This window comes from Notolabrus celidotus, chromosome 22 (assembly GCF_009762535.1).
Source record: "Notolabrus celidotus isolate fNotCel1 chromosome 22, fNotCel1.pri, whole genome shotgun sequence".
Classification (NCBI taxonomy): Eukaryota; Metazoa; Chordata; class Actinopteri; order Labriformes; family Labridae; genus Notolabrus; species Notolabrus celidotus.
Genome location: NC_048293.1, coordinates 28,032,496 through 28,103,941, shown reverse-complemented (window position 1 = coordinate 28,103,941; position 71,446 = coordinate 28,032,496). Strand labels below are relative to the sequence as shown.

Below are 71,446 nucleotides of genomic sequence, written 5' to 3'. Positions count from 1 at the left end.
TTGAGAGGACGTCCCTCAGACCCCATCCATTCAAATAATGTGTTAATTTCGGACCTTAATTGCATCGTTATAAATATTGTAACGCTGACAGCCCTGTGTAAAGTGAAATATTAATTTAAAGCACCTGTAAGTAACTTTTTTTGTGGATTTGGCGCCCCCTGTGGACAAAGTATGTAGTCCTATTTCTAAGATTCAACGATCAGGTCAATAATAAACTTGATCTCCTGATCTCACTTAGTAAAAATCTGAATCCCCAAATCAGGACATCCAGGCCCTGATGAGCTGGACGAGCCGGGTCACCGGGTTCAGGGTGTTTAGTTTCCTCTCTGCTCGTTCAGTAGTGATTAAATTCATGTAGCCTTCAGCCCGGTGTGCATCGTGTATATTTAGACTCTGGCTGCGTGTCAAACTTTAAAGGGGCAATGAAATATGGATGAGGTCTCCGTCGTGTGTACTTCACAGCCTTTAATCCTCCTGCTCGTCTTCTGCTTCAGATAACTACTCAGAGGAGGAATACGAGAGCTTCTCCTCGGAGCAGGAGGCCAGCGACGACGCCGTGCAGGGACAGGTGAGTTCCCCTGGGAGTTCAGAGACGCTCAGAGGTCATGAGGTGTTTCACGTGAACTCATCCTGGTCAGGTTGGTTCATGATGGAGCTTTCTGTCGAGGGAAGGAGGGGCTGCGAGCTGAGTGACTGCTCGGCCTGTTTAGAGGGAAGGTTCCTGAAATGTTAAATGTTTGTTGGGTATTTATTGAGAGCCAAAGGATCCACAGAGGTCTCACCTCAAAGACAAACAAACCCTGTCATATAAAACCCAATGAACCCTGAATGAAGCCGGTTTGTCTAGAAATAAGGGTTTCTTCAACACTCTCACGGCTAACGAGGGTAAGTAAGATTTATTTATAGAGCACCTCTCAGGAACACAGGTCACACGGTGCTTTACAACAACAACAATAGAAGAACATTAAAAGGCAAAACAGAGATTGCAAATACAAAAACATGACATACAAACAGACAGATTAAACAAAGTCTAAACAGAGAGGTCTTCAACTGCTTTCTGAACATGTCCACAGAGTCCACAGTTCTCAGCTCCACAGGGAGACTGTTCCAGAGTTTAGGACCAACAACCTGGAAAGCAGAGTCCCCTTTAAATTTTGAACCTGGTACGAGGCACAACCAGTAAACCCTGATTAGAGGACCTCAGAGTCCTGCTGGAGTTATAAGGCTTCAGCAGCTCCTTAAAGGCACTATGAGGAGTTTTTCCACAAGCTGAGAAACAGACTTAAACCAACACTGATGCCTCTTTATGACCTTCAAAAGCAAACAAAACCATAAACAACAACACTGATACCTTCTCTGTTGTCATTTTTTTAATGCCTTAAACCACTCAGAGGGGGTAGGTGTCAGACCACATGATTGACATTTGGCTTTAGAAACACCTTTTTCTGGCTGTTTTCATGGCAAATAATCACATTGAGTGATACATCTGGCTGTTAAAAGACAGCAGGGTGTGTTTTTTTGTTGAAAACACTACTTTTTCATGTAAAGAAGGAGAGATAAGAGGTATCACTTTGTCCAAAAAGGTTCCGCCAAAATTGATATAAATCAAAAGTTCCTCACAGCAGCTTTAATGTAGACTGGAGCCTGACCACTGAGCGCTCTGTGCACAACAACAAGAATTTAAACTGGATCCTGGATTTAACTGGAAGCCAGTGCAAAGAAATGAGGATCTGTGTAACCTGAGGTCTTTTAGATGATTTGGTCAGCAGTTTAGCAGCAGCATTTTGGACCACTTGTAGGCGGTTCAAGGAAGCATTGCTAAGACATGTAAAGAGAGAATTACAATAATCCAAGCGAGATGACACAAAAGCATGTAGAATCATTTCCAGCTCAGCTGTGGACACTGAAGGTCTGAGTTTGGAGATATATCTTAAGTGATAAAAAGAAGAACGTACCAAAGAGGCGGGGCTGCTAGCTGAGCTGCTACAAGCTTGTTTTTGGGTGGTGAGCTTTGTCTTTGGAGATCAAACACACTCAGTTATTAAAACACTATATAAAGCAGTTACAAATTAGTGACTGTGTTTCTTTAACACCTCAGAGTCACAGGAGGGGCTGCGAGCTGAGCTACCAGCTTCTTCTCTAAGTACTAGTCGTGTTTTTGGCCGAGGATGATCTAAAGTCAAATCCTTTTTTTCCAAAACACAGAAGAGGATTTACTTCTTCTATGGTGTTTCTTTAAACTATGCTGCTCCTTGTTTCCAGGATATGGAGGATGACGAGTACGATGTGAGGAAGCCAAAGAAGCAGAGGAGGTCGATCGTACGGACCCCCTCCATCACCAGAGTAAGAGACGAGAACTTTGAGCTAAGGGAGTCCTGATTGAAATCCAGAATCTGCTGCTATGAGCCACGACTTTGGATGTACAGATCTTGGATGAAAATGCAGCTCAGTTTGGGTCTCCTCCACGCATACTGTTGTTGCATAGTTACCCAAATACTGATGCACACCATTGCTTTGTAGAAACACAATCTGTTGTATTTACGCTCTCTAACCTCAGACGTTCAGCAGCCGAGCGGTGAGGAATCTGTCCGGTTATGATTTGCAGATTGAGAAGTATAATCAAACATGTTAGTGAGCTGTAATGGGACAGTTTTAGCACGCTCCTGCTTGGTGGTTTTTATGGTTTCATGCAGCTCAGTGAGCAGCACATGAAAGCCCAGAGAGCAGATGAGGCCTGATGTTGCTTGATTATTGATTTACACGAGCTACGAGCTGCAGAATCGATACCCAGCCGACCCTGCAAATGTATCTACTGCCGGTAAAATGAGTGATATGGAGGAGCTGCTTTCTCAGTATTGGATTGCTGAGAGCTCAGTAGGAAACCAGAAGTAGGTCACAGACTGACGGTGTTTGCTCTGGTGTGTTTTAGCAGCAGAACTTTAAGCAGCGCGTGGTGGCTCTTCTGAAGCGCTTCAGAGTTTCGGATGAGGTGGGTGTTTCTGTCTCAGGTTGCTTTGGGAATTCAGTTTCCTCCCGTGGAGCTGCTGAAGGTGTAACGTCTCTGCATGTGCTGAATGCTTAAAGGTGCTGGATTCAGAGCAGGATCCTGCAGAACCGCCTCCTGAGGTGGAGGAGGAGGACCTGGACTTGGACAGCGTGGAGTTTGAGAACCCGAGCGACAGCGGCCCGGAGCTCGATGATGATGACAGCGTCCTCAGCACGCCAAAACCCAAACTCAAGTGAGTGCTACTCTGCAGGACTGAACGAGGGGTCTCTGTTCCTCAAACTGTTTTATGACTTTATCAGGTCAAAACATGACGAGAATTAAGTTCTACACCACAAGGATTTCAATTACAAGACTTGCACACCAAAACAGGAACTTTCCCCAGGAACTAGGTACCTTTTCAGGAACTAGGAGCGTTTCAACAGCAGGAACCAGGATCTAAGATTAGTTCTGTGGTCTTTAATCTCCCCCCTGAAATGTCCCTAATGCTAAGGTGATTCTTGAGCCTGGTGGGACAGCTCAGGGTGTTGTAACCCTTCTCTGTCCACGTTTATCTGTGGTGGCGGGAGGAGGAGGGAGGCAGAGGACTCAAGAGGTTACAGGATACTGTAGACCAAGGCACCAAAATAAATACATAAAGAAATAAAGAAGTAGAGAAATAAAGAGTTAATAAATAAAGATAAAGTGAAGAAAACAAAAAGAAAGAATAAGGAAAATAAAATGAACTAAAGTAGTGGAATAAAATAAAAAGTCCCTGCTTGGGGGGGTTGTACTGCAGGCCCCGCCCCCAAAGGTCCAGGAACTTTTGGGGGCGGGGCCTGAATTACGATAGTTTCTGATTGGTCGAGTACCCTCAGTGTTTTTAATTCCCCCCCCCCCGTCCACACTAACCTTCTCTGAGCCTGATAGTGTGAATGCGTCTCTGTCAGCTCCCGGTGTTCCAGTCTGAAGTGTGACCCTGTAAACTGGAGACCTTCAGCTGAACGTGTCAGTGTTTGTTGTAACACAGAAGGAGTCCTCGGGAATGCATCCTCGTTTAGTTTTTATTCTCCAAATCTCCTCATCAGATATTTAATGATCGTCTAAAGACGTTTGTGAGGGATGCATCCGGCTGAGAGTCTCCAGTTAACAGGGTCGCTCTTTACACTGGAACACCGGCCTATCTCTGACATGGCTTTAAAATCTGTCTTCTTGCTTTAAGTCGAGCGTTTCAGACGTTTTGAATCCTCTTTGTCTCGAGAGTTGATTCAAAGCACGATCAGAAACAACACAAGAGGAATCTCCTTCATGCTAACAGGCTAACTGTTGTGTCACACATGACAATGCCGGCCTCTCTGTCTCCTTCTATGACGCCATCTTTGTTGTATGGCCTCATAACTGCCTCTCCATACGGCACTGGCCTGATTTGCAGCATCTTCCCAGGACTTCAGGCACCTTTTAGTTCCTCAAAGAAAAGTTCCTGGTACTTCTGGTTGAAAAGCATCTTTATAGCTATACCTTCCACATTCTCTGTTTCTTGTCTTTTTCAGGCCATATTTCGAGGGTCTCTCGCTCTCCAGCTCTCAAACTGAGATCGGCAGCATCCACAGCAGTCGGAGCCACAGGGAGCCCCCCAGCCCGGTGAGACCCACAGCACTGCACTGGAACTTTACAGAGACCAGCACAACATGTCAGACCGTCCAGAGTCCTTCAGATCATTTCAAATCAAACCTTCCTTTAGTGCATTTAGTAAAACAAACTGTGTTACCACTCACACCAGCCGAACCACTGAACTGTGCTGCAGGCAGATCAGTACATGCACTGAGGCAGAAAGGTGTAACTGCTCTGCCGAGGGGCGTCATTCACCAAACACAGGAGTGAAGTTTCAATCAGTCTGCAGGCTGAGACCAGTTCAAACATGACCAAACACTCTGTTTATGAACCCGCAGGGCTCCTCTTAAACTATCACAGGACGATAAAAGAAACAATCCTTTCCTTTCTTTCAAAATAAAAGCCCTGTGGCTTCAGCTAATCCATGTCGTGCTTATTATTCTTCTCACCATCTCATTCCAGATTGACCCAGATAAAACCAAGAGTGGTGGAGCCAAATATCCAGATGACAGCGTGTCTGATAACGTCTCCTACGTGAGTATCAACTCTGTGAGCTGCCCTCAGATCAGAGACTGGATCCTGATGCATAGACATATAAAGAGTAGACGCCGGATTGGCTGCTGGGGCGCAAGAAATACGGCCGCCATCTTGGTCCGGTCATCCTACCCGTGATACCCAGAGACTTCAAGATGCCAGAGCACTGCGCGGCAAAATACCTCTCATACATCACAGTTCAGTCAGACAACTCACGTTTAAATTGTTTATTGTAGCAGCAAATACAGATTCATGTTTGGCGCCCAGGCTCCGGCCTCATCACTCCCTGCAGATAAGTTTACATGCAGACTTTGAGGAGTGATGAGCAAAACATACTAAACACCCCTGGAGCCTGCAGGTGGAAGCTGGGGAGGCGGCGGGGAAGAAGAAAATATCAGCAATGGCATGCAGCAGCAGAGTCGTTGACAGGCAGAGGAAGAGATGGGAGATTTTTCCCCAGTTTAAATAGACCGCCAATTTGAGAGGCAGAGGGCGGGATTGGATGATGGATATGAGAGTGGGACATGTGACGTGTACGGCATTGCAGCTCGAGTTGTCTGCCTGAACTAGCTCGCAGGCGTCGCTCCATATATCACATATATCAGAATATTCTATGACTGTTAAGCCCACTTTGAATATTAAAATACGGCGAGCCATGTTTCCTGTGTCGTACCTACATGTATGATGTCTGCAGAAAAGAAAAAACACATGAAAATCAGTTTAGTATTCAGCGAGTTATGATGGATTAAATGCACCTGCCAAACAGATTACACTGAGTGGAGCGGGTGACCGGACCAAGATGGCGGCCAATAGGTAGTAGCGGTCAATGCGGCGTCTACTCTTGTATGTCTGTGTCCTAATGGACATGTCATGAAAATAAGGAAGAGCTAATGTAAAGTGGATGGATGGTTATGCAAACTAGAGTCAGTGAGCAGGACACAGACTTCTGCACCGACTCATTATACAAGCGTACGACATGAGTGGACACAAAATATTGATTTTCAGATGATTTTACTGGTTAAGTAGATTTTATTTTTCTATAGGCCAGGTATGCTTAGTCATATCGTACCTTTCAGATGTAAGGAAGTCCAGAGTTGCTTTACAGGGACATACACTACCAGTCTAAAGTCTGGAAACACCTTCTCATTCAAGGGTTTGTATTTATTATAATTATTGTAAACACTGTAGATTAACACTGAAGACATCAAAACTATGAAAGAACATATATGGAATTATGTTATTATTAAACAAAGCAGAATATGTTTTATATTTTAGATTCTGTAAAGTAGCCCCATTTTTCCTTCATGACAGCTTTGCACACTCTTGGCATTCTGTCAGTCCGCTTCATGAAGTGGTCTCCTGGAATGGTTTCTAATGAACCGTCCTGTTATGTTCCGGGTCAGATAAACCCATTCCCAAATAAAAAAAAAAAAAAATTGTTAAAAGTATTTTTTCGGTATGAAACTTCTTCTGCTTGACTTAATTAGTGTAATCAACATACAAAATAAAAATGGTTCATTTCAAATATTTGAAACCCCCCCGGCATGTTTATGTTACACAGATACTGTTTGTGGGTCAGTTTGACCCGGCAGTCACAGTGGAGGCTAAAAGGGGTCAGAAGTGTCCAATACTAATTGTTTCTTTGCAACTGTGTTACATATTTCACTCCCAACTTCTCTGTTCCCGTGGGCAAACTCCACTTACACTGAGGGGATACTCATCAGGGGAGGGGCAAAACATATCAAGATTCTCTGCGAGGGAGACCTAACAACATTTTACTACGTTTTAACCATAGACTGTAAAAAATATGGACGTAGTATCCGTGACGTCACCCATCTGTTTCTGAAGAGCTGTTTTGAGACCAATCGGCGGCGGCAGCCATATTGCTTCTGTGGAGCCAGTGTGACGTAAAGAGGCGGGCTTTGAGCCTCCTAGCCAACAGCTGCAGTGTTCCTGCAGGCAGCTGTGCCTCTCATTGGAAGACTAGTAATCTCAATATCTTCTAAATTACCAAATTAGAAAAAAATTCACCCCCCTCACAGTGAGAGGACATCTAGAAATTAGCTATTCAGACTACACTCATCTTTTGTACCAGGCTGTAAACATGTTTATTAATGCTGCAAAGATCGTCTTTTCCCATTCATGTGTTTGTGACTTCCGGTACTTCCGGAGCCAGCCTCAAGTGGATCCTCGATGAACTGCAGCTTTTAACACTTCCGCATTGACTCATATTTTTAGACCGGAGGTTGCCGCTTGATTTTAACATGAATATTCATGAAACATGAGTGAGTCATCCTCATTGAACCAATCAATCAATCAATCAATCTTTATTTGTATCGTGCCAAATCACAACAAACGTTATCTCAAGACGCTTTTACAAACATAGGAGGTCTAGACCACTTTATGTCAAATTATGAACAGAGACCCAACACCAAGACAGGGTAAGACTCAGTCTGACCCCACCTTAATCCATCATGAGCATTGCACATCACAGTATTTAGCTAGTTACAGTGGAGAGGAAAAACTTCCTTTTAACAGGCAGAAACCTCCAGCAGAACCAGACTCATGTTAGACAGCCATCATGCCTTGACTGAGTTGGGTCTGGAAAGACAGATAGAGGGGAGTAACCAAGATCTGTGAGAATTAAAGAACACCAATGCTGTAAATATTGATTTAAATGGTTAGTAATGGAGTTAATAATGAGATAAAAAAAACGTTTATTTGGATTATTTTGGGGTTTTTACACTTTTGGATAACTAAATATGCCCCGGGTCAAATTGACCCAGGAACATTATTGCTGTTCCAGAGAAACGAACATAACAGGAGGGTTAACATGAGCCTTGTCAAGAGTTCATTTGTAGAATGACTTGCCTTCTTAATGTGTTTGAGACCATCAGTTGTGTTGTTCAGAGGTAGGGTTAGCACACAATGGATAGCTCTATTTGACTACTGTTGTAATCCAGATTATGGCAAAACCATCATAGCCATCATCAGTATTAATCTACAATGTTGAGAATAATTAAAATAAATACAATCCACTGAATGAGAAGGTGTGTCCAAACTTTTGACTGGTAGTGTAGATGTTGGCTGAAAACAAGAAATGCACAATAAAAATACAATCACACAAACAGCAAATGTTGAGTTATAAACGACTCATGTCTCTGATTGATTGAGTTGTAAATCAGATTTGTGTTAACCCTAAAGTCTGAACAAGCACCGTGATTTATAACGTGTAATGTTCCTTTAACATCTCACCATAAAGCCTCTCTCTCTCTCTCTGTGTCAAGCAATCTACATTGATTTGTTGGTGCTTTACAAATATGAGTTGCTGGACTTATAAATCTATACGCTTTAACTGCTGAAGCTCAACAGACGTCCCACTAAGAAGAGGGAGGGACGTTTTATCAGTTAATGGACAGAAACATGCAGATACAGCTGATATGAACTGGTGTAATTTAACATCCAGGATCTTGATGGACAGTTAAGATATTTGTGTTGTTTTGGAGAGAAATGCATCAACACGTGTTTTCGCTCCAGACTCCTGTTGATGTTTGCACCTCTTTGAATCTCTCAGGAGCAGCCGGAGGCGGTGACTCCCACTACAGAGCTGGAGATGGACAACATGGACACGTTTTTAGAGAGGCTGCCTCCGAGCGGCAAAATGACCAAGACCGAGTCCCTCATCATTTCATCCAACAGGTACCATCAAGTCCGCCTCCTTTAAAGACTTCCACATGTCTTCATATTGTCTCTTTAACTGGGTCTGTCTGTGTTCTGATCCATGTCTGTGGGGACTGTTTCATAACACTTCATCATCGCTCACAGATCAGGGTTTCTGACTCCTGTAGCCGTCACTGCCTCTCAGTCCTCCAGCTCTTCTTCTTCTTCTTCTGTTTAATTTTAAGGCAGGAACCAAAGTTGGCGGGGAGGCGGGGCAGGAGCACGTCGTTGAAAGAGCGCCAGGCCAGCAGGCCGCAGAACGAGAGGGCCAACAGCCTGGACAACGAGAGGTCCATGGACACACGCTGCCACCTACAGGTAGGAGGAGAGAACTGCAGCACAAGCTTGAAATGCTGTACTGAAGCTTCTGTTGAGCTGATTTACAGATTCGTGGATTTGATTTTATTAAAGGAAAGAGCTTGTTTATATCAGAGACTCTTAAAGGATCATGTTTGAAGAATCATCCTAGTTCTGTCAAAACATCTCTCAGAAACTTGACTAACAAGAATATTTTGGCCCAGTGGCTAAAACGAGGTTACAGTCCTTGTCAGAGCAGTCACTGGTTTGTCTTCCCCTGCCCTCTACTCCCCACGTTACCTGTCTCTCTTCAGCCGTCCGGTCTGATAAAGCCAAAAATGCCCCCCTAAAGCTTTTAGAAATAAAGACAGGTCCTGATGTGATCTTGAGCCAAGGTTCATTTTTGTCTTCCCCTCTCCAGATCCCTAGAAAGACGGTGTATGACCAGCTAAACCACATCCTGGTGTCTGATAACCACCTCCCCGACAGCATCATCCTCATCAACACGTCAGACTGGCAGGGCCAGGTAAGATCACCCACATGACTAAACAGAAATCTGTGCTGTGTGTCTTCATGCTTGTCTTTTAAAATAACAGGCAGAACACAAAGTCAAGCTCGGCCTACAGAACATCAACTGCTCTTAACGACAGCCCCTATCAGCTGACAGCTCGGCTAATCACATCTACACATCCAATTAGCAAATATCAAAATATGTATCACTGATTGTCACTGATGCTCGCTCTGTCCTGTACCGCAACAGTCTTTGCTGCTGCTCTGCCTTCCCTGGATTTTCATGTATGACGTGAAAGAGAGGGGAGGTGTGCTCTCCCTGCTTCAGGCTTTTGCATTCCACGTAGGCACATGGAAGGGCAGGGAGCTCCCAGAACAGAGCCACACCACCAAATATAACTTGTGTTTTAAAGAAAGTATACAGTTTGTTGTTATTTTACAACTTTTAATTTGCTTTTTTCCAATATTAACAAACATAAATATAGTAAGGGGCTCCTTCTCAATAAGTCTTTTCTGCACAGCAGGTATCACCACCTGTCTTTTTATTCTGGTCATCAGTCTGTTTATTCCAGCGTTGATCATGGGTCCGTGCTTTAGTCCGAGTCAGTTTTTCCATGGAATATAATTCTTCCACTATGGCCAACTGCTGTGCTGGACTCTGAGGATCACTTTTTAACCAGTTCCTTGTGACGGCCTTTTTACAGGCAGGATTTTAAAAAGGTAGATCTCCTCTTTAGGGATCAAGACATTAGGGATCATGCCCAGATACGCAACCCGGGGGGTCTCTGGGGATCTTGTATCATTTGCACATTCAATTGCACCATGCGCAATATTTATATTTGTATTTATATTTTTACATTTATTACTAATGTCTTCCTTTAATTGGATGTTCTTTGTGGCTTTATACGGGACCTGAGAAACGAAAATTCATTCCATATCATGCGACAGCTTGTATTGGTATGACAATAGAAACCTTGAATCCTTGAATTGAATCCTTGTAACATAAAATATCTTCCAAAGACTGAATGAAACTATCCCAGAATGTTTTCAATTTTACACACAACCAGAAAATCTGTGAGTGATTGACATTCAGCTGCCCACATTGTCTCCAACATTGCTTACTGAGTACCAAGTTCCTTATTTTTAATTTGGGGTGTGACAAAAAAGTGTATAACATTCTTCCATCCAAATTCCCTCCACTGAAAGTAAACAGTTTGAAGACTAGCTTGAAATAAAGTGATTTATGACTTCTAAGTTTTACTTCTCAACATTCAGCTCTCTCTCCTCCTCCTCCCTTTTTAGTACCTTTCAGATATGCTACAAAACCACCACCTACCTGTGGTCTGCACCTGCACCACGGCCGACATCCAGGCTGCGTTCAACACCATCGTCTCCCGCATACAGAGATTGTACGTCTCCCCTCACTTCTTCTTATCCGTGTCAGAGCTTCTGTCTTGTTTGTGAAACCGTCTTCATGTGTTCTCTCCACAGTTGTAACTGTAACTCGCAGACGCCCATTCCCATCAAGATCGCAGTGGCCGGAGCGCAGCACTACCTCAGTGCTGTTCTGAGGCTTTTCGTGGACCACCTCTCCCATAAGACTCCGGACTGGCTCGGATACATGAGGTTCCTCATCATCCCTCTGGGTAAGTAACACTTGAAGCACCAAACAGCAGGATATAGAAGCACTGAGGGGAATACCTAATGTCTGACCTGCCTGTTTCTCTGGACTTGGTTTAGGTGCACATCCGGTCTCCAAATATCTCGGCACTATCGACTATCGGTACAACAGTCTGTTCCAGGACGCTGCTTGGAGGGACCTGTTTCTCAAACCAGAGGCTCCAGTTGTTGGTGGGTTTAAAGCACTCATAGAGCATACTAACCTTATGATGATGATGAACGCTGTGAACATGCCTCTGATGGTTAACGTCTGTTACCTGTGCAGCCCAGGAGAGTCCAGACGTGGTGTCGAGGGTAACTCAGTACATGGTGGGAGCTAACGGCGCTCACCAGCTCCCCATCGCGGAGGCCATGCTCACCTACAAACAGAAGAGGTACGCCTCCCTTCATCTTTAGTGTTTCAGTCTCATTTCAAAGGTAGACCTGAGAACATGTCCCTGTGAACTGAGCATGAGTGGGAGTTTAAATGTGTTTTTTATGAGCGACACTGGACGAGTGAAGAGTTTATTTCAGTCTCAGGGTTTCATTTAACTAATGCTTCTAATGCAGAGCTTACGGCTGTTTTTCAAAGGAGGTTGAACTGATCTGTGAAGGATTGAAGCTATGAAAAGAAGAAGTGATATATAATCTATGTTTTAATGTATTTAATACAAACTTTAGGAACATATGAGCTTTTGAAAATGATTAGGTATAGTTGCCTGTTTGGGAAATACCATTTTTTCTGCTTTGCTACTAAAAAATATATCCAAATCTCAATTCTGACAATCACAAGTAAGTATCTGCCCTTTAATTTAGTAGATAATGAATTTAAAGGGAATTTAAGATCCTTTGAAAACTTCTAGTTGACGTTAGAGTCCTAAATCTCAATCAAAAAGTTAAGCAGTTAGCATTAGTATAGCTTCATTGTCAGATAAAATGTAGTTAGTTGAGTAAAAATACCACATTCCCAATACCATTTAACAAAATAGAGCATAAGTAGTAAGAATAGGAATCACTAAGTCAATCATTGTACACTTATTGAGTAAAATTTCTAGATTTCACCTCTATAGTAAAGTTTGTGTCATCCCTGTGTTCCCACAGCTCTTTGTGGGATGAGAGATAAGAGATTGGCGCACCAGATTTAGCTTAAAGCTACATTCCATCTGTAGTCCATTGCTACTGGATGATAGGTTGGGTGTAATTGGCGACCAAATTGGGAGAAAGGGGGAATAAATCTGATACAAATTTATGAAAAAAATCTTAGAAATGTGGGAACACAAAGTTAATCACAGTAGCATTGAGAATATTTCGTTAGCAGCATGTTAGCTTGAAGCAGGCAGGAGTTAGCTAGCTTGTTTAGCACTTAAATGATTGCAGAAACACAGAGTTACAAATCAACACTTATTTCAATTTAAATTTACTTTATTATATCACAGAGTAAAACCTTTAACAAACAGTCAAACACAGGAATATAGTTTTCTGAATATGGTGCTAGCAATGTGTTAGCTTGAAACAGCTAGAGTCGTGCTAGCTAAACTGACCGCAAAAAAGTACTAAATCAGTTATCACCTCCTGTAAATCCATTTCAAGTTAGCCAATACAGATGTGTTGGAGATGCTGTCAAAATATAAATTAGCTTCAGATAGCTAGCTAGCTGTAATTGCTAGCTTGTTGAGCACTTAATTGATGTAGAAAAACGTACAACATCACAAATCAGTCCACATTTAATATATTATAGCAGTGAGAAAAAACTGTGATAGCTAGCTAAACACAGTTACATTGAGTGTTGTGGTAGCACATTAGCCTGAACCAGCTAGCTTGGTGTTATGGCTAGCTAGGTAAGCAGGAAAATGTACTTTATTAAAGGCAAAGGACACAATAAAGACATTTAATGAGTACCTAACTTCTACTTGTCAATGTTATTTTAGTAACAGATGTAACAATATGGCGACTGTAGCCTAAAGATGTCAGTTAAAATGTTATTAGCAGCACAATGTTCAACTGAAACAAAGTGTGAAATATTAAAATGTTCAACCTCCTTTAGAAAAGCAGGTTACAGTAAAGTTTTCACTAATATTGCAGAGTGTGAGTGCTGGTGTGTGTCGTGTTAACATCACTGTCTCTCCATCACTGTGTCTGTGAATAACATGTTTTTATCTTTTTGTTGTTTTTTTTCTTTTCTGTCTTTGAAGGAAAAAGAGCTTTCATTTTGATTTTGCAGTAAGGTATTGTGGTCGATTGAGTTCTCATGTAGCTTGGTGATTCATGCACTCTCTCTCTCTGTGTGTTGGAGCTTTTTTCCCCCTGAACTCACTGAGCGTTTTTCTGGAGCTTGCCACTTTAACAGCTCTTTTTTTTTTTTACTGTGAAGAGACAAAAAAACTTATCTGATGAGATGTTAATCTGATATTAAGGCCACAGCTCAGAGCTGGAACAGGAGCACACAGACACAGTGGAAGATTTCATGGACTAATTAAAGATGCACCAAGATCTTATTGAGCTGTAAACTTTATCTCAGCCTGGACGTCAGGTCTGAAAGAAAGGAAGTCTTATCCTCCAAGAACCATTTTAACATTTCAGACACATGAAACAGAAGTGCACATTTTTTATTAATCCACTGAATAGAATGGATTAGAATGGAATGGAATGGATTACAATGCAATAGAATGGAAAGGATTGAAATAGAATGGAATGGAATGGAATGGAATGGAATGGAATGGAATAGAATAGAATAGAGTGGAATGGAATGGAATGGATTGAATGGAATGGAATGGAATGGATTGAATGGAATGGATCGAATGGAATGGATTAGAATGGAATGGATTAGAATGGATTAGAATGGAATAGAATAGAATGGAATGGAATGAATTAGAATGGAATGGATTAGAATGGAATAGAGTGGATTGAAATAGAATGGAATGGATTAGAATAGAATGGATTTAAATAGAATGGAATGGAATGGATTGAATGGAATGGAATGGATTAGAATGGAATGGATTGAAATAGAATGGAATGGAATGGAATGGATTGAATGGAATGGAATGGATTGAATGGAATGGAATGGAATGGAATAGAATAGAGTGGAATGGAATGGAATGGAATGGATTGAATGGAATGGATTAGAATGGAATGGACTGAATGGAATGGATCGAATGGAATGGATTAGAATAGAATGGATTAGAATGGATTAGAATGGATTAGAATGGAATAGAATAGAATGGAATGGAATTGATTAGAATGGAATGGATAAGAATGGAATGGATTAGAATGGAATAGAATAGAATGGAATGGAATGGATTAGAATGGAATGGATTAGAATGGAATAGAATGGAATAGAATGGATTGAAATAGAATGAAATGGAATGGATTAGAATAGAATGGATTGAAATAGAATGGAATGGAATGGAATGCCTCATTCTCATTGCATGTTCATATAAAACATAACTTGCTAACCTTAAAGAGACAATTGGAAAGTTTGTTGGAAAGATAGTCTCTTAGCATTCGATCTCCTGCCCCTCAATGTTCTGATACCCTTCAGTTCAAACTGTTAGCAAAGCTAATGCAAATGTTAATATGCATGCTTTCTGAGCATACATGCTTTTAAAGCTCATGTGATGACCTAGAAAAGCAAACAAGACCACAAACAAGAACAGTGACCATCTCGACAAAGTTATATTTAATGTCAGGAACAATTAGCAGGGGTTAGTTGTCTGACTAAGTAACTAATTGCACGCTGTTTACACACTGTTTCATTACTTCTTCCAAGACAAGGAGTTAAAGAGTGAAATAGTGATGCATCTGACTGTATTAGGAGAGCAGGATGAAAAAACAAGTTACACATGTACAGGACAAAATCAGAACAGACCCCATTGTCCACAAGGTGGCGCCAACATGGACTTAAACTGAAAGAGCTTTAAATATTGTTTACTGTTATATTGAGACTTTTGGAAGCCAAACGTCACAGCGGGCATATTATTCCAAAATCATTTAAAAAAGTTTAAAATAAAGAATCCCTCTCAGAGCTTCAGCGGAGGTTTGGTACACAGTTGTGTAAATGTTGAGTTTCTCTTAATCCACGTCTGTGTGCTCGTGTTGTGAAAAAGATTACTCCTGGCATCAGCGAGAGAAACCAAGAACAAAGAATTCAGACTCACTAGTTTCTACTTCAAACAGTCTTCACTGATGAGACATCAGAGGACTGACTGGAGGCTGAAATGTGCTGATAAAGAGGCAAGAGACCGAACAAAATCTGCTCCTCTTCCCTCCTCTGAAGCTTTCCCTCCTTCTTCTTCCTCCCTGCTGTTTCTCTCTCTCTCTCTCTCTCTCTCTCTCTCCATCGCGTGCTTCTGGCCATCCGTGTCTGTCTGTTATTCGTCCTGTTAGAGTAAAAAACCTGCACATGAGTTTTAAACTTAGTGTGTCATGACCTTCAGTCTGATTTAAAAATAACATATTTACAAATGTATGGAGTCTCTCTTAAATGCTGTAGTCTGAAAACTTTAATAAAGTCACAGTAGAGATCGACAATAAATGGATCCTCCAATTGATGGCATTTTGAAAGAATAGGTATTGGCTGATATCTGTGCTCACAAGGTCGATTAAATAAAATAAACAGTTACTTTCTGCAGACACTGCAGGCAGCCTCGAGCAGTGTTAGCACTTCCCTTTTGCCCATTTCGCCATTCTGCATTCTGCTATAAATCTCCTCAGTCACCTTCATCTTTTCTAAATGATTGCACCTTTCCCCCGTCCTAAATGACAGCAGATCAAATCTATAACAGTGACTGGACAGTGTTCAAAATAAATTCTGCTATGATGGACAGAAAAATGCAGTTTAATATTGCTTTTATGTTCCATGAATTAATTTGACATCAATCGAACATATGTTTCTGGCTATATTAGAATATAATCTACATAGAATAATGAATATTAACAGCACATTTTTGTTGTCTATCAAATGCAAATAAAAACAAAACAACATGATATCAGCATTATATATTGGCTGACCAGTTCTATAATTATCAGCATCGGCCATTAAAAAAACAATATCGGTGGATCAGTAATTTATAGTCAACGTAGCAAAGTTAGAGTGGAAAAATTAAAGTCTCTACCTGAAATTTAAAAGTATGTTTCACGTTTAGGCTCAAGAATTAGACTTTGGATCCAAAACCTAAACACAACAGAAATTTATATTGAAATATTTTAGTATTTTTGAGTATTTTTGACATTAACAGAATTTATAAAAACATGTTCTAATGTTACAAAACATCCAGTTAAACATTTAAAGATTTTGTTTTGAATTTTTATTCAAATCCAACCAAAATAAGTAAAAAAAAATTTTTATTTTTTAATTATTTTGAAAAGGATAGACCTGTAGAAAAGTGTTCTCATGATTTGATTAGCTTTAATTCAAACAGAATAACTACAATGAAGATGTACGAATGGAAATATCTGGAGTGTATTTGGAGTATGAAAGATTTCTAAAACATGAAGGATAACCTTCATATTTATTTTGGACAAAAGTTTTGTTGATAGCTACAAAAAAATAGACATACCTACAAATGTATTATAAAGTCAAAGACTTTAATTGTTATTATAAAAAAAGGTAGAAAGATTTTTTAACATTAGTGCAAAAATGAACAACACATACATTTCAAACACACTAACCCGCTCCACCCTGCGCTGTAGATGCTAGCTCTGACGTAGCTTTGGGAGCTTACCTTCTGAACAGTGCATGTATTTAATCATAGCTCTACATCCATCTACATGGACGTATGTGCATGTGCATCTTTTCAATGAAAAACGGCACATTTAAAGGGTAATCCCAGTTTTTACACCTGGCTCCTGTTTGTTTTAGATCATTTGGTGTCTAATTAGAAAAAAGGTACTCAATATTTAATGGTTTGGATTTCCTCCAGTAGACCGCGTCAGCCTGCAGCTGTGAAACAGGCCGTAATGGCTGCAACATATGCATCTGATCAAATAACCTGCACTTGAAAGGCTCAGATTGTTCAAGACAGAACCAGTACCAAGATGGAGTTTTTTTCTTGAGTGCAAAATGCTTCTTTTGTGACAAGAAACAGATGTAATGATAGTTCCTGTCAAAGCCACGAGGTCTGTATCTTTTCTCCAACTATCATTACGCTAAAATGATCTACTACCCGTATGTAAACACGCCCAGATAACAGACAACATCTCGTACCATCTTGGTTTTAATCTACAGTGTTTCAAATAAGTCAAATAAATACAAGCCCTTGAATGAGAAGGTGTTTCCAAACTTTTGACTGGTTGATTCCATTCGTCCATTACAGCCTGTTTCACAGCAACCGGCCAAAGCGATCCACTGGAACGACTCCAAACTGCATCATTAGAACCCAAATATTTAAATGAAATGGGAACCAGGTTTCAAAACAGCAGAAGTCCCCTTTAAGGTGGATCAGAAGCATCAGACAGAAGCTTTGTTTTCCGTCTGTCTCCATCCCTGCAAGGCGAGATCAGCATCAAACACTCACGTAGCAGGCAGACATCCGTCTCTCTCTCTCTCTCTCTGCGGCTGCTTTGAGTCTGATTCAGCAGAGATGTTTCGTGTTGGGAAAACAGAAAGTGGCCTTGATGACGTTCAAACTGTGACCTACTGCAGACTGTCTTCTCTCTCTCTGTCTCCCCTCCTCCCTGTAGTCTCTCTGTTTCTTCCCTGGGGGGGCGATGGCAGGTTTCTTCAAGGCAAGAGCAACAACCTCTCTCATCATCAAACACATTTTAGAAAAATGTAGACGTAGAAAACCGTTCTGGCTATTTTTTCTGGTTGCAGCCGGGAAAATAGTTGATGGAAGGCTTGTAGCGATGCGCCGCCGCTCACAGGCGGTGCATCCAGCTGGAGAAATGTTGGATGTAGGTTGGTGCTCTTCCTGCTCATCCACTGCTGTAGCTCAGTGTTTCCTCCTGATGGACTTGCTGCCTCCTGAATGCCTCTCTGACTCTGGTTTGGTGGACCCAGGTGTTCCTTGTTGTGTCTCAGATCAGCTCTGTAGCTTGCATGTTTCGCTTTCTGCTTCAGAATCTGTGTTGACGAAGGTTTAAAGCCCGGCAGCCGGTGCAGCATGCTCTGTTTGACTTTTGATGACTGCAGGATTTCCAGATGTGAATCACTGGAAATCATAAATCCTTCTTAGTGACTAATCTCTAGATGTTAGAGCTGCTGACTGTAGATACTTTAAATCATAGATCTAGTTGTTAATTCCTTTAGATTTGATCATTTTCCTCTCATTCACTCTTTCCATGACTTCATGTTTATAACCTGGACTCTCTTTGTGTTCCTGCTGCCGCTCCACAGCCCTGATGAGGACTCGTGTCAGAAATTCATCCCTTTCATTGGGGTAAGTCGCCTCTTCATGTCCTGATTAACCTCAAAAACTCACTTTTTTTATGTTTTCTTTATCCAACCAATTGAGTAGTTTATTTGGCACTGTATAAAATTTGGGCCAGACCTGGTCATCAAGTCCTTTCCCCAGTGTTGCTGCTTTTGTAATAAGGTTGTTAAGGATACTAAGCTTTATTCCACTTAAATAATATCTGATCAAGTTCAAGTAACTCCTCTTTTGAAGGTAAGATAAAAGTGAAGATAAAACTTCCTGTAAATGCTGAAAGGACTTTAAAGTATCGCCCAGATTTACAATTTTAGGATGCCAACAGACGTCTAGTCTCAGCAGCATTCAAAGTCAGGATTATGACGGCCAAATTCCACCAGATCCATGTCCGGTCCGTCTCCGATCCGTCACTGCACCGGATCCGATAGGTTTCTACTCTAGTCAATGTGTTAACTTCCACTGGATCCACTCCTTTATGTTCCAGTAGCGTCTCTGATCCAGCAGGTCGGAGTCCTCCGGATCAGATACACAAGACTTCTATTGTTCCCGGATGCCGGAGCACGACGCATCAATCTCAACAGAGCAGATGGAGCGGGACAGGAAGTCAGGTTTCACCAAAACAAAATGAAAACATCCGGTTAATTTTCAGAATCAAACACTCTGTGTTATCACCAGATCGTATTTCACTTAACTACAACAACAAACCAAAGTCATGATGAGCGGAGCCAGGCCTGGAGTCAACAGGTCAGAGGTTTTCAGAGGACCAGAAAGACAACATGGATGAGGAGAGGAGGAGGAGGAGGATCCTTGATTCAGTGATTACAGCGGGGAAAACCTCGGTCACATGACTCCAGCTGTCCGGCGGTCCTGCTCTGTGCTGCGGTCTGAAAATGCAACCGGTGGGTGTTAACGTACGTGAGATCATGGAGCCGGACCGCAGCGGATCAGAGACGGACCAGACATGGATCTGGTGGAAGTCAATTGTTGGCTGAAGTGCTCAAAATGAATATTGGCAAAGTCCAAAATATTTCGTATGCGATTCAAAGTTTTAACCACAAACTTGTTTTTCATTTTATGCAATCATATTTTTGAAAATTCCATGGAATTAAATCTCCTTTCTGATTGTCCCTCAAGTTGCTGCTTGATGTTTGATTTTTATATCACAGGAGAGAACAATGAAAGCCTGACACTAATACGTCTTTAACTATTTCCTGTTTTGAATTCCTCAGATGGTAAAAGTCGGCATCGTGGAGCAAACATCTGCAGCATCAGGCAAGTGCTCAGTTTGCACTCTCACATGCATCAAATCATCTGAAAGCTGCATCAAACTTCTGCAAACATCAGACGCTCAATACTCCAGCTTTACATAAATTCATTTTTGACAGTTAATGATCGTCTCTCTCTTCCCTCAGGAGACTCTGATGATGCAGCTCCTCTGGGCTCCTCGCTGCTCTCCTCCACCCCTCCACAAGTCTCACCCGCACTCAAAGAGGCGTCGCCCACCCCTCCCTCCTCCCCCTCCGTCAACACCAGCTTCTGTGCTTACAGGTACAACGTGACACTGTAAGAGTCGCTGAAGATTGAGCCAAAAACTGAAGAAATGGCATGATGAAGTTAATCCATGAAGCTGACCTCTGTTTGTTTTCTTGTGTGCAGCTCTGCAGGTCAGGCGGAGCTGATGGGGCTGCAGGTGGATTACTGGGTGGCTCCATCAGAGAGGAAAAAGGACTTGGAGAAGCGGGACTCCTCCTCCAAAAACACTCTCAAGTGCAATTTCCGCTCGCTGCAGGTCAGCCGGCTGCCACTGGGGGGCGCAGAGCCGAGCCCCGGGCCCACCATGTCCATGACCGTGGTGACCAAGGAGAAGAACAAGAAGGGTAGGATGCACAGTCTGCTGACAGGTCATGTTAGCTAGCTGGCAGCTAAAGGGATGATGATTTTCAATCAATAACACACCCTCATTAACTCCCAGCATGCATCTCTGTTTTTCCCTTCTGTTAGTCATGTTCCTGCCAAAAAAGAGCAAAGACAAGGAGGTGGAGTCCAAGAGTCAAGTGATCGAGGGCATCAGCCGGCTCATCTGCACTGCCAAACACCAGCAGACCATGCTGAGAGGTACGCCTGTCAGCAGAACTCCCTCAGAGGGATCACAAAGGTTTCTCTAACCTGATTAATCTACCGGACAGATTAAGGATGAGTCAGACTCAAGTGGTCAGAATTTATTAAAGAGAAAGTAGCAATAGGACAATGCAGCGGTACAGCATGTGATTTATTCAAGAAGAGTTCATGAATCTGGATTTTACTTCACTTTGAGTTACCTCAGTGTGAAATCTGCTTTACCAGGAAACCTGCTGAGCCTGTATCAGTAAAGGGAAAGTATAGTGAACAGGTGGTGGTGCAAACTAGACTACTAACAGGGATAGTTAATAGCTCCTCAGGCTGCTCTCACATCTGTGCCCACTAACTGTCACTGTTCCCCTAATCTCAAGACCAGCCTGAGACCACACTAACGTCTTTACCACAATGTCAACAGGCAGAGGGGGAATGAGACGGACTACTTTACGTGGATTAGATTAATATGACGCGTGATCAGGTTGTCTCAAGCATCACTTTTATTGTTTAGAATTAATCACTGTTCTTATGTGGCTTTGATCATCAGAAGCATTCCACTCAATTCTCTCTGATTCCATTCCATTCTATTCCCTTTGATGTGCTCCATTCCATTCTATTCCCTTTGATGTGTTCCATTCCATTCTATTCCCTTTGATGTGTTCCATTCCATTCTATTCCCTTTGAAGGGTTCCATTCCATTCTATTCCCTTTGAAGTGTTCCATTCCATTCTATTCCCTTTGATGTGTTCCATTCCATTCTATTCCCTTTGATGTATTCCGTTCTGTTCGATTCCCTTTGATGTGTTCCATTCCATTCTATTCCCTTTGATGTGTTCCATTCCATTCTATTCCCTTTGATGTGTTCCATTCCATTCTATTCCCTTTGATGTGTTCCATTCCATTCTATTCCCTTTGATGTATTCCGTTCTGTTCGATTCTCTTTGATGTGTTCTGTTCCATTCTATTACCTTTGATGTGCTCCATTCCATTCTGTTCCCTTTGATGTATTCCGTTCTGTTCGATTCCCTTTGATGTGTTCCGTTCCATTCTATTACCTTTGATGTGCTCCATTCCATTCTGTTCCCTTTGATGTATTCCGTTCTGTTCGATTCTCTTTGATGTGTTCTGTTCCATTCTAACGGCTTTGATGTGTTCTGTTCCATTCTATTCTCTTTGATGTGTTCTGTTCCATTCTATTACCTTTGATGTGTTCCATTCCATTCTATTCCCTTTGATGTATTCCGTTCTGTTCGATTCCCTTTGATGTGTTCCGTTCCATTCTATTACCTTTGATGTGCTCCATTCCATTCTGTTCCCTTTGATGTATTCCGTTCTGTTCGATTCTCTTTGATGTGTTCTGTTCCATTCTAACGGCTTTGATGTGTTCTGTTCCATTCTATTCTCTTTGATGTGTTCTGTTCCATTCTATTCTCTTTGATGTGTTCCATTCCATTCTATTCCCTTTGATGTGTTCCATTCCGTTCTATTCCCTTTGATGTGTTCTGTTCTGTTCGATTCTCTTTGATGTGTTCCGTTCCATTCTATTCCCTTTGATGTGTTTCATTCCATTCTATTCTCTTTGATGTGTTCCGTTCCATTCTACTCTAACAATCTTTTGCTGTTAACAGTTGATCTCTGTTGTCATGGGGTTTTGACCAATCAGAATCCAGTATTTGACCCAGCCTGTTAATAAGAACAGTTAGATATGGATAGCTTGAGAGAAGCATTAGAAGCAAACCAATGAGAGTGACAGAAATGATAAATGTTTCTCTAATTGCATTGTTCCGTTCCGTTCCGCTCCATTCCATTCTACTTTGTTCCATTCAGTTTTAACATTTTCCCACAGTACTAAGACACGTTTGTTTTCCTCCTCTGCAGTTCTGATTGACGGCGTCGAGTGGAACGACGTGAAGTTTTTCCAGCTGGCGGCTCAGTGGTCCTCACACGTCAAACACTTCCCCATCGGGATCTTCGGACACTCGAAAGGCCCGTACTAGCAGCACCTGAGAGACTGAATCACAGAGGACAGCGCCCCCTTTACCTTCCCCTCGTGCCAACAGCTTTTTAACCCCCTCCTCCTCCTCCTCCACACCTCCCCCGCTGTACGCCTCGTCTTTACTGCCGTCTTAATTTAAACTCCCGCTTCGTTGCATTCGTCTGATTATTTAATCTTTTGCGTGTTTTTTTAATTTTCTATTTATGTAAAAAAAACGTCTCGAGGCAAGAATATTTCTTTACTCAGCTTTTTATCCTGCTGATGTTTTATAGACTTTGAGAAAAAAAAGATGAAATAATAATTAGAGAAGACTTCTAACCTTTAACATGCTCCATAAAGCTCCTCCCTCTGCCATCCTGTTCTTTGGTTCGGTGAGGCACAGCACATTTAATCAAGAAGATATTTAAAGATACGAGCAGCTGCCTTGATACGAGGAGAAAGAGTTTCAAACCATGAAGAAGACATTTTGGATTCTCAGCTTCAGACTGTCGTTGATTCATTGTTTAAACCCTGAAGAGGAGAAAAAAAAAAGACTGCACTCTTTGAAGAAGTCTCATGTGCAATAGACTGAAAACTGTGTGAATGATGGTTCTGAATATTAACCTGGCACTGATTTCCCCCGTAATCCCCCTCTCTTTTTATTTCTCTCACACCGGTGAAGTGGCTGGAAGGTTGAAGAGTTTTACTCCAACGTGACATTTCATCGGAAAATAGAGTTAAAAAAACACAAACCGCACAAAATAATAAAAAAGGTTTTTATTCAGACTTCAATCAGTATTATGACTTCTGAGGAAATACAGTTAGATGAGGAGATGAAAATGAGCCTAAAGTACGAACTGTAGCCAGTAGCTTAGCTTAGCTTAGCTTAGCTTAGCATGAAGACTGGAGACGGAGGGAAAAGAGCTAGCTTAGCTCTGTCTGTCCAAAAGGAACAAATGCACTTATTAGCACTTCTTTATCTTCTAAATATTCAATTTATTTAAAGATTTTAAATCAAATCTTGTTTTTATGAAGCTGGTAGCAATTAAGCTAACATCAGTTAACACCCTGTTGCTAACGGGTACTTTTACGTTGGCGTGAGAAACACAACACTGGACACGATTATGTTGTAACGTTAGCAATTTGGAATTTTAAGACTCAAACACTTTTTTTATGTTTGAAATAATTTTATGGATCATGTTAGCAAGTGAAGAAGTTTAGCAAGCTAACGCTAACACTAATAACATTTATAATTAATACTTTTTGAATAATTGTGTTTAATTAATTATTCTATGAGTATTTTCTTCTGTAAGAATAAATAATTAAATATTTCCCTGTAGCATTTTGGGAAAAATTAGATGATATTACGCTCGTCATTAGCGAACAAGCAAGCTAAAGGTAGCCAGATAAGTTTACCTAACTGTCTAACATTTATCTGGTATTTGTCGCCACATTAGCTACCTCTTAACCACGTTAGCTACATTAGGGACATTGGCGGCTGGACAGAGCAATGCGTCTGTTTGTGTGTCCAGTTCTCTCACTAAGCTAAGCTAGCTGCCAAACAGCTAGCCTGGCTCTGCTCAAAAGTAACAAAAACAACATACCAGCAACTTTTAGGGTCGTTTATGAACACATGAACCCTCACAAATACGGAGCCAGGCTAACAATGACAGCTATTTTAGGTGTGCTAAGCTAAGCTAAGCTAAGCTAATTGTCTGCTGTCTTTAGTTGAATCAAAGCTGAAAGGATTAGTATCCATCGCTCTCTAAGGAGGGACAAGACAGCAGAATGTTTATTTCAGAGCATTTTAAACTTTGTTAAATCAGAAGTGTTGGTTCTTTACGACAGAGTCAGGGTCACTTTAAAGAATAAGAGTCCAGAGATCTCAAGATTAAAGTCAGAATATTATGAGAAGAAAGTCGTAATAATTGAAAAAAAAATGCAGAATTTTCAACAGAAAAAGTCGTAATAATGGTGGAGTGAAGTTTTAATTTCTTTAGACAAAAAGGTCAGATGATAGAAAAATGAAGTAAACAATTTTGAGAAAAAGTCGGAATAATACGACATTAAAGTTATTTTCTGGAAAAAAAATCGGAATGTTACGAGAAGAGAATATTACGTCAGAATTCTCAGTGGAAAAAGTCAGGAAAGAAGGATTAGGTCGGACTTTCTGGTGGAAAAAGTCGGATTGTTCGTAGAATGAATTCGTAACTTTGGAGAATAATCGTAATGGTATCAGAACAAAGTTAAAATAATAATATTTTTGTTTGTATGGAACTTTTCTGTACAGATAACAAAGTGCTTCACAAAAACTTTAAAGGTGACATATCATGCAAAATTGACTTTTTAATGGTTCTTTACCTGAAATCTGTGTCCCTGTCTACGAACCCCCCGAGAATGAAAAAAATCCATTCTGCCCCTGTTCTGATTTCTCCACCTTTCTGTAAATGTGTGTGAAACCAGCCGTTTCAGACTTCCGTGTTTTTGTTACGTAACAACGCCATCCGGTCTGTAACAGGAAGTCAGAGCTCGGAGCTTGTTCAGCCCATAGACTGTATAAAATACAACTCAACCCCTCCTCCGTTTTTCATTACCTGCACACATGTGTGCTAACAAGGAGCTTAGGAGGGAGGCATGCTAGTTGTAGGCTGTCTTAATAAACACAAAGGTCGCTTTTACTCCCCACGTCTGCAGATTTGAAGATCTAGTGGATGATTTTTATTTGTCATGGAAAAGTGCTAGTGCTAGTTAGCATAGCCACATAGCTACATGTTCGTAGCTGTGTACCAAGACACACGGCTACATACTGATAAATAAAACAACAAGAAACACTAAATCTGTGACCAATCCTTCAGAAAGGTCCTGCTGCAGGCGCCTCTCCGTCAGGATCAGATTCTGGATCAGATTCAGAGGGTTGAAGTAACGCGGGTCTGTGAGCAGCCGTGTATATTCAGCCAACATGTAAACATTAGATCAACGTGCTGGACAGCCGAGGCACATCCACTTCCTGAGGGGGCGTGGTCAGAGAGAAAACAGAGTGTTCTGAGGAGGACTGAAGAAGAGGGGTTTTCAGGCAGACCAGAATCTGATTTCAAAGTGTTTTTTTGAGCATAAACTTTAAAGACATGTTTTGGGGACCTCTTAGACCAACATATGTTGATGAAAAAAGCGTGATATGTCACCTTTAAGAGCAAACGGACAAAAAAGTTGTGACTTTTCAAGAAAAAGTCGTCATTTTCCAAGACACAATCGGAAGAAGTCGTATCTATTCTAGAAAAAGTTACAATGTAAGAATGAAGTTGTAATTCTTTGAGAAAACGTCGTAAAATTAGGAGGATAAATGTTTTATTTTCCAGAAGAAGTTGAAATAATTCAGATAAAGTTAGAATTTGACGAGAAAAATGGGAACGTAAAGCAGATTCTATTTTTACGTACAGGATTCGTAAATAACTAAAAAACTTTTGTCTTTATTTTGTTAATATTCTGACTTTATTCTCTAAATGTGTCCTGATCCTCTCTCTCTATCTATCTTCCTCCTGACGTTGTTTCTTTAAACTCTTCCTCCTCGAGCCTCACACTCCTCCGACACACTCCGACTCTTACGTTACTTTTGCCAAAGGAATACTCGTCACCTGCAGCTCACTCGTTACCTGTGTGGTATTATAGAAGACTTCATAATGTAGAGGTGAATGTATTGAAGGTACCTTAATGTAAAGCACTTTTAAATGTTTGTCTGTTCTAGATTAGTGTGTTATAAAGCGACCCGGGACCCTGCAGGTATAAAGGACTGACTGTGGTTCACATAGATCTGTTTTTATATCTGAGCTCAAGAACAGCACAAACACCACGAGCGTCTGCGTCCTCTCTGGACTGTTAGAGGATCATTTATGACACCTCTGAGGTTATCCTTCTTCGTGTTAACATTTCAGTAGTTTGCTCGATCTTTTGTTGACTGTTAAGCTTCAAACTAAAAAGTATTTTGCGTATAAATTTTCGTTCAGTAGCGTCATGACTTTTGCCAATTTCTTGATAAGTGCCTAAATTGCTTAACTTTGACAAATCGACATAAGTAATAATGTCCCCGGCTAACATGGTGCTCATTCTGGATCCACAAACTACAAAACATGTCCGTACAGTGCGCTGATTTAGCATTTCATACACGTGCAGTCAAGCTTGTTCATTGCAGGGAGGGAATAAATAACACTCTGGCTCTATGAATACGAGTTCAAATGAATTAAAAGAACACTGAAGCCCGCTCACGTCGAGCTTTTATTCGTGTCTCTGTATAGAAAGTGTTTTTTGTTGTCATGTTTTCTCAGAGAAAGGCTTGTTGAACTCAAAGTTTCCTGACGACTACCACTGTAATCCCAAAACTTGGAGTAATAAAACTACTATACACACTAACCATGTACTTTGATTTACTCCTGTGAGCTGTCATGTCTTTATTTCATGCTTTATTTAACTACCAGGGGTGTGTCCAGAGGGGGGACCAGGGGAAACCGCCGGTCTCAAAATATGAAGCCCATGCAGAAGAGTTATAAACTGCAGTTCATCGAGCATCCACTAGAGGCTGGCTGCAGAAACACAGGAAACCACATACACACCCATTCAAAGAAGACGATCTTTGAAGCATTAATAAACATGTTGTCTTGATGTTGGGTCTTTGTTAATAATAGAACATAGAGTCGGTCTAGACCTGCCCTGTTTGGAAAGAGTCTTCAGATAACGTTTGTTGTGATTTGGCGCTTTATAAATAAAGGTTGATTGATTGATAAACGTAGGATGAAGAGGGTTAAGAGTCCAATCAACTCTCATGACTTGGATTTGCAAAAGACGGTAAGAAGCAGGTAGAGGTTGTTGATGTTTAAGTACGTCGTTTTTGTGTTTGTGAACATCATCTCTCCATTTCAGAAACTGAATACAGCCTTAATCCTGGTTTGAGACTCCCAGGACTCTGCAGCCTGGAGAACTGGGATACTTTGGCATCGATAAGCCAAAGACAGAGACCAATCTGCAAAACAAATATGGCGACGGCAACAAGATCACCTTACTTCTGGAGCAATGAGGCGGTCTTTATTGACCTGCCTGGTGGTAATGACAGGCATTACAGAGCCCATCTTACAGAGTCCTGTCTGTAAGATGGGACTGGATCTTATCCTGTCTTGATGTTGGGTCTTTGTTAATAATAGAACATAGAGTACGGTCTAGACCATAGACTGTATAAAATATGGATGTAGTATCCGTGACATCGCCCATCTGTTTCTGTTCTGAGTCCAGTCGGCGGCAGCAGCCATATTGCTGCTGTTGAGCGATTGTGACGTAAAGAGGCGGGGCTTTGAGCCTCCTCGCCAACAGCTACAGTGTTCCCGCCTGTCAATCAAGTCAGCTGTGCCTCTCATTGGACGACTAGTAATCTCAATATCTTTGAAATTACCATGTACAGTGTGTGCCGATCGAGAAATGATCTATCCAGACTACACTTGTTTTTTGAACCAGGCTGTAAACATGTTTATTTCTGCTGTAAAGATCGGCTCCTTTGAATGGGTGTGTATGTGGTTTCTGGTGTTTCTGCAGCCAGCCTCTAGTGGATCCTCGATGAACTGCAGTTTTAAACACTTCCGCATTGGACTCATATTTTTAGACGGGAGGTTCCGGCTTGGTCTAGACCTGCCCTGTTTGGAAAGAGTCTGAGGATAACATTTATTGTGAATTGGTGCTTCATAAATAAAGATTGATTGATTGAGTCAACAAAACCAGTTTATTCCATTTCTGTGTGTTCTGCTAAATTCTACACACTGCACCTTTAATAGAACTATTCACTGACCCAGATTAGTTCAGACCCATGAGAGGAACCACCTCTCTTCAGGGGCGTTCATGTTGTTTACACTGAACTACATTAAACCCCTGAACACAACGCAGGAACAGGAACAACTTCCAAAACTGGAAAATTCGAGCATTTGAAGAGCACGTGAACGCATACTAAAACAACGTCGACATCAGCAGCGGGGCTTCCACTGTAATGTAGACCAAACAGAGCCAGGACCAGGACCAGGACCAGGACCCACACATGTCCGGGGTGCGGACTCTGAAGCAGTAACCGGTCTCTCTGAGGGGAACATGAAGGAGCAGCAGGGCTGCGGGATCCGGTCCACGCTGGGCTTTCTGTCCCGCAGACAGCGGACCGGGCAGCCGCTCCTGAAGGAGGACTTCCAGAGACGCAGGCTGGCGGGCTGCACGAGCCTCTACAAGAAGGACATGCTGGGACACTTCGGCTGCGTCAACGCCATTGAGTTCTCCAACAGCGGGGGGGAGTGGCTGGTGTCCGGTAAGATGACAGGTCTCACCTTCCTCACCTTTACCTGCAGCTCAGTCTGTTAGCATGCTAAGGCTAACTAGCAGGCAATCAGCTGAACTGCAGCTCTGTCTGACTGTTAGCATGCTAAGGCTAACTAGCAGGCAATCAGCTGAAACCCTCCTGGGCTACATACGTTACGACGCGTTCAAGGGCTGGTGGAATAATCGGAAGAAATCATGTCTGACTGAGAAAGAGCAAAATAAGGTGAAGATGGGTTAAATTAAGGTGCTAAAGTTCTGGGGATGACAGATTTAATTTAATCTTTCACAGAACACAGCAAATTAAAATAGAAAAACTTCATGTTTGAGAAGTTTTATAGTTTATATAGCACTTTCATGCAAACCAAATGCAATCCAAACTGTTTATTGTAATGGATTACAAATATTATTATTATTAATAATAATGCATTTTATTTATAACGCACTGTACATTCAGAGCAAATCCAAAAGTGCTACAAAACACATCTTAAAACAGCAAAGGTCAAAACAATACATTTCAGATTAATAAAAAATTGCAACCAGCCCAGTTGTTAAAAACTGAATTCATAAGGAATAAAAAATAAAACAGAAAATTATTTTAAAGTAAATACAAATGCCTACCAATTAAAATAAAGTCTGTATAATTAAACAACAAAGGAAAATAGTAAATAAATAAATAGATAAATACATTAACAGGTAAAATATGAATAGTTAAGATTATAATAAAGGTAAAGTTACAAATTTAAGAGAAGTAAAAGCAGTGAAAAATAGCACTAAAAATCAGTAGTATTGTAGTCAAACTATAGAATATTAAAATGATAATTTTTTGTTTCTATTTTTCTTAGTTCTTCTTTATTTTGATGCAATAGAGTTCAATATTTTTCTATATCTTTGTACATTGTTAAACATCTTTAATAAAGAAACGTTGTTTAAAAAAATTAAAACAAAAAATGAGTTACATTTTGAATTATATGAAGTTAAAATTTAATTTAAACATCTCAATATAACAAAAGTTAGTTTTTATCCACCTTTCATATATAAAGTTTAGGCTCAGTCAGCTTTTGGTGCTGTTAAAATAATTTGATGCTCTAAGAATAGATTTTTTTTTTTGTTTCTAATAATTAAAATAGTCTCCTGTGAGTCCATATTGACTTTAAATAAAGTAGTCAACCTCTAAAACATACTGAAGTCGAGGATCGATTTGACAACTCGGGGATTCCGAGCTTCCCCTGAGCACGTGAACGCACCGTTAGCTCTCTTAGCTAACTAGCTCGCTAGCTAACGTCAAACCCAAACAGCGAGCAGCTCAGAGTCCAGCAGACCGAGTCCAGCAGACCGGGTCCAGTCCCTTATGTCAGCCTGCCTAGCAGGTCTCTGTGTCCGCTCAGGACCCCCTTTAGACCTCCTGACGGGTTTAATCATGGCTGCCTCCTGAAACTCAAAGCTTTGTGTCCTGAGAGGATTAAAAGCATCATCTGGCCTTGTTCCTCAGGCTGAGTGTTTTCACTGAGCCGAGGATGTTTACTCTGCACCATAAAGCTCCAATAACCCAATAAACCCCAGTGTGATGGTTTCAGAGCACCTGACCAGGTCACTTAGACTCTACAGGATCCAGACTTTACCTCTGCAGCCTCATAACTGCAGGTACAGGTTCATTATAGGACCTTAGAGACTCTGAGTGCAGTCCTCTTTAGTGACCCAGAGACTATTTATGTTAGATTAACCACATTTATCTGATTATATTCATGAAATTAAACTTAATGTTTGCTTTTGTCACATTTTTATAAGTAGAAAGAAATCAGAAGTTAATGCTAATCCTAAACCTGCAGAGAGTTTCTGCACAGATCTGCAGGGACAGTCTTCCATCCATCCATCTTCTTCCGCTTATCCGGGTCCGGGTCGCGGGGGCAGCAGTCTCAGCAGGGAAGCCCAGACACTCCTCTCCCCGGCCACTTCCACCAGCTCTTCTGGGAGGATACCGAGGCGCTCCCAGGCCAGCTGAGAGACATAGTCTCGCCAGCGTGTCCTGGGTCTTCCCCGTGGCCTCCTCCCAGTCGGACATGCCCGAAACACCTCCCCAGGGAGACGCCCGGGAGGCATCCTAACCAGATGCCCAAACCACCTCATCTGGCTCCTCTCGATCCGGAGGAGCAGCGGCTCTACTTTGAGCCTCTCCCAGATGTCTGAGCTCCTGACCCTCTCTCTAAGGCTGAGCCCAGCCACCCTGCGGAGAAAGCTCATTTCGGCCGCTTGTATTCGCGATCTCGTTCTTTCGGTCACTACCCACAGCTCGTGACCATCGGTGAGGGTCGGAATGCAGATTGACCGGTAAATTGAGAGCTTTGCCTTCTGGCTCAGCTCTCTCTTCACCACGACAGACCGGTACAGCGCCCGCATCACTGCAGACGCCGCCCCGATCCGTCTGTCAATCTCCCGCTCCCTTTTCCCCTCACTCGTGAACAAGACCCCGAGATACTTGAACTCCTCCGCCTGGGGCAAAGACTCCCCTCCGACCCGGAGAGGGCAGGTCACCCTTTTCCGACTGAGCACCATGGCCTCGGACTTGGAGGTGCTGATCCCCATCCCCGCTGCTTCACACTCAGCTGCAAACCGTCCCAGCGCGAGCTGGAGGTCACCGCTCGATGGAGCCAATAGGACGACGTCATCTGCAAAGAGCAGAGACGGAATCCCAAGGCCACCGAACCGGAAACCCCCCGCCACTTGGCTGCGCCTAGAAATTCTGTCCATAAAAGTTATGAACAGAACCGGTGATGAAGGGCAGCCCTGGCGGAGTCCAACCCCCACCGGGAACGAAAGGGACAGTCTTAATTTATCAAAATAAATTTGGTGAATTAACATTTTCTCAAATTAAAAAACAGTGAAAGTATGCATTTTTATATCACAGTAATATTGTATTATATATGTTGCAGGAGTCACAGTTTGATTCTTAATTTAAAATAAATCTCTTCATCCCTCCATCTCTGCATCATTTCACACATTCAGAATGATGAAATAATCTCCATCAGAGATTATAATCTGCATTGTTCTCAGTCAGTCTCTCTGTTTCTCCTCAGGTGGAGATGACCGCCGGGTGCTGCTGTGGCACATGGAGCAATCCATCCACGCCCGGTCCAAGCCCGTGAAGCTGAAGGGGGAACACCTCTCCAACATCTTCTGTTTGGCCTTCGACAGCACGAATAAGAAGGTGTTCTCTGGAGGTGAGAGCCAGAGAATCCACCTCCTACTCTCTCCCTGTCTCTGGATTCTAGTTCTCATAATTTACAGTACATTATCCTAATAATCAAACTTTACTTCTGAGCCTCTTTGAACGCCTCTCCCGGTGGTTACATAAATCTGATGCTCTTGTTGTGGCGCCTGCAGCTCATTAATCACCGTCAGCAACACGCTGAGATTTAAGATTACAGCAGAAGATTAATCCTGCAGTGTGTTTCTGAATTTTCATACCTGACTCAGAGTTTGTCTGTTTGCTGTTTTTCAGGAAACGATGAGCAGGTGATTCTTCACGATGTGGAGAGGTGAGTGAAGTTCATTCCGGTCTCATTTGTGTGACTTTTTCCATTGACCTGAATCGAACAGTTGTCTAATAGATTTGTATTAATGTGTTAAAATTAGATTTGTTGGACATCAGAAGCAGAATAAATGTGTCTTCTTATTTTGGCCCTTTGGCACTTTGGATTGTTTTTGTCTGTCCAAATAAATAAATAAATTTAGCTCCTAAGAATAACAACACAGTGAAGCATGCCAGTAACCTGCTGCTGCACGTTAGGAGACACTGTGGTCATTACCAGGTTCAACAGAACAACAGAAATGAGTTCCTGCAGAGATGTGAAATGTGTGATATCCTGCTGAAATATGCCGTCACATGACCAAAACCACAACAATTACATCATCAGAGTAACGCTGGAAACTACGGGAGAGGATAAGGGACACAGAAATACAGGTGAATAGAGGTGAGGCAAAAAAACAAAATCAGACATTTTTTTATGTATTCTGATTTTAATCTCAGTGTTCTAGAATTCAGAGAATTTTTTATTTTTATTTTAAGATTTTCTTTTTATTATTATTATTATTATTTTAAGCTATATTTTTTGGGACGGGGTCCTGAGGAAATGCTACATTCAAATTCATGCTAGTTTTCCATGGTTACCAACCCTAGCTTTAGGTCAGAATTCTAGAATTCTAAATTTAATCTCAGAGTTTTAGAATCATAGAACTCTTTTTTTTTTTTTCTTCCCTTTTTGTTCTTGGTCGATGGGGCCCGCGCCCACGGCCGACAAAAACATGGATCAAGGGCCGACTTTCAATAGAGCAGTGAGGGAGCTACGAAACCACGACCCAGAATCAGGTCGTCTGCAAGTCATTTAGCTCCAGGTTCTCCACAAACAAGTGGTGTGAGATAGGAGAGGGGCAACCGTCGTTCAGCCGCGCCCCAGCCCTAAAATTATGGAACTCTGAGATTTAAGTCAGACATCTAGAATTATGGAATTCTGAGATTTAAGTAAGAAGTAAGAAATCTAGAATTATGGAACTCTGAGATTTAAGTAAGAAGTCAGACATCTAGAATTATGGAACTCTGAGATTTAAGTAAGAAATCTAGAATTGTGGAACTCTGAGATATAAGTAAGACATCTAGAATTATGGAACTCTGAGATTTAAGTAAGAAATCTAGAATTATGGAACTCTGAGATTTAAGTAAGACATCTTGAATTATGGAACTCTGAGATTTAAGTCAGACATCTAGAATTATGGAACTCTGAGATTTAAGTCAGACATCTAGAATTATGGAATTCTGAGATTTAAGTAAGAAGTAAGAAATCTAGAATTATGGAACTCTGAGATTTAAGTAAGAAGTCAGACATCTAGAATTATGGAACTCTGAGATTTAAGTAAGACATCTTGAATTATGGAACTCTGAGATTTAAGTCAGACATCTAGAATTATGGAACTCTGAGATTTAAGTCAGACATCTAGAATTATGGAATTCTGAGATTTAAGTAAGAAGTAAGAAATCTAGAATTATGGAACTCTGAGATTTAAGTAAGAAGTCAGACATCTAGAATTATGGAACTCTGAGATTTAAGTAAGAAATCTAGAATTGTGGAACTCTGAGATATAAGTAAGACATCTAGAATTATGGAATTCTGAGATTTAAGTAAGAAATCTAGAATTATGGAACTCTGAGATTTAAGTAAGAAGTAAGAAATCTAGAATTATGGAACTCTGAGATTTAAGTCAGAAATCTAGAATTATGGAACTCTGAGATTTAAGTAAGAAATCTAGAAGTAAGACATCTTGAATTATGGAACTCTGAGATTTAAGTAAGACATCTTGAATTATGGAACTCTGAGATTTAAGTAAGAAATCTAGAATTATGGAACTCTGAGATTTAAGTAAGACATCTTGAATTATGGAACTCTGAGATTTAAGTCAGACATCTAGAATTATGGAATTCTGAGATTTAAGTCAGACATCTAGAATTATGGAATTCTGAGATTTAAGTAAGAAGTAAGAAATCTAGAATTATGGAACTCTGAGATTTAAGTAAGAAGTCAGACATCTAGAATTATGGAACTCTGAGATTTAAGTAAGAAATCTAGAATTGTGGAACTCTGAGATATAAGTAAGACATCTAGAATTATGGAACTCTGAGATTTAAGTAAGAAATCTAGAATTATGGAACTCTGAGATTTAAGTAAGACATCTTGAATTATGGAACTCTGAGATTTAAGTCAGACATCTAGAATTATGGAACTCTGAGATTTAAGTAAGAAATCTAGAATTATGGAACTCTGAGATTTAAGTAAGAAGTCAGAAATCTAGAATTATGGAACTCTGAGATTTAAGTAAGAAGTCAGAAATCTAGAATTATGGAATTCTGAGATTTAAGTAAGAAATCTTGAATTATGGAACTCTGAGATTTAAGTCAGAAATCTAGAATTATGGAACTCTGAGATTTAAGTAATAAGTAAGACATCTACAATTATGGAACTCTGAGCTTTAAGTCAGAAATCTACAATTATGGGGCGCTGGTGGTCTAGCGGTCTAAGTGCCCCACATACAGAGGCTGCAGTCCTCGTCGCAGGGGTCGCCGGTTCGATTCCTGGTCGGTCGACCATTTCTTGCATGTCTTCCCTCGCTCTCTACTCCCCACATTTCCTGTCTCTCTTCAGCTGTCGTATCAAATAAGGGCAAAAAGGCCAAAAAATATAACTTAAAAAAAAAAAAAAGAAATCTAGAATTATGGAACTCTGAGAATTCTAGAATTCTGCCTGTAATCTTGAAATTCTACAATTTGAGAATTGTGAGATTAAAGTCAGATATCTGATTTTTTTCCCCAGAATTCTCTTGTTTTTCTCTGAATTCTGATTTCAAATTCAGACTTAAAACAAAAAAAGAAATATTTTTCTGACATCAGATTTTCAGTGTCCCTGATCCTCCTCCTCCTCCTCCGTAGGAAACAAACTGCTCTGTTGGTCCTGAAAATGAAAATGTTGAAACTGAATCCTGGACTTGTGTAAGTTGTGACTTCTCTTCTTTACTGTGACTGAACTATTCAACATTTCCTCTAACAGAAGAGAAACTCTGAACGTGTTCCTGCACATCGACGCCGTCTACAGTTTGTCCGTCAGCCCGGTCAACGACAACGTGTTCGCCAGCTCATCTGACGACGGACGCGTTCTCATCTGGGACACCCGTGAGCCGCCCAGCGCAGGTAAGCTGAGGGGACGCCACTCTACCTGAGACGCTCTTTAAGACACCTTTCTTACAGGTCGAATAAAGAAGTGTTAAAAACTCAGAGATAAAATCAAACATGGAGAGGAACAGACGAGATCAGAGTACGTTAGTGCTTCTAGAGACAGAAACTGTAACACACTGAAAACATGGATCATAAGAGGAATGCATGAAACGTAGAGAATGGATTTTATGTTCTTCTTTAAGCTTCATGCTCCGAGCTGTGAGACACGCAGAGTTAAAGAATGTGTAGATCCCTCTCAAACTCTCAGGATGTCTCAGTCTGATATATTCACTGCAGTTGTTGTGAAGTGATTAATAAGCCGCTCACAGTTCCTCTGAAGGGTCTCTGCTGGACTCTTGCAGAGCTTCATGACGGCGCTCAGTGAGACTTGCTGTTGATAACTTTAAAAATGCAGAGGATCATCTTTCATGACGTTCACTTCTTTCTATTTTAGAAAGCTTCCCTGTGACCGAGTCGGCCTAATAATAATATATGAACCGTGATCAGTATTCAGGTCTTCAGCAGCCGCTCTGTTTGCAGAGCCGAGGCCTCAGACTGAAGGAGAGAGATCCTTTTTTAGTCAGGGCTGAGAGGTGTTTGGTTTGACTCCACTGTAGCTCAGGATGCTTCATTATAACACATCAGAGCCTAACTAACATTAGCTTACTAAAGGGAGGGCTGACATCATTAAAGATGTTTGTTTGAAAAGTGTTTTTATTTTTTATTCTGAGTCCAAAGTGTTCATGAAAGTGTGAGTGTACCTCCTCTCTGTTCCTGCAGAGCCGTTCTGTCTGGCCAGCTACCCGTCAGCCTTCCACAGCGTGATGTTCAACCCCGTCGAGCCCAGACTGATCGCCACGGCCAACTCCAAGGAGGGGGTCGGACTGTGGGACATCCGCAAACCACGCAGGTGAGACTTTACCTGTGATGCTCTCAGACACTCTACAGAACAATCTGAGTACCAGAGTTCTACAATGTTACATGAATTAGTTCTAGAATGTTACCAGAGTTCTGAAATGTTACCAGAATTCCGGAATTTTACCAGAATTCCAGGATGTTAGAGTTCCTGAATGTTACCAGAGTTCTAGAATGTTACCAGAATTCTAGAATGTTACCTGAGTTCTAGAATGTTACCAGAATTCTAGAATGTTACCAGAATTCTAGAATGTTACCAGAGTTCTAGAATGTTACCAGAATTCTAGAATGTTACCAGAATTCTAGAATGTTACAAGAATTCTAGAATGTTACCTGAGTTCTAGAATGTTACCAGAATTCTAGAATGTTACCTGAGTTCTAGAATGTTACCAGAATTCTAGAATGTTACCTGAGTTCTAGAATGTTACCAGAATTCTAGAATGTTACCAGAATTCTAGAATGTTACAGGAATTCTAGAATGTTACAAGAATTCTAGAATGTTACCTGAGTTCTAGAATGTTATCAGAATTCTAGAATGTTACCAGAGTTCTGGAATGTTACTATAATTAGTTCTAGAATGTTACAAGAATTCTAGAATGTTACCAGAGTTCTAAAATATTACCAGTATTCCTGAATTTTACCAGAGTTCTAGAATGTTACCAGTATTCCTGAATGTTACCAGAGTTCTAGGATGTTACCAGTATTCCTGAATGTTACCAGAATTCTAGAATGTTACCTGAGTTCTAGAATGTTACAGAATTCTAGGATGTTACCTGAGTTCTAGAATGTTACCAGAATTCTAGGATGTTACAAGAATTCTAGAATGTTACCAGAATTCCTGAATGTTACCAGAATTCTAGAATGTTACAAGAATTCTAGAATGTTACCAAGAATTCCTGAATGTTACCAGAATTCTAGAATGTTACCTGAGTCCTAGAATGTTACCAGAATTCTAGAATGTTACAAGAATTCTAGAATGTTACCAGAATTCTAGAATGTTACCAGTATTCCTGAATGTTACCTGAGTTCTAGAATGTTATCAGAATTCTAGAATGTTACCAGAGTTCTGGAAATGTTACTATATTAGTTCTAGAATGTTACAAGAATTCTAGAATGTTACCAGAGTTCTAAAATATTACCAGTATTCCTGAATTTTACCAGAGTTCTAGAATGTTACCAGTATTCCTGAATGTTACCAGAGTTCTAGGATGTTACCAGTATTCCTGAATGTTACCAGAATTCTAGAATGTTACCTGAGTTCTAGAATGTTACCAGAATTCTAGGATGTTACCTGAGTTCTAGAATGTTACCAGAATTCTAGGATGTTACAAGAATTCTAGAATGTTACCAGAATTCCTGAATGTTACCAGAATTCTAGAATGTTACAAGAATTCTAGAATGTTACCAGAATGCCTGAATGTTACCAGAATTCTAGAATGTTACCAGTATTCCTGAATGTTACCAGAATTCTAGAATGTTACCTGAGTTCTAGAATGTTACCAGAATTCTAGGATGTTACCTGAGTTCTAGAAATGTTACCAGAATTCTAGGATGTTACAAGAATTCTAGAATGTTACCAGAATTCCTGAATGTTACCAGAATTCTAGAATGTTACAAGAATTCTAGAATGTTACCAGAATTCCTGAATGTTACCAGAATTCTAGAATGTTACCTGAGTCCTAGAATGTTACCAGAATTCTAGAATGTTACAAGAATTCTAGAATGTTACCAGAATTCTAGAATGTTACCAGTATTCCTGAATGTTGTCAGAGTTCTGGAATGTTACCAGAATTAGTTCTAGAATGTTACCACAGTTCTAGAATGTTACCACAGTTCCAGAATGTCCAGATAAGATTGTCTGTGAAAGCTCTGCTTGCAGCATATAATCGTAGAGGCAGGAAAAGACACACATTGGCTGTGATCATGGAGAAGCAGATTTATGAGGCTGACATTTTCACTTTACAAGTTTTAAAGAGTCAAAATAAAAGTTTTATTCTTGCTTGTGAACTCATTTTGATCCCTTATTATTTTTTATTTCAGTGAAAAGTGTCATTTTCAGTCAGATATTCTTCTCTTGAGCTCTAATCCTCGTCCACCAGGTGGCGCCAGTGTCCCACAGTTAAAGCTGATCCCTCCTGCTCTTCTGTCAGCTGCAGAAAAAAAAAACCCCTCTCTCATCCCAAACCTGAAATGTTACACAACTTAAGTCTCTGAGAGCACACTGATGGGTTCACACATTCATACTCGGGTCAGGCTGGGTTTCAGTTATTAAACCACAAATGACAGCTCCTCTAATAAAAGGTAAACACTGAGTCACTTCTCCTCCTCCTCCTCCGCTGCTGGCTCTGCCTCTCTGCAGTCTGTTTACACCTCAGAAACCCCCTCACTCCAGTCTGAGGGCTAAAAATAGCTCCCAGATAATTCATCAGATCTGACTCTGTTTGGCTTATGTGCTCAGTTTTTCTTTAATGATGTTTCTCTTTGGTTTTACAAGTTATTTTAAACTGTGACCAGGACCAAAGGTTCATTAAAGAAACATCCTGCTGTGCTGGAGAAGACTTGAAACTAGAAACTGAGACCATAAAGTCTGTAGGGAAATGTTTCTGAGGGAATAAATCAGGCTGGACTTTGGCTCTTTCCTGCTCTGCTCGAGTGGAGTCGCCCCCTGCTGGTCATTAGAAAGAATGCACTACATCCACTTGGCTCTAATTCTTCCTTCCCTGCTGTTCCCTCAGCTCGTTGCTGCGATACGGAGGCAGCATGTCCTGCAGAGCGCCATGAGCGTCCGCTTCAAACAGCACAGGCACCCAGCTGCTGGCGCTGCGTCGCCGCCTGCCGCCCGTCCTCTCTAACGAGCTGCACTCCCGCCTGCCCCAGCTTCCAGTTCGACAACCAGGGCTACTTCAACTCCTGCACCATGAAGAGCTGCTGCTTCGCCGGGGACAAAGATCAGGTGGGTCATGAGATTGTAGAAACCCTGACCTCATCCTTTAAATGTGATATTATATTACATAATGACTCAGACTGCGAACATGCTGAACATCCAGACCCCTGAGCACAGATCCTCTGCAAGTAGAGAGTGAGTTAGCTCCTGATGCAACAAGCAGCTGCACATTATAAATGATTTATCCAAGTCTGTGGTTTCAAATATGAACTGAAGGAGAGGGGTCGATACAAACTCAAAATGGGAGGACATATTTGTTCCGTCTGTTAAATTTGGATTCTCTGATTGTTGGAGAGACAACAGTAGCCTGTGTGGTCCCCCCTCGCTCCTCCTCAGACATGACATCACCCTGCAGCCATGTTTGTTATGTTAACATTATCCTCGGTGTCAGAGGAGCTCACGGAGGCTTAAAAAATTATCCCTCTCTACATGAGTAAAGAGGAGACTAAATGTCTCTCCAGGACGCCGAAGGTTCGAGTCCAGGATAGGGATGTCAACATTAATGGTATGGATTAATTGATTGTTAAGAACTTACTGGAGAGGTTAATTGACTCAACATGTTGAAGGAGACGAGCTCTAGAGACAAAGAGGATTCAAAACGTCTGAAACGCTCGACTTAAAGCAGCAAGACAGATTTTAAAGCCACGTCAGAGATGGACCGGTGTTCCAGTTTAAATTGCGACCCTGTTAACTGGAGACTCTCAGCCGATGCATCCCTCATAAACGTCTTTAGACTATCATTAAATATCTGATGAGGATATTTGGAGAATAAAACTAAACTAGATGCATCCCGGACTCCTTCTGTGTTTCAACAGCTGTTTAAACTCCACAAACACTGACACGCTCCTGAAGGTCTCCAGTTTACAGGGTCACTCTTCAGACTGGAACACCGGGCTGACAGAGACACATTCACACCATCAGGCTCAGAGAAGACCGATGTTCAGGAGGTATTAACCGATGAATCACAGGTGTGTGATGTTAGTGTGGACGGAGGGAAATAAAAACACTGAGGTACTCGACCAATCAGAATCAGCATGCAGGCCCCGCCCCCAAAGTTCCTGGATCTTTGGAAAGTTCTACCCCCCAGAAGAGGGACTTTTCAGGGGAGATTAACTACAAAGGAACTACATTTACACCCCGGTCCCTACTGTTTAAACCTGCTAGCTCCTCAAAAGGTTCCTGGTTCCTGGAGGAAGTTCCTGCGGTGGAAAGGCACCTTATGACATGTTGAAAAAACAAGAGGAAGCCAAAGAGACCAAAACAAAGAGACAATTAAGTCACACAGTCTGATATGATGACTTCACTGATTCATTTAAACTCCCAATCTTCCAAAGTGTCCTCATGTCGACTGAAAACCACAGAGGACGGAGGATTTTCCCAGCTGAGTGTGAAAACAGAGGTGCAGAGTAAGAACTGACCACGAAGGAGGGGAGCTCTGGGTGTGACATTCCTGCCTGACGTGTCCTCTGGGAACCTGAGGAGGAGCTCACAGGTGTTCACGAGCCCCAGAGCCACAGTGAGATCACTCAGAGGGTGCAGTTTGAGGGATAATGACTCTTTATCTTGTTCTGTTTGGATACAAACACAAACATTTGAGCTTGAGATGATAAAAGTGATCGACTGAGATGATGAGCGATATTTCATCTTTATGAGACGTGGAAGTGAATTTATTTTTAGCGCAGACCTGCAGAAAACTTGCAGAAGTGAAATGAGGACAGTTTCTGAACACTGCCAGAATAATTCACAACTTGACAGAATTTCAAAAAACCCAGCGGCACTAAACAATGTCAAAAACACATGCAAACGTTTGGACAGAAATGTGCCTCCAGATGGTGAAATGGGGTTTGGCAGATTTAAGGCTGAAGGAGAGAAAGAGAAAAGGGGATGTGATGTTTGTTTTTTTACAACACAAACCACAGCAGTTTGAAATCTGAGAAAATGAGACCACTGCAGACTCACTGCGGACTCATTCAATTCCAACATGGTGTCATTCCCAACAACGGATAGTGAAGACAGTGACGGCAATATTAAACGTGTGGTAGAGTCTGACTGGTCCCGTCCTGTCCCGACACCAGGTGACCGAGAAGACCAGAAGACACGCTCACCATATTTCTCTTGCTGATTGGTCACTTCTCTGAAACCTCCAGCAGGACCAGACTCATGTTAGACACACATCTGCTGAGACCGTGTTGGAGAGAGGGATAGAGGGAGATGAAGAGAGAGAGAGATGATAGTGGGGAGACGGATAGTAGTAGTTGTAGCAGCTGAGTCTGGTATGTCCACAGCCAGAGATCCAGAGGAACCTACGAGACAAGGGAGCTCAGGACTCCAGAAAGGACTAAGAAAAGAGAATAGAGGGAGACCAAAAAGAAAAAGAGAAGAAATGGTGAAGGAATGACAGAAGGAAAGGATGAGATGAGAGAAGGAGACATAAAGGATGAAGAAACATGGAAAGAACAAAGAAAGAAAGAAAGAAAGAGGGACAGCAGGAAATAAGGAATGAAAGAATGAATGAGGGAATGAAAGAAGAAAGAAGAATGAAGAAATAAGGAAGGAATGAAAGAAGGAATGAATGAAGAAGGAAGGAATGAAAGAAGGAAAAGAAAGAAAGAATAGACAGAAAAAAGAATGAAGGAAGGAGGAATGAAATAAAGAAAGAAAGAAGGAATGAAAGAAGAATGAAAGAAAGAAAGAAGAAGAATGAAGAAGGAATGAATGAAATAGAAAGAGGGAATGAAAGAAAAAGAAGAATGAAGAAGGAAGGAATGAAATAAAAAAGAAGAGAATGAAAGAGGATGAAAGAAGGAATGAAGAAAGAAGAAAGAATGAAGGAAGGAATGAAAGAAAAAAGATGAATGAAAGAGGAGAGAATGAAATAAAGAAGGAATGAAAAAATGAAAGAAGGAAGAAAGAAAGAAGAATGAGGAAGGAAGGAAGAATGAAATAAAGAAAAAGAATGAAGAAAGGAAGGAATGAAAGAATAAAGAAAGAAAAGGAAGAAAGAAAGAGAATAAGAATGAATGAAAGAAGAATGAATGAAATAAAGAAAGAAAGAAAGGACAGCAGGAAAGAAGGAATGAAAGAAAATAACAGACCCCAAAAAGGAATCTACAGCAGAGATCCAGAGGAACCTACGACAAGGGAGCTCAGGGACTCCAGAAGTTCTATTGTCGTTTACCGTACAAACCCTAACTCTCCATCCTTGCTGTCGTCTTGAAGGCACAAATCCTCATACCTTCCTGTAAGGTTGAAGCTAGCTAAAGAGTGTGCTCAAGGTTTAACCGGCCCCCACAGAGCCGGTGTTTAGTCTGCCGTAGAAACATGGCGTGCAACATGCTTGTTGAAATAGGACCTGCTTCCTCTTTAGATTTAAAGAGTTGTTTGATTTTAAAGGTTAGAAATACACGCTCGTTTCAGCCAATAAACCCCCCCTTCAGACTGGTGTATAAGAACCAGGTGTTTTCCAGCCTCACTCCGTCTGCATGTTCCTCTAGCGACAGGTTAAAGTGGAACCATGTGTTTATAGAGGCTAATAGCGGTTCAGACGGGGAGCAGAGCTGTCTGAGGGTCAGACTGTCATGTCACGTCAGGAGCGTGTTTGATCTGCATCATGAGACTCGGCGTGTGATAAAATCTGCTGGTTTCGTGCCGTGAAGCGACCCCTCAGGGTTTCTGTGTCTGTATGTAAATATTTCCTCTCCCCTGAGGTCTGATGGAAAGTTTTGTCAAACCAAAACGGAGCCGGCTTAAAAATGTAAACATGTCTCTGTTTCCCTCCGCAGTACATCTTGTCGGATCGGATGACTTCAACCTTTACATGTGGAAAATACCGAAGGATCCGAAGCTGGTGAGTTCCTCAGGCCGTCTGTGTGACGATGTTTTCAAAGGTCAGGCAGGATTGTTGTCTCCTTAGTTAAAGATAAACCTCCTTTATCATGTCCTTAGAGTAATCAGGGCTCGTACAAAGACGTGTGAAGGACAAAGTTTATTCTACAAGGTTAAAGATTTGATGGCGTCAGGAAAAGGGAACAAACCTCAGACCGTGTCTCTATAATCTGATGGATGTCTCTGGACCTGTGAGCACAGCAGCCTAGACGGTGGTTTACCCTCAGTTCATGAAGTAAGTGTAGACTCTCCAGGCTTCAAACATCCTACATCAACGTCTGCTTCATTATATGATCCTTCAGTTTGTGGTTGAAGGTCAGGAGAAGTTCGAACATCCAACTTTCTTTTAAGCTTCAATGTTTCTCCCTGTTAAAGTTACTAAAGTCAAGGTGTCAGAATCTTTGAAAGAACTCCAGTTAGTCCACACTCAAGCAAAATTCAACCAGATCCGTGTCCGATCCGTCTCTGATCGGTTTCTATTCTCGTCAATGTGTTAACTTCCACTGGATCCACTCCTTTGCGTTCTGGCTGTGTCTCTGATCCGCAGGTCAGAGTCCTCCGGATCAGATACACAAGACTTCTATTTGTGCCGGACGCCGGAGCACGACGCATCAATCTCAACAGAGCGATGGAGCGGGACAGGAAGTCAGGCTAATTTTCAGAATAAAACACTCTGTGTTATCACCAGATTGTATTTCACTTAACTACAACACAAACCAAAGTCATGATGAGCGGAGCCAGGCCTGGAGTCAACAGGTCAGAGGTTTTCAGAGGACCAGAAAGACAACATGGATGAGAGAGGAGGAGGAGGAGAATCCTTGATTCAGGGATTACCGCGGGGAAACCTCGGTCACATGACTCCACTGTCCGGAGGTCCTGCTCCGTGCTGCGTTCTGAAACGCAACAGGTTGAGAGAGCAGGGAGCCGGACTGCAGCGGATTGGATGGACCGGACACTGATCTGGTGGAAGTCTGGTGTAAACGTTGAGACATTAGACATCAGCTGATTGAGAGAGAGAGAAGAGAGAGGAGCGATCGTACTCTCTGACCTTGATGTGATTCGATCAGCAAATTAAAAACACCTCAATGAGTCCTGACTCTGTTTATGTACGTTTTCATTCACATCAAGGTCTGCTGTCGGGTGTTAAACTTGTGTCAGGGTCGGTCTTGTCTGGAAACAATCTCACACAGGTCACACAGAAACCAGCGTCTGAAACCCTGAGAGATAATCCCTCCAAGAGAGACATTTTTTTAACTAGCTGTTAAATCTCTCCTCAAAACAGTCATTTAACCTCTCAGGACGTGGGAGCTGCTGCTCGACTGCTGCCTCACTCGTTAGTTTGTTTGTGTAACACAAGTACACCGCTGGATCCCAACTAACCATTTAAAACACCAAAACCCAAACAAACACAGACTGACTGATCGATGCAGCCACACAGCTGAGTAAGAAAGAGGGATGGAACAGCTGTTTGTGGATAAAAGAAGAGCGTTCTCTCTCTCTCTCTCTCTCCTCTGCAGGAAACTTCCTGTAATGTAATCAGAATCAGCCATTACAGCCTGTTCTGCTGCTGCAGGCTGAAGTGATCGACTGGTGTTAAAGATATATATTTTTGGCATTGTCTCCTTTATTTGATAGGACAGCTGGAGAGAACAGGAAGTGTGGGGAGTAGAGAGAGGGGGAGATATGCAGTAAATGACCGAGGCTGGGAGTCGAAGCTGCAAGCGCTGCAACGAGGACTATAGCCTCTGTTTAAGGGGTGCACACTTGGACCACTAGGCGGAGTGGAGTTAAAACAGAATTTTAATCCGGCCAAATAGAAGTCTTGTTCTCTGATCCGGAGGCTCCTACCTGACGGATCAGAGACGCAGACAGAATGCAACGGAGCGGATCCAGTGGAAGTTAACACATTGACTAGAATAGAAACCTGTCAGATCAGGAGACGGATCTGGTGGAATTTGGCCATTAGGGTCAGACCTGTATGTTTGTTCTCCAATATAAGGGTGCCAAAAAAGTGGACCACTGGTGGCTCAGATCCAACTAGGACGACAAGAGCAGCAGAAACTGAAGTGGAATACGTGTCCGCCGTGTTTACAGATGTGTGCTCTGATCTTCTGGAGCACTTTCATCTTATTTGACCTTTCAATCCTTAAATATGTTGGACAGGCGTAGCTTTATAAATACCTTGAATTCTCTCACTGTTAAGAAGTTAAACGTCACTGTTTCCTCTCTGTGAGCCGACCCTCGCTTCATTTCTCTGGGAAGAAATGTAACGGTCGAGGAATGCGGTCGTTTGTAGCTCTGCGGCAACACCTGACACATTTATGGATTTTATTTTCCCCAGAGTTACTCAGAGAGAAATATGTGCTCTCGACCTTTCTGCGTCCAACTCACAGTCTGTGTTTTCTTTATGAAGACCTGTCTTAGAGTCGTATCTCTCTTTATTTAACACTCTTATGTTGTCTTCTGTCTTCAAGGGGGAGCAGGCCGCGTGGTAAACGGGGCGTTCATGGTCCTGAAGGGTCACCGCTCCATCGTCAACCAGGTCCGCTTCAACCCGCACACCTACATGATCTGCTCCTCAGGCGTGGAGAAGTCATCAAGGTCAGTATTCATCCTCATCCATAAGACTCTTTAATCAGGATCGTTCCAGCAGAGGGGGATAATCTCCTTTATTCGTCCCATTAGGGAAATTCATGGAGTTACAGCAGCAAACAAGAAGGTGTACAGAACAATCAGAATAATAATAATTATAATAATACATTTTATTTGGGGCGCCTTTCAGATCACCCAAGGTCACCTTACAGATCATAAAAGCATACATCATTAAACATCATAAAAACAAACAAACAAACAAAAGTAATAAATAAAAACTAGTGAGGTGCAGAGACTCCAGTTAGAGTGAATATGCCAGTTTGAACAGGTGAGTTCTGAGTTGGGATTTCAATGATGTTATAGAGTCCGACTGTCTTATGTGTGGGGGGGGAGGGAGTTCCAGAGTCTGGGTGCTGAGCAGCTGAAGGCTCGGGCCCCCATGGTACTGAGGCGTGATAGTGGGATGGTTAATAGTCCAGCAGAGGTTGAGCAGAGGGAGCGGAGGAGTGTATTCATGAAGGAGGTCTTGGAGGTAAGTGGGGCCAGGTTGTGAAGAGCTTTGTAGGTGAGGAGAAGGTTTTGTAGTGGATGCGGTGTGGGACAGGGAGCCAGTGAAGTTGGATGAGAACAGGAGTGATGTGGTCAGATGATTTGGTGTGGGTGAGTTCTGAATGATTTGCAGTCTGTTGATGAGTTTGGTGGGGAGTCCGGTGAGGAGGGCGTTGCAGTAATCGCACGGGAAGTGACAAATGAGTGGACCAGGATTTCGTGCTGGATTGTGACAGTGAGGGCGGAGTCTGGAGATGTTGCGGAGGTGGAAGAATGCAGTCCGGGTGATGTTTTGAATGTGAGGTGCGAATGAGAGAGTGCTGTCCAGAATGACGCCGAGGCTCTTCACTTGGGGGGAGAAGGGTACAGGGAATCCGTTAATGATGATGGGTGGGGCTGGGGTGTGTTGGGATCTGGTGAGGGTGGATTTGGAGCCGATGAGCAGGGCCTCGGTTTTATTCCCATTGAGTTTTAGGAAGTTCCTGCTCATCCAGCTCCGGATGTCTGCAAGGCAGGTGATGAGGGAGGTGGGAGGAATGGCAGCGGTGGCAATAATTTAACAAGAACATATACAGAAAAGAAATGTTCATCAGAGACGACAGCTCGGCCATAATTCTCCTTCCTGAGGAAGGAATGAAAGAAAGAAGTAAAGAAGGATTAAAAGAAGAAAGAAGGATTAAAGAAAGAAGGAATGAATAGAGAAATATGTAAGAAAGAAAGAAAGAAAGAAAGAAAGAAAGAAGGAAGGAATGAAAGATAAAGAAAGTGCTGAGCTGGCCCTTCTTCGCCCAGTTAGTTCAAGGCTGGCTCTCCTGTATCCTGTCCGCCCACAGCAGTGTGAAATCCTTCCAATGTGGCGTTCCTGTCCGGTGTTAGCTCTGTTAGCAATGATGCTACTCTGGTGCTGGTTAGCTGGTCCACCTTATCGTAGATAGATCTTACAGTCCCCATAACGGTGGGTGGAAGACAGTCCATGTGGTCTTTTCTTAGCTTGTACCTCAGTAACCAGCACGTCGTCCTCGCCTCCTTCTCCTCAGCTCGCAGGGAACATCGGGCCTAGCATCGTTTAGCATCGACGTGCTACGGGCTGCTAACAGCTGATCTCGTATGTAACAATGTTTACCATGGTTACACATGATCTCCGGACACACCAGGAACAAAAACAGTGAAAACACCCCTACAGTTTGGTGTCTATGGCCAACAAATGAGTCCTTAAAGTCCTGACAGGCTCCAAATACAAAGAGAACTAACCAATAGAAGAACAACCAAGAGAGAGCTGCTGTGTCAGGATGATTTAACGGTCGGGGACTTTGTTCTGAAACTTGAGTCTCTGTCCTCGATGTTCAGACAGCAGACGAGGCCTGAAGCGAGACATTGATCTCCGTGACAGCGCACATTAACCGGCTGCTCCGGCTTCCCTCCAGAAGATGGATCCCCCCCCTCGTCGCTCTGAGAAACGAGCGTTCAGAAGAGGGTCCTGGAAGAAATGAGCGGCTCCAGATTCAGGATTTATGTAACCGGACCCAGAGTATGATAAGAGACGTGATGGTCCAAGTTTCTCTCTGCAGAGTCTGCCCGAAATCTGGTGTCATGATCGATGACCAGCTAACCTTCAGGGTTCATGTTGCTCTCCCTCTATAACATCAAGAGGATCAACCCTACCTGACAGAACACGCAACACAGCTCCTGGTTCAAGCTCTTGTAAAGTCACACATTGACTACTGCAACTCTCTACTGGCAGGCCTCCCTGCATGCAAAGTTAAACCTCTGCAGATGATCCAGAACGCAGCAGCAGCACGTCTGGTCTTCAACCAGCTAAGACAGCTCATGTCACTCCCCTGCTCATGCAGCTACACTGGCTTCCAGTTGCAGCTCGCATCAGATACAAAACTCTAATCATGACTTACAAAGCAGGAACCAAACCGCTCCAGTTTACCTGGAACCCCTCATCCAGGTCTACTGCACACAAGGCCTCAAATCAAAACCACTAGCTGGACTCTTCTCTTCTGTTTCCCTAAATGGTGGAATGAATTGTCCAACTCCATTCGATCTGCAGAGTCCCTCTCTACTTTCCAAAGACAGCTAAAGACCCAGCTCTTTAAGAAGCACTATGCACTTAGCTAGACTGTTCTCCACTGTTGTCCCCCAGAGGGCAGATCATTGTCTGCCAGATACAGTTGACTCACACTGTCCTGCTCTACTCTGGGACTCTGTGTTCAGGTCTGGAGTGACCCAGCAACTTAGGTACTTTGGTCATTATTGTGGTGATGTTAATTGTTGATGATGATATGGAAAGGTCTTAAATGGTTTGGTTGCTTCATTGTAGATGTTCCTTATTTACTTTGGGGCTTGCCTTTACTCTGCTTGGCAGTACATGCACCCAATGGACTTGAAGCTCTTTGTTTCCTCTTACTGATCTTGTTTCCCTCTTGTCTAGATCTTTGCTTGTGTTGTTCTTGTTCTGTATGTACGTCCTTTGGATAAAAGTGTCTGCTAAATGACATTGTAACATTGTAACACTGTAACATTGTAACATTGTAACATTGTAACATTGTACATTGTAACATTATAACAGATACTTGAGCTGAAGTCTGGTTTATATTCCGCCTGTTTTACTCCCTTCTTCTTCTTCCTCTGTGTGTCTCAGGTCTGGAGTCCGTACCAGCAGCCCAACAGCCTGGGGGACCTGGACGGCCGCGTGGAGGACAAGTCCCGCAGCTCTACACCCACGAGAGTACATCAGCCTGGTGCTGAACAGCGGCAGCGGTCTCTCCACGACTACGTCAGCCAGTCCATCCAGGAGGATCCCCGCATGATGGCGTTCTTCGACTCTCTGGTGCGGCGGGGATCGAAGGCTGGAGCTCCGACTCTGACAGCGACCTGAGCGAGGAGGCCATCATGCAGCTTCACGCCCGAGGACGCCGCACCGCCCGACCCACGCCCGTGGCCCCGTCGTCGCTCCCACGGCTGCGGCTCACCACAGCGACTCCGACAACTCGTCTTCCTCCTCTCTGGCCGGCCCGACGCCTCGGGAGGGGAGGAGCCAGCGGAGGCTGAAGGGACGCAGAGGAGGCGGGGCAGGCATCAGCGGCATCAATCCGGCTTCCTTGTAAATGAGGACTCAGATTCAAGTGAGTTCTGGCTCGACCCCATGCCCAGGCCTCGCTCCCCGAGCCCCAGAGACAACTCCACGCTGTCCAGCCCCACGTCCTCCCCGTCGCTTCCTCGAGGCTCCTCAGCCCGTCAACTTCCCCTCCAGCTCCAGCAGCGATGACGAGGAGCGGCGGAGCGCGGTGAGGCGGCGAAACGTCATGAGGCGGCGCCGCATGAACGTCGTCTCCAGAGCCGGGACCGACCCGAGTCCGTGCAGGCTCTGTTCTCCGCCGTGGACTCCTGCAGCTACCCGTCGATATCCGTGGAAGATCTGTCGACCTCCTCGTCCACCGGGGAGCAAAACTCGCCTCACGTGAAGCCGCGCGGCGAGGAGGAGAAGTGTTTGAGCCCGTCTGACTTTGTGTGCCTGAGCCCCGTGATGTCCCCCGGGAGCCAGGAGAACGAGGACGGGACGGAGAGGACTGAGCTGGAGAGACTCTCAGCGGCGTCTCCTCCGCGCTCGGACTGAACAGAGAGCGGCGTCGGACGGCTCCGACAGCGGCGAGGCGTGCAGCAGCTCCGGGGTTTTGGACGGTAGCTCTCAGAGCAGACGCAGCCCCGGAGTGAACGGCGCCACCGGACTGCGGACCTCCACGCGTCCTCGGAGTCGGAGGAGGACGACACGAGGCCGCAGAGGGAAAGAGCGGCGGCACAGAGCGCGCTCAAACGGACTCACGTGTGTCGGAGGAGGGCGAGTCCGGCTCCTCGCCTTCAGAGAAGAAGTTAAAAATAACGAGGTCTCTGTCCTCTGATTGGTTCACAGACTTAATGACAAAGTGGGTTTTTTATGGGTTTTTACAACTCAGCTTTCAGTTCGCCTCTCGGTCATGTGACACACATGGACTCAATCAGAGCAGAAGACTTAAAAAAAAAAGGACACATGTTGATTTGTATTTGTGAAAACAGACGACACGTCATCAGTCTTTTGGTGAAACCGCAGATGACAGTAAACGATTGAAATATAAAGCTAAGCTAATGTTGCTAACGATGCTGTTTTAAGTGAAGCTCGTTTCTTTTCAGTGTTTCTCTCTCATGCTCTGGTTGTTGCAGGAAGCTCCTCCCAGGATCTGGAGCTCCTTCAACCACAACAACACAACAAAAAGGTCTGATGGAGGACGAAAGCTTCGCAGCGTTTTTAGTTTTAGAGCCCGGATCTGATTGGTTCTTATTTCTAAGTGATCCTCGGCTGCTTCAGGGAGTCTGAAGACCGGACGTGTCTCCGTAGAAACCGTAGGGAGCAGCTTCTCCGATGCTTTCAGTGTCTCCTCTGCTCTCCTGTTAATCACAGCTCGCTTTGTTTCCTGCAATTAAAGACGAATTTGTTCTCCTCGATTTAAACCCCTGACATGTTTGCTGTGTGTTTGCTGTCTGACACGTTTCCAATCCGAAGGAACAGAGAACAGGCGGCGGCGTTAGCGTGCAGCACGGGGGTGCTCCCGCTCCAACTTAGTGCTGATTGTAGTTGCCATGGAGACGCAGCATCACCTTCTCCTGTGAAAGCGGCGAATTCAGCCGGCCGTGACCCCCGAGCGTCCGACATCGCCCCGAGCTGGAATATCTTACTGACAGAGGAGAGAGCTCGTCTTTGCTTTGACAAAGAGAGAGGTTAAGCGCCTGAATACCCACACACACACACACACCCACACCACACACACACACACACACACACACACACACACACACACCAGTAAGAATAGCAAGTAGAGATTTTTTTAAAGATGTACTCAAGGTTCAGGATGTTTTATTATCACACAGTGTGATTTGCTCGCTGTTTGCAGGTTAGCTCCATTAGAGAGTAAATATTAAATATAGAAGACATATAAGATACAAGAGGAAAAATCAGAGATATGATATGAGGTAAGTGTTGCACTGTTTCTGTTTATAAAGTTTGATTCCTGGTGGAAGAAGCTCCTTGATCACCCTCAGGTCCCCTCCTGAAGCTCCTGCAGGTCGGGCAGCTACCCTCTCCAGTTGGTCATGATGGTGAAGATGCTTGTTGTCAGGAGGCTCCGGCAGAAGTCCCTGAGGATTTGAGGTGTTTGGTAGGTATTTAAAACTTACCACTCCACACCACTGTTCTGTTGGTCCTGACGTCTGGGTCCTGTCATCCACTCCAGATAAAGGGAATAGTTAATGACTGTTAAATGATGCCCGTCTAGGAGGCATTTGAGTATTCTATGATTTTAAAGGTGACATATCATGCAAACTGGACTTTTTAATGGTTCTCTACCCTGAAATCTGTGTCCTGTCTACAAACCCCCTGAAAAGTCAAAGACTCCATTCTGCCCCTGTTCTGATTTCTCCACCTTTCTGTAAATGTGTGCTGAAACCAGCCGTTTCAGTTTTCAGTGTTTTTCATACGTCACAACGCCATCCGGTCTGTAACAGGAAGTCAGAGCTCGGAGCTTGTTCAGCCCATAGACTGTATAAAATACAACTCAACCCCTCCTCCGTTTTTCATTCCCTGCACACATGTGTGCTAACAAGGAGCTTAGGAGGGAGGCATGCTAGTTGTAGGCTGTCTTAATAAACACAAAGGTCGCTTTGACTCCCCACGTCTGCAGATTTGAAGATCTAGTGGATGATTTTTATTTGTCATGGAAAAGTGCTAGCGCTAGTTAGCATAGCCACATAGCTACATGTTGGTAGCTGTGTACCAAGACACACGTCGACACACTGACAAATAAAACAACAAGAAACACTAAATCTGTGACCAATGGTTCAGAAAGGTCCTGCTGCAGGCGCCTCTCCGTCAGGATCAGATTCTGGATCAGATTCAGAGGGTTGAAGTAACGCGGGTCTGTGAGCAGCCGTGTATATTCAGCCAACATGTAAACATTAGATCAACGTGCCGGACAGCCGAGGCCACACCCACTTCCTGAGGGGGCGTGGTCAGAGAGAAAACAGACTGTTCTGAGGAGGACTGAAGAAGAGGGTTTTCAGGCAGACCAAAATCTGATTTCAAAGTGTTTTTTTGAGCATAAACTTTAAAGACATGTTTTGGGGACCTCTTAGACCGATATATGTTGATGAAAAAAGCGTGATGTCACCTTTAAAGATTTGTTTTTTGGGGCTTTCTGTGCATTATTACTCAGCGCTGTCACATAGAACTTAAAGCAGGAAAGCAAAAGTTCTTGGGTGTGTTGAGCTCACTTTGTATGTCAGACCCCTGAGCGTAACAAAACAAGAGAGATATGGAATAGTATGCCAAATGAGCTGAAATGTGGAACATATTTCTACTAATCTGGTCCCGAGCGGCACATTAAGGTGATAACTTTATTTGGGTGACCACTTTGATTTTAGAGCCGACTCGTATGTCTAAATGTTCTCCATTTTTTATTTGCTTGCAAAACAAAATCCTGTGATGGCCTGAAAGTGCAAATGCAACAAGTAAGACAAGACAAAGAAAAAAACAACAAATACAAAATCAGATGAACTGCAGCAACAAAAAGAAAATACAACAAAAAACAAATCAGAAAATGTAAAATAAGAGAACCTAAAAAATAAATAAAATCAGAAAACAAGAAAACAACACAAATTGAAAACATGACGTTATTATCTGTGAACATAAAAGGCAGTTATCTGTTGTGACAAGAATCATTGCTGATTAAAGAGAAGTTCTTCTGTTGTTCTTGTATTTGTTGTGTTTTTGAACAACTGAACACTGAACATCCCTGATAAGAAAGAAAAGAAAGTCACTAAAACTTCAGACTGGTACAATAAAAAAGAGGGAAATGCCCGTCATGAGGCGAATAACCAAAATGGACGAGTTTCGGTTCAGCAGATACTTTAACCCCTCCCACTGAGATTCTCTAAATGTGTCATGATTATCTGAAAACACATGATGTCATCTCTGCTGAGGAAAGAAAAAAAGGTACCAGTCGTCTCCGGTCTGCAGCCTGAGCACCTGGCGCTCTCCTGCCAGACAAAGCAGAGGGCATACCGGCGGTTCCACATGGCATCACGGCCCTCTGCAGCCTGAGCGGTAATCTGAGGTCGACAGACGTGTAGACGACGGTTATCCAGTTGTTTGTGCTTCTTTCTTGTCTAAATAATTTCCTCTGCTGCTCAGCCTCTCGGTGTGGCCGTCACTTATCTGCAGGATGTAGACACCCTTCATTTAACCCCGTGCTTCCCCTGAGATCAGTATTCAAACAGGGACACTGTATGCTCTGAGCCTGTTTACTCTCTGACTGGAGCGTGCCTGCTGGCCTGTATGAGGTTTAATCATTAATCACAGGCTACAGATGAGCACAGAGTCAGCTTTTAACAGCTCACACTTCACTTTTTTAAGTTGGAGTGTTAATCAGAGTTCAGATGAGGGTATTATGTTTCAATACCACTTAAGAAGCAGGTCACATAATTTGACTGTCTTGGCTGCTTGTGTTGGAAGAGAAACCGCTATGTCGTAACAATAGACGGTTCTATCTGTATTTATTCAGTGAAGGTTAGCTGGAATGTGTGCCTTTTACAGCAACACCCTCCTTCAAAGGTCACATTCAGACAGACTCTGAGGACTTCAACAGGAGGAAGGAATGGTCGAGTCAGTTACTTCACATGAAGAGGTTCCGGACATGTTTTTACCTCCACGTTTCTCACAAACTTCAGAGTAGGTAAGGCTCAGTTTGACACCTTTGTCCCCTCCCAGTAAGTGTTAAGAGTCCTCTAAGGCAGTGGTTCTCAACTGGTCCGGCTTCAGGACCCGCATCACCCCTTAGCGGTAAGCCGCGACCCAAATCAAGGAACATTTTTCAATTTATCAAATTTATTTAATCTAAAGATGGGCAGCTTGAACCTGAGATGCAGAATATCAGATTATGCCAACACACAAAATAAACAAGTGTACTGGTAAACCCAAAACGACCAGCAGGTGGCGATGCTAGAAAAAGAAATATGTCCTTTCACATTATTTTAGCCGCATTTTAAAGATGACATATCATGCAAAATGGACTTTTAATGGTTCTCTACCTGAAATCTGTGTCCCTGTCTACAAACCCCCTGAAAAGTAAAAGAATCCATTCTGCCCCTGTTCTGATTTCTCCACCTTTCTGTAAATGTGTGCTGAAACCAGCCGTTTCAGTTTTCAGTGTTTTTCATACCTCACAACGCCATCCGGTCTGTAACAGGAAGTCAGAGCTCGGAGCTTGTTCAGCCCATAGACTGTATAAAATACAACTCAACCCCTCCTCCGTTTTTCATTCCCTGCACACATGTGTGCTAACAAGGAGCTTAGGAGGGAGGCATGCTAGTTGTAGGCTGTCTTAATAAACACAAGGTCGCTTTGACTCCCCACGTCTGCAGATTTGAAGATCTAGTGGATGATTTTTAGTTTATCATGGAAAAGTGCTAGCGCTAGTTAGCATAGCCACATAGCTACATGTTCGTAGCTGTGTACCAAGACACACGTCGACATACTGACAAATAAAACAACAAGAAACACTAAATCTGTGACCAATGGTTCAGAAAGGTCCTGCTGCAGGCGCCTCTCCGTCAGGATCAGATTCTGGATCAGATTCAGAGGGTTGAAGTAACGCGGGTCTGTGAGCAGCCGTGTATATTCAGCCAACATGTAAACATTAGATCAACGTGCTGGACAGCCGAGGCCACACCCACTTCCTGAGGGGGCGTGGTCAGAGAGAAAACAGCCTGTTCTGAGGAGGCTGAAGAAGAGGGTTTTCAGGCAGACCAAATCTGATTTCAAAGTGTTTTTTTGAGCATAACTTTAAAGACATGTTTTGGGGACCTCTTAGACCAATATATGTTGATGAAAAAGCGTGATATGTCACCTTTAATGTAAATGAAAAGTGCATATTTTCAAGAATATTATGCACAAACATGAAACAAATAAGTCTAACTAGTGAGAACTAGTTTCAAAGAGATTCAAAAATATGTAGTTTTGGCAAAACAACATAAAGCAAAACGAAAATGATGCTATTAAAAGAGAGTGTTTTGTTTTCAAATGCCGCTTTCATTTTGACGGCTTCATACTTTCACTTGCCATCGGTCCACACAACACACTGAGGTTTTTGTCATCCTTTATTATAATATAAAAAAGTCCATATTTAATGTAGTCACTGTATTATTGCGTTGAGCCATGCTTATTTCCCATAAGAAATAAACTTACTTTAATTGTCTTCTTCTATACTGTAGAATGCACGGTGACACTTAGCATTACAGGGCATTATCACCACCTACTGTCCTGGAGTGTGAATAGATGACACAAAAAATACCCATCAAAATAAAAGCACGGCATTTTTATGTACTTTTTTTTCCCCCAGTGACCCACTTTTCCTTCTAGTGAAATTTAACGAGTTAACGAGCGCTTTGCATTATGGGAAACAATACGTGAGGCAGACTGGTCCGATGCATACTGAGAAATTTTCCCGAATCAATACGACATCCGGGGAGTTTTGGCATCCTGCAGATTTTGCTCTTGTTCACTTACAACATACTACATACTGGATTTTGTCCAAATCAGTACATACTGCTAGTATAGTAGGCGGTTTCAAAAACAGCCTTTGTCCAATCTGTTTACACGGAGGAGGCGGGCTTTAAGAGCTATACACTAGCTAGCCACCAGAGGGAGCTCTAAATGTTCTGGCTTCACTTACTTGGAACTTCCTTTTTATGCAGCCTGAAACACTCAGAGAGGAACCCAACAGTGGCTGGATTAATCAGCAATTTGCACTTGTGGGTGAAAGTTCCAACCCTCCGCTTTAAGTGAGGTCCTGTGTTTGACTCACATTCAGAGCCAGCTCTCCCTCTCTCCTGCATTTCCTCCAAAAAGGAAAAACTCTCCCTTTCTATGGAGTCCTGACATTCTTCACCCCGTGCCTACAGCATGCTCTCTTTGGTCCCAGATGGTGTTTTGGCTCAAGTTGTTCAACCGCAAACCCAAACACATGTACAACTCAACAGGATTATCATGGTTGTTCAGCAGTATCCCATACATGGTTCAGCTTTAACAGGAAGGACCGCCGTTTAAGAATTCCCCTCCCAACATGACTGGAATACCTTGGGAACATGCCAGAGCCCAGACAGAGCCGACCGCACCGGCTCTTCACATGACCTGCGTGCTTCAGAAAACAGGCTCCTCTACGCCGCTCGCTCTTTACCAGATATTCTGGGATTCTGCTGAATAGTATTTTGTTGACGTCAAGGAGCCGGACGGGGGTGAAATTTCTCCTGTCTGCTCGGATTAAACGCTGCTGTCTGGAGTGTGCCACCAGAATAATTATGCACATTTCAGTGGTTCATTAGAATGGGTTAATTGATGCGTTTAATAAGCTATCATTTGCAGCGATGTGGGGAAGAGCCTCTTTTGTCAGACGGCCAATTAGACTTCTTATTGCTGCTCTGCTCTTTGGCTCGGACCTATTTTAGTCTTCAGAGCTGAATACTGGCTGTGAATGAAAGTTCAGAATGAAAGTTCAGAATGAAAGAAAGAGAACTAAACGTTCTTTAGCTCTGAAAGTTGCGTTGCTCTGGAGATAACTGTGTTAGTTATTCCACCTCTTTAGTCAGGACTTAGATATCTTATCTATTGTTTAATTAAAGTAAAGGCAGTACAGGAAATCTTTGCACCAAGAGAATAAAACCAACAGACTCGACTGGTGGCCAAACTTTTCATCTCTGCAACCTCCAACACGTTGTTTGTGGTTTTCCTTAATCTTAAAGCTTTTAACGACCCCCTCAGGATGAACCACTTTAAATTGACTCTTTCATGCACGGTGCTGACTGCAGTGGACGGCTGTTTCTACCAAATGCATTGGTTTTAACCATAGATGATAAATGGAGGTAGTATCCATGACGTCATCTGTTCAGAAGCCAATCGTTGGCGGCGGCCATATTGGAAATGTTGAACTCAACTTAACTTCTGTCCAGCTAGTGTGACGTAAAGAGGCGGGGCTTTGAGCCTCCTCGCCAACAGCGACTGTCAATCAAGTCAGCTGTGCCTCTCATTGGAAGACTCGTAATGTCAATATCTTTGAAATTGCCGATCCAGACTCCACTCGTCTTTTGAACCAGGCTGTAAACATGTTTATTTCTGCTGTAAAGATCGGCTTCTTTGAATGGGTGTGTATGTGGTTTCCTGTACTTCCAGAGCCGGCCTCTAGTGGACACTCGAGGAACTGCAGTTTTTAACACTTCTGCATTGGCTTCAATTATTGCGGATGGAGGTTGCCGCTTGGTTGGCCTCGCAGAAGCTGATGCAGAAGTGCAAAGCTGCAGTTCCTTGTGTGTCCACTAGAGGCTGGGAGCAAAAGCAGAGAAACCCCTTTAACACCAATCCAATCCATTTATTTATAAGCACATTTTAAAACAAGGTTCCCAAAGTGCTGCACAACAAATACAAACAGTAGAAATAAATAACAGTACATTTTAAAATACAGGACATTAAAAGACAAACAGAGACCAACATAAACTCTCATGCTTTATTAAAAGCCAGGGAGTAAAAGTGAGTTTTGATGATTTGATGTAAAAGTATCCAGGGTGGGCCATTTTAATTTGGGTGGGTAGCTCATTCCACAGTTTAGGAGATAAAGAAATAAACATGTTTACAGTCTGGACCAAAAGATAGTTTTGGACTTCGGGTTAGGGTTTATATGAACCCTGGAAAGGGGCATGTAACAGGATGAAGAATAACATCCAAGGTTGAAGACATAGAGAGATCATTTCCAAGAGGAGACCACTGCACATCCAATTATTTACATTTTTCATGTAGCTTTAATATAAATGAAGAAAATGGTCATCATAGTGAAGGTCTCTGCTGATTCGTCCACGGTCAGGGAGCTTTTGATGTCATGTCCTTTCTCCTGAGACTCATCTCGCCACTCGTCCAACTTGGAAGACTTCACGTGTGAATAATCAACTTTGGAAGACTTCAGCTTCTGAGTTTTCCAAAGTTTTCAGAGTGTAAGTGTGAGAAAGCTACAGAGACCAGCTAAAAGCAGCACAGTCCATAAATAGAGCCTCACAGAGCTGGTAGCATGTCTGTAAAGTCTTACTCCAATTAATTTCTAAATCCAATTATGCTAATGAAATAAATTACACAGCCATCTGAAAACACAATAATCACAGGAGTTATTAATTGGCACCGATAAGGAAAGCCATTTACACTTAGTTTTGTGAATTGTGTCATTTAAATGCAAATATAAAGAGTCACTTTGTTTTTCAGAGCGCTGTAGGTTCATTAGCTAATGGAAAAGTGTGTAATTATTCCCCTGGCAGACTCCACACTGCATTACCAACACGCTGCAGTCAGCTACTTTTGCTTCAGTTCAATCATTGACTTTTATCACCGCCGGGCTGCTGCTGCTCTGAACGGGAGTCTGCTTCCTCCAGCTCACAGCCTGCAGCTCACAGCCTGCTCCCGCTCCGTGACATCACTTTCCCAAACATTTCACCCTTTGGAAGTTTGTCCATATAAGGAAGAGCGCTCCACTTTCTCCTCCTGACTGTCGGGGCTACCCCCTCGTCGGCATCTTTCCTGCTCTGTGTGTGTGTGAGTGTGTGTGAGTGTGACAGAGAGAGGGAGAGAGTGAGTGAGTTTACCTTACATGGCAGACAGAACCTGGCCTTGACTTCACGTGTTTACAGGAGCTGCGTCATGACTCACCTCTCTCTTTTTCTGAATGACTGCGAGGCTCAAGTGCAGAGCAAACACTGCTCACTGGACTGTTTCATTCAGGGGATTAAAGAGCAGCATAACGGCCTGATTCAGTAGGAATCACTGAGAGAAGAAGAATCCTACTCATCTCTTTATTTAAGAAGAAGAATGAAGACTCTTGTTGAAGTGTTTGTCATATTTTCTCTTACTGGTCCTTCTCTACTCTAAGAATCAGGATCCTGATTCGTCGACAGAGCTGTCAATCAATCATCCAACATTAAATATAGAATTAAAACTTGGACATAAATCATCATGATGAGAACCCAAAAATGTATCTGACGTGTATTTTAATTTTATAATTCAACCCATGTTCCATCTGTTAACATGGAGGGGGCGGAGCTATGAGCTATACCGCAGCCAGTCAGTAGGGGGAGCTCTAAATGTTTTGGCTTCACTTTGCTGGAGCTTTTGTGAAATCTATAATTTAAAAAAAATACTTTTTATAGAGGCCCAAAGCAGACATGAATCCAAACATTTAATGGTGTGATGATCCTGTGATGATGAGTTAATTTATGTTCTATTGATCAAGATCCCAACTTAATTATCTCGTTATCTGAGGATAACAAAACTTGGTTTTCCCATTAGAACGGATTTACTTATTTCACCATGTAAAGATAACAAAGCTTGTTTTCTGTGATTACAGGATATTTTTTGGATCCAGAATAAAACAAGCATACGTTTTGTCACTGATGAGGTAAGATAAGAATATTAACATATTTGCAGTTGAAAATGAAATCTTGAGAAAACAACCTGGAATGAACTTTTTATCCTGGAAAAACTGAGGAAATGAAATGTATAGCTGCATACTCGCTCAGGGCCTCCATACATATTGTGGAGTTAAATATTATAATGCTTCAGATGAAAGAGGGGGAACACGTTTATCTTTGTTCACTGTTAGTTGCAAAATTACAGGTTATAGTTTAAAAAAAGGATAGAATATAGATAGACTACTTTAGTACCTCCTATTTGAGGAGGCGGGGTTTATGACCTGCATGATACTGCAGTCAGTCAGTAGGGGGAGCTCCAACTGTTTTGGCTTCACTTTAGTGGAGCTGTTGTAAAATCTTTTATTTCAAAAATGGCCCCGTTGATTTTGGAGCCTCCTTGTGGTTGAAACAAACCCTCTTATCTCTTGGCTCAGACTTTAATCTGACAAAAACACACCCTGCTTTTTAATAGACCCTTAGCATTAATATTTGATGAAGGGAGAATAAAAACAGGAGTTTTCCTCACTGTGATGGCCCAGCAGAGGATGTACTTCCTGCGTCAGCTCAGGAAGTTCAACCTGCCCCAGGAGCTGCTGATCATGTTCTACACCTCCATCATCCAGTCTGTTCTGTGCACCTCCATCACTGTCTGGTTTGGCTCTGCAACCAAACTAGACAAACACAGACTGCAGCGGACTATAAGGACTGCAGAAAAAATCATCGGTGTCGACCTGCCCCCCATCCAGGACTTGTACCGGTCCCGGGCCAGGAAACGGGCAGGTAGCATCACCGCTGACCCCTCACACCCTGGACACAAATTCTTCAAACTCCTCCCCTCCGGCAGGCGCTACAGATCACTGTGCGCCAAAACAACCCGCCATAAGAACAGCTTCTTCCCCCAGGCTGTCACTCTGATGAACACTAAACCATAACAGTGTCATACCTGTCAGATAAATACTCTCTGTAAATATACATGTAGATATACAATGCAACAATTCTCAAGCAGAATTCCATATTTCTATTTTTTGTATTATTTAACTTCTATTTTATAATGTAAAACTACCTCTGCTACTCACCACTGCACTTTATCATATTATTTTAGCCTGTACATATTAGTCAAGCCTATTTGTTGTTTCTTTGTATTTATAGCTAAGGTTATTGTTATTATATTTTTTATTTTATTTTTTATTGTAGTTCTTATTCTTATTCCTATTCTGCCTTGTACAAAGAGAGCACAGATTACTGAAGTCAAATTCCTTGTGTGTTCAAGCATACTTGGCGAATAAAGCTGATTCTGATTCTGATTCTTTTAAAAACTATGATGATATAAATAAATAAACATAAATAAATGAAAAAAATAATAATTATGATATAGAAACTTTAAATCTTTTGCTAATAGTTTTTTGCTTGGTAAAAGGCCGGATTAATGTCATTACAGCAACTACAGGAGTCAGATTAGAGGGGGAAATCTGTTCAGAAAGCTGTTTTAATCTAAAATTAAATATAGATTTTTGGTCTTAAAAGACAAAGCTAGGCCTGTTAGATTACACACTGTGTCATAAAAGTACACTAATATTGTTTTCCATCAATCAGAATAAAATATTAAAATACAGAGGTAAATGATAACTCAATAAATATTAAAAAAAATCACAATAAATTTAATAAAATAATAAATTAACTAAATAAACATATATGTGTCTATAATACTTTAAAATGAGTCAGTATAGAGTTAAAACAGTGAGTAGACTTTGAAGTAGTTAATAATAAATAAGGAGAGGTAGATTTAGACTCAGGGTAAGGTCTTGAGTTTGCTCTAAGCCTCTGTTCCAGCAGGTAAAGTAACGCCTTCCTCTTGTTTGACTCTAATTCCAGCCTGAAGTCTCTCAGCAGTCAAACAGTCAGATGTTTGGATCAACCTAAGCCTCCTCACTGACAGCTCAACCAGCCAATCAGCTGCGAGGGGGCGGGCCCTGCGACCACGTGGCGTCCAATCAGAAGCCTCTGTCGGTTATCGATTCAATTTGTCTGAAGCAAAGTTTTTGCGTCTGTCGCTCCTCGACACTGGACCTGCCTCCTGCCTGCCTGCCTGCCTGCCTGCCTACCTCCTCCCTACTGCTGAGAGCTCCTGCAGGGCAAAGAACCGAGCAGACAGAGAGAGAGAACAGGCAGAGTTGGAGGGGAAAGAAAGAGAGAGAGAGAGAGAGAGAAAGAGAGAGAGAGAGAGAGAGAGAGAGAGAGAGAGAGGGAAGCCGGGGGTGGACCGTTAATTTCATCCACACACCGTCTTGAATGCGTGGCGGAGAGCAGAGCGAGCTGCTGTAAGAGGACCGGGGGACATACCAGAGCCTTTCTGTAGGATCTATTCAAACACAGCTTTAGAGAAACATGTCTACCATGGATCAGTATGACGAGGATGGGAGCTACATGCCCCAGGAGGATGACTGGGATCGGGATCTGCTCTTGGATCCAGCCTGGGAGAAGCAGCAGAGAAAGGTGAGTCCGACTTCCTCTTACCTCCTGTGGAAAGGTGCGGAAGTGCTGCTGTTGCTCCTGATAATCACACAGCTGAGGAATAATATCAGAATCACACTAAAGGGGGGTGAGGAAGGACTTTTAAAGCAGCATTAAATCCAGTCCGGGACCAGGTCTTTATTAATCTGATTATCTGTGGAATCACCTGTGCGCCTTTTTTTTAAAACCTTCCTTCCAAAACTTCTTCATATCTGAAAACACCTCACACACATCCTGTTATGAAATATCCTGCAGCAGCAATTACACGCAGTAGGCCTGCTGATTATCTGTGCAGCAGGAGGGGGAGGATAGAGAACACGGGGGTGAGGTAGGGGGGAAGGAGGGGGGTGATAGGAAACAATTAAAAACTGGACCAGGCGCCCACCTTTCCAGCGCAACAGATGTCAGCCATGCGCTTGGCTGCATATGGTGTGTGCCTGGCCCCTCCTGTCATATGGTCTATGATGCGACGTGGATTAGGGCATGCTTAACAAGCAGAGGGATGGAGTGTATGTGTGTGTGTGTGTGTGTGTGTGTGAGGAGGGGGGGGCAGCACTATAACTTAATCAGCGTCTCCTTCATGGAGGTGTTTGCAGAATTTACGCACCGGTTTTGCGCATTTGTTTTGCAGCTTGCTCCCTCCTTTGTGTGGATTAACACGTTTATTAATCCATGTTTGAATAATGTGATGTCTTTAATGTGGATCACCTTTTAAAGAGAGGTTAATATTATTAAAAAGAGATGATTAGTGTTATTAAAGAGAGGCTGTTGGACGTGCATGACGCGTAAATCATCCACACGCGTCTAACAGCTGCTGCCGTCCTCCTCTATGAGCTTGGAGTGTCTGTTTGGAGCAGGGCTGCTGCTCCTTTCCCTCCTTCTCCCCACACTTTGTCCTCCTCTTTGAAAACGGGGAAGAAAAGCAGTGTGGAATCTGAGTAAGCGCTGTGGTTTGGGCTGGGCTTGCAGTGGGAGCAAGCGTGCCCAAAAATGGTAATAATCGGCCCCTCTCGCTGCCGCTGGAAAAACTTTTTCCCCGAGTTACTTTCTTGCAGTGAGAAGGCTTCTGGTTTCCTGGATTATGTCATCGGCAGCAGGCTGCTACCGGCCGAAATGAAAGGAACTAAAGGAGTGGTATGCAGCAGGGCTGGCAGTAGGGCTGATATCAGGTGTGAACAGCAGGGCTGGCCTTCTTTAGGCATCAGACTTTCTCTCTGAGACTTTTCAGCATGAAAAGTGTTCCAGTGAGCAGCTGGCTGCAGCCCAGAGGAAGCAGTCACACTATCAGGGCTGTGACTAATAACTGCTCTCATTGTGCAGATGGTTTTTTTTTAGTGATGAAATTTGTGAAAATGTAGCTCACAGTCTCAGCTGACGTCCTCGGATGACTTATTGTTTCCACAACTGAAAGAAACTCAGTTTACTATGAAGGAGGAGCGAAGAGGTCTGAATGTCTCTTTTAAAGAAGCAGGAAGGAGAATATTTAGAGATGTATTAAACTCACATTGTGTCAGACTTTTAATTTGAATCTGAAATCATGAACTAGTCTTCTTCTTATTTATTTAAGAACCAAACTAAACACCTAAACAAAGATAAGATATTACTTTATTGATCCCAGGGGGAAATTCAGTTGTTGCAGCAACGCAGACAGAAGTACAATCAAGACAAAGTTTCAATTAGTACAAAGACAAATAGATAAATCAAGATAGAATACAAATTTAGATATATAGAAATGTTACTAGCCTTCATCATTCTCATATCTTACCTGTATCTACCTCAGGTGGATCTGTCAGTACGTTTACATGATTCTGAAAACTGGACTTTTTAAAGTCATGTTTCTTTTCCTATATTGATAAAACAGCTGAAGAGTGACAGTAAATTTGGGGAGTGGAGAGAGGGGGATGATATGCAGCAAATGGTTGTTGCCGGTCAGTGGCGTAGAATTGTGTATGGACTGTATGGACTGTATGGACGTGTCCCTACCAATCTCAAACAATGGCTAAAATGTCCCCACCAATATTAAGGTTGAAAGGGGAACTATGTGGCACACAAAGGGTTAAATCCTTGCCTCCCAAATGCGTCTTTGAGACCGGTCTGTTTTTTGATTGGCTTAGCTCCCTGCAGGTTTCACCAGTGTTGATGGCTCACTCATGTCTGAGGATGTCGGCAGGCAAGAAAAGAAAGATGGACATTAGAAGCTATTTCAACAAACAGTGTGTAAGGGGGCGCTGGTGGCCTAGCGGTGTTAGGGGCGCTGGTGGCCTAGCGGTGTTAGGGGCGCTGGTGGCCTAGCGGTGTAAGGGGCGCTGGTGGCCTAGCGGTGTAAGGGGCGCTGGTGGCCTAGCGGGCTAAGAGGGCGCTGTTGGCCTAGCGGTGTAAGAGGGCGCTGGTGGCCTGGCGGTGTAAGAGGGCGCTGGTGACCTAGCGGTCTAAGAGGGCGCTGGTGGCCTAGCGGTGTAAGGGGCGCTGGTGGCCTGGCGGTGTAAGAGGGCGCTGGTGACCTAGCGGTCTAAGAGGGCGCTGGTGGCCTAGCGGTGTAAGGGGCGCTGGTGACCTAGCGGTCTAAGAGGGCGCTGGTGGCCTAGCGGTGTAAGGGGCGCTGGTGGCCTAGCGGTATGTGGGGCGCTGGTGGCCTAGCGGTCTAAGGGGCGCTGGTGGCCTAGCGGTATGTGGGGCGCTGGTGGCCTAGCGGTCTAAGCGCCCCACATACAGAGGCTACAGTCCTCGTTGCAGGGGTCGCCGGTTCGATTCCCGGCCGGTCGACCATTTCCTGCATGTCTTCCCCCGCTCTCTACTCCCCACACTGTCTCTCTTCAGCTGTCCTATCAAATAAAGGCAAAAAGGCCCAAAAATATAACTTTAAAAAAAACAAACAGTGTGTAAGTCACCAGAGGAAAATAGTCCCCCCTTATAGGCAACCGCTAATGAATGCTAAACATCGTGTGGCCTATGTCCCCACCAACGTCAAAATCAAACCTACGCCCTTGTTGCTTCTGCAATGACGACTAAAGCCTTCGTACATGGGGCGCATGCTTATTAGTCGCTTGTTAGTCTGACTGAAACTGCACCAAGTCAGATCTCTTAAAGTCCGACTAACATACCAAATTATGTGATTGGGGAATTATTTCCTCTTGCTTGTGTACACCTCAACCGGACTCAAAGTGGCCCAAGCGTTCTGCACATGCTCCACAGTTTGCACGCCGAGCTTTGGCCTGGAAGGCGAACAGCATAAAGTTGTAGAAGGAAGCTAGATCGAAGAAGACGTGGAGTAAACTAGACGATGCTATCGTGTCGTATGTAGGAAAGATGGAGAGTTGTAAAGTTGTCCATACTATCCTCTTATCACTTCCTGTTTTCACATCAATTGTTGTTTGTCTTGGAGATGAAGAAGCCTCTGCAGGAAGTTCAGCTGTTTTAAAAAACGTTGTGATCGATGAAAAAGATGAAAAATCAAATCAGACATTGTCAAAACTAAAAGTCTAACTGTAACTCTTGCGGCTGTAAACACCACACTGATTGGTCCACTCGTCCTCTCCTTCCCAGATCAAACAGAGTCCATCATCTTTAAACCGTTTCCTCTGATGATCTCTAAATGTCTGCGTCTGCACGACCCTCATTGATCTCCTCGTCCTGCAGATACAGAGAGCCATGTTTTATTCATCTGTTCCTCTCCTCACACACAGAGCCGTGATGAGTGGGTACGTTGAGCTGTGATTAGACGCTCACACGGTCGCAGGCTGAGAGGGGAGGCGGCGGCTCGCGGAGGGTCACAGGGCGAGAGCAGTTTACTATCACACATGTTCATACATATGCATGAGAGCAGCAATCAGGTCTGCTGCTGAGGAACAGATCACCAGAATCATCTCTCATGTTTGTTTTCTAATGAAGAAAATAATCAGATTCTCTTCTCTTTGGACCAATCAGTGTCTTAAAGGGGCGGTACGATAAAATATGACCCAACACGATACAGTACAATTAGATACACTACAGAATAATGATACAGTCATATATGTTGTGATACAATGGCATGAAGTGGAAGAGAAGAGAGGAGGGAAAGAATGAGACAAAAGAGAAAGTGTCTGTTGTAGGAAATTAGAAAAAGTACAGGGAAGGCAGAGCACACATCCTCAAGGCCAGGATGTGTGCTCTGCCTCCCCCTATTACCCAATTTTGAATGTAAAAAAAGAGTAGGAGAAGAAAGAGACAAAATTGTAGAGTAAGAGAAATAAGAAAAAGTACAAGGAAGGCAGAGCACACATCCTCAAGGTCAGGATGTGTGCTCTTGTGTGCTCTGCCTCCCCCTTTTACCCAATTTTGAATGTAAAAAGAGAGGAGGAGAAGAAAGAGACAAAATTGTAGAGTAAGAGAAATGAGAAAAAGTACAGGGAAGGCAGAGCACACATCCTCAAGGTCAGGATGTGTGCTCTGCCTCCCCTATTACCCAATTTGTAATGTAAAAAGAGAGGAGGAGAAGAAAGAGACAAAATTGTAGAGTAAGAGAAATGAGAAAGGACAGGGAAGGCAGAGCACACATCCTCAAGGTCAGGATGTGTGCTCTGCCTCCCCCTCTTACCCAATTTTTAATGTAAAAAGAGAGGAGGAGAAGAAAGAGACAAAATTGTAGAGTAAGAGAAATGAGAAAAAGTACAGGGAAGGCAGAGCACACATCCTCAAGGTCAGGATGTGTGCTCTGCCTCCCCCTCTTCCCAATTTTAATGTAAAAAGAGAGGAGGAGAAGAAAGAGACAAAATTGTAGAGTAAGAGAAATGAGAAAAAGTACAAGGAAGGCAGAGCACACATCCTCAAGGTCAGGATGTGTGCTCTGCCTCCCCCTATTACCCAATTTGTAATGTATAAAGAGAGGAGGAGAAGAAAGAGACAAAATTGTAGAGTAAGAGAAATGAGAAAAAGTACAAGGAAGGCAGAGCACACATCCTCAAGGTCAGGATGTGTGCTCTGCCTCCCCCTATTACCCAATTTTTAATGTATAAAGAGAGGAGGAGAAGAAAGAGACAAAATTGTAGAGTAAGAGAAATGAGAAAAAGTACAGGGAAGGCAGAGCACACATCCTCAAGGTCAGGATGTGTGCTCTGCCTCCCCCTATTACCCAATTTTTAATGTAAAAAGAGAGGAGGAGAAGAAAGAGACAAAATTGTAGAGTAAGAGAAATAAGAAAAAGTACAAGGAAGGCAGAGCACACATCCGCAAGGTCAGGATGTGTGCTCTGCCTCCCCCTATTACCCAATTTGTAATGTATAAAGAGAGGAGGAGAAGAAAGAGACAAAATTGTAGAGTAAGAGAAATAAGAAAAAGTACAGGGGAGGCAGAGCACACATCCTCAAGGTCAGGATGTGTGATCTGCCTCCCCCTCTTACCCAATTTTTAATGTAAAAAGAGAGGAGGAGAAGAAAGAGACAAAATTGTAAAGTAAGAGACATGAGAAAAAGTACAGGGAAGGCAGAGCACACATCCTCAAGGTCAGGATGTGTGCTCTGCCTCCCCTCTTACCCAATTTTTAATGTAAAAAGAGAGGAGGAGAAGAAAGAGACAAAATTGTAGAGTAAGAGAAATGAGAAAAAGTACAGGGAAGGCAGAGCACACATCCTTGAGGTCAGGCTGTACGCTGTATATATATATATATATATATGTATCATTTGATACGATGAGATAACATATGGGGTAAAGATGAATTGTATTGTGATGTATTTAAATACATAGCACTACTTTTGGCTTTCACTTTTTTAGCTGCAAGATTGAGAAAAATGTTAAAATGAAGACATTAGAAAATATATAAGTTGGACAACACATGCACATTTATTTGGATGCTTTGTTTGTGTTAATTATTATTAGATGTAACCTTGATTCTTGATTGAGTCAAGGTATAAATATTTTAAACCAGTGCCATCATTTTGGATTTTGCACGCTGCCTGACCATCTCTACCACTCAGGCGGGTCGATGTCCAACAAACAAATCAAGAGTCATAAAAATATATTGCCAACAGTACACAGCACAATGTGTTGGTCTGTGATGGAGGTGCAAGTGGGATTGAAACGCTGTTATTTGGATTCTAAGCTGTTTTTTTTTACTCCTTTTTTAATTGTTCTTAAAGTGAAAACAGTAAGACTGCAGGATTCAGGTATCACACACCTGAAGTCCTCCCCACTCTGTGTGTTGTCATGTGTGCTGCTTTGCTTCCCTGTAGCCCGAGGACTCTCATTGTTTGTGATAATTGAACAGCAAACATTTACAAACATTAAAGTCATCCTGTTTGTCCCAGAGACATGAAACCTGTAGCATCAGAGCGTTAAAGCATCACACAGGTGAGGCTTCTCCTTCAGCTGTGTGTTGTAATTCACTTTGACGCACACACACCGAGCATGTCAGAGAGTGCTTTGAATATTTTGCGTCCGATGCAAGTCCTAACCCGACCCCTGAGTGTGTGAGCGCTGCTTGGTATTCTCCTATCTCTGGATCTGGATGTGTTTGCAGACCAGGTGTGTCGGGTACCCTGAGCCAGATGTTCCTTAAACAGCACACATGAGGACTTTATTTGTGTGTTAGAGTGAAAAACAAACAAACAAACAGAACCATATGTTTGTTTCTGTTACTCTGAGAGTCGTCCTCACAGCCCGAGGGAGGGAGGGCGGGGGGAGGGGCGGGCAGGTGGGGCTCAGGTGTGATCTGCTGCAGGTAATTTGTCCAGGTTTGTCCTTATAAGGAAATGAGCTGCAGTACCTCTGATCCTGTCTCTCTGCCTCCCTCTTCCTCCCCTCTCCCACACCTCAAACCCTCCCAGCCCACACCCACATTCCCCGCTCAGACCGAGCATGCCAGGTCACAGATAAGATCCACTCGCTCCCAAAGTAATCTGATACCATGACACTTATCAGATCGGACCAAAACCAAAACTCCAAAATCATTTCTTTAAGATGGAAAACTTTGGTCTGAAGTCCACACTTCAGAATCTGATTTTTTAAATGTTTGAGCTCGGGTCCAGGATCCAGAAGTTTTGGGATGGTCTTGATTGGATTCAACATTAGATGTAATGCATTATAAGCTGTGTTTACTCACTTATATTTCCCCTTGATTACTGATAAAGTAGGTGAGGTAGATAAATGCCATATCGATTAATCTCTCTTGATTTATAACAATGAAGAAGTCCTAGAAGTTTTTGACTTATGTCCCAACCCACAACACAATCTGATTGGATGGATGTCACATGATTGTAACTGTTTGATTGTTTACTCCTGTATATGATGTTTAAAGCATTCAAACAGAGTCTTGTGATTGAGTTTGTAATATTCCAAGTTTTAATTGTTACTGTAAAGCAAATCAGTTCCAGATATCGGTAATCAGTATCAGTATCCGCCCTGAAAAACCAATACCGGTCGCTCCCTAATTGATACAGCCAGCTATCATCGTTCTGACTTGTGAGAAACAGCTGTTGTATATTGCTGTGTATTATTGGCTGAAGAGAGACAGGAAACATGGGGAGTAGAGAGCGGGGGAGGACATGCAGGAAGTGGTCAACCGTCTGGGAGTCAAACCAGCGACCTCTTCAACAAGGACTGTAGCCTCTATACATGGGGCGCTTAGACCACTAGGCCACCAGCGCCCAGTATTATTAATAAATATTGAAATGGCATTTTGCATTCGATATCGTGATGTGCCATGATTGGATTGTCCTGAAGTTTATCCGTTAGCATGGAATCACCAAGCGGCAACCTCCGGTCTAAAAATATGAGTCCAATGCGGAAGTGTTAAAAGCTGCAGTTCATCGAGGATCCACTTGAGGCTGGCTCCGGAAGTACCGGAAGTCACATACACATGAATGGGGAAAAGACGATCTTTGCAGCATTAATAAACATGTTTACAGCCTGGTACAAAAGACGAGTGTAGTCTGAATAGCTAATTTCTAGATGTCCTCTCACTGTGAGGGGGGTGAATTCTTTTCTAATTCGGTAATTTAGAAGATATTGAGATTACTAGTCTTCCAATGAGAGGCACAGCTGCCTGCAGGAACACTGCAGCTGTTGGCTAGGAGGCTCAAAGCCCGCCTCTTTACGTCACACTAGCTCGACAGAAGCAATATGGCTGCCGCAGCCGATTGGTCTCAAAACAGCTCTTCAGAAACAGATGGGTGACGTCACGGATCCTACGTCCATATTTTATACAGTCTATGGTAATCACTGATATTTTCATTACTCGAGTGTGAGGTAGGAAAGTCCCAAAGTCGCTTACTTCCTTGTGGTTTAAACAGAACTTCAAATTCGGACTAACCGAGAAGTCTAAAGGTAAAAAAAACGCTCTGAAAACGGTGGAAACCAAACACAGAATCCTGATGGCTAGCTCTAGCTAAGGTTGTACGACACGGTGAGTGTGTTTTATAACATCCCTCGTTCTTTTCTTCTCGTTGTCTCGTCTTTGGAGGTGACTGGTCAGCTAATAATATTAAAAGCATCCTCTGTTGTTTTCTGATTTAGAATGCTAACAGAAGCTAACGTTTTTGCCACAGTGTCAACAGGCTGAGGTGACAAGTGTTGGACTACTTTCTGTGGATTGATTTGAAATGACGTCAAGAATTAAAGCTCTGTTGTTGTTGTTGTGAGGTTTGGATCGATCAGAGTTAGCAATGTTCCGTCGTTGATCTAGACGTCATGA

General features: G+C 42.7%; 3 protein-coding genes across 8 annotated transcripts in view; all 3 read left to right on the top strand.

The window, feature by feature from the left end:
• The window catches only part of pacs2 (phosphofurin acidic cluster sorting protein 2), an 80,742-nt gene extending 55,662 nt beyond the window's left edge, over positions 1-25,080 (top strand). The window contains exons 6-25 of one of the 5 annotated variants that reach the window (XM_034675141.1): positions 495-568; positions 2,263-2,343; positions 2,933-2,989; positions 3,085-3,239; positions 4,534-4,624; positions 5,057-5,128; positions 8,703-8,827; positions 9,034-9,166; positions 9,567-9,671; positions 10,958-11,064; positions 11,147-11,301; positions 11,396-11,506; positions 11,601-11,709; positions 13,507-13,539; positions 18,648-18,690; positions 19,911-19,953; positions 20,094-20,229; positions 20,338-20,558; positions 20,683-20,796; positions 22,672-25,080. In XM_034675141.1, coding sequence (XP_034531032.1) covers positions 495-568; positions 2,263-2,343; positions 2,933-2,989; positions 3,085-3,239; positions 4,534-4,624; positions 5,057-5,128; positions 8,703-8,827; positions 9,034-9,166; positions 9,567-9,671; positions 10,958-11,064; positions 11,147-11,301; positions 11,396-11,506; positions 11,601-11,709; positions 13,507-13,539; positions 18,648-18,690; positions 19,911-19,953; positions 20,094-20,229; positions 20,338-20,558; positions 20,683-20,796; positions 22,672-22,790 — 2,084 coding nt within the window. In that variant the 3' untranslated portion in view covers positions 22,791-25,080. Of the gene's footprint in view, positions 1-494; positions 569-2,262; positions 2,344-2,929; positions 2,990-3,084; positions 3,240-4,533; positions 4,625-5,056; positions 5,129-8,702; positions 8,828-9,033; positions 9,167-9,566; positions 9,672-10,957; positions 11,065-11,146; positions 11,302-11,395; positions 11,507-11,600; positions 11,710-13,506; positions 13,540-18,647; positions 18,691-19,910; positions 19,954-20,093; positions 20,245-20,337; positions 20,559-20,682; positions 20,797-22,671 lie in introns of all 5 variants that reach the window. The other 4 variants (XM_034675140.1, XM_034675145.1, XM_034675142.1 and 1 more) reach the window with 4 other exon arrangements.
• Positions 25,081-28,621: 3,541 nt separating this feature from the next.
• dcaf5 (ddb1 and cul4 associated factor 5) lies at positions 28,622-51,234 on the top strand. Its single transcript, XM_034675164.1, is given in 20 exon segments — positions 28,622-29,093; positions 32,176-32,319; positions 32,601-32,637; positions 35,695-35,834; positions 36,639-36,768; positions 39,509-39,644; positions 39,646-39,730; positions 43,500-43,580; positions 46,083-46,207; positions 49,391-49,461; positions 49,463-49,512; positions 49,515-49,586; positions 49,589-49,695; positions 49,698-49,764; positions 49,767-49,992; positions 49,994-50,088; positions 50,091-50,350; positions 50,352-50,466; positions 50,469-50,573; positions 50,576-51,234. Coding segments are annotated over 20 exon segments (2,475 nt in total). The 5' UTR covers positions 28,622-28,885; the 3' UTR covers positions 50,797-51,234.
• Positions 51,235-62,548: 11,314 nt separating this feature from the next.
• The window catches only part of LOC117806282 (alpha-actinin-1), a 56,932-nt gene continuing 48,034 nt past the window's right edge, over positions 62,549-71,446 (top strand). Inside the window, exon 1 of one of the 2 annotated variants that reach the window (XM_034675147.1) lies at positions 62,549-62,766. In XM_034675147.1, the coding sequence (XP_034531038.1) occupies positions 62,659-62,766 (108 nt within the window). In that variant the 5' untranslated portion in view covers positions 62,549-62,658. The remainder of the gene's footprint in view (positions 62,767-71,446) is intronic. The other variant, XM_034675146.1, reaches the window with a different exon arrangement.